At 40.4% G+C, this 72,089-nt stretch overlaps 1 protein-coding gene and 1 pseudogene across 2 annotated transcripts in view; both read left to right on the top strand.

Moving 5' to 3' along the window:
- Positions 1-42,581: 42,581 nt before the first annotated feature.
- On the top strand, positions 42,582-43,306 carry LOC307061459 (nucleophosmin-like; annotated as a pseudogene). Its single transcript has one exon. The product of its transcript is annotated as a nucleophosmin-like (transcript).
- Positions 43,307-68,914: 25,608 nt separating this feature from the next.
- Positions 68,915-72,089, top strand: part of LAMA4 (laminin subunit alpha 4) — a 140,788-nt gene continuing 137,613 nt past the window's right edge. Inside the window, exon 1 of the mRNA XM_079716722.1 lies at positions 68,915-69,152. Within this exon, the coding sequence (XP_079572848.1) occupies positions 68,958-69,152 (195 nt within the window). The 5' untranslated portion in view covers positions 68,915-68,957. The remainder of the gene's footprint in view (positions 69,153-72,089) is intronic.

The following is a 72,089-nucleotide window of genomic DNA, read 5'->3' as shown; positions in this document are numbered from 1 at the left end:
AAAAAATTAATCTCACTCCGATTAGTATTCCCAGTCATTAGATAACAAATATTTGTTGAGTGATGAATAAGTAAGACTTGCCCCAGCCTTGCCTTGTCTTCAGCTTTTCAGAACACTCAAGTTCTTCAATAACTAATGGGCACTTCAGCTGATTGAACTGAGGTGCCTTCACTTACATGAGAGAATGAGCCCAACAACTGCATGCTCTGCTTCTCTTCCATCCAACATGTCCTGGTTTCCAGCTGGTTCCGTGAGCTTCCCTGTCCAGTGAGAAGAAGCTTTGAATAGGAAAGGAATTATAAAAGAACTAGGCTGCCTAGCACATATCCCAGTAAAATTTAGGTGTTTGGAGCAGAATAGAGTTACTGTTAAAGAAACTCAAATTCTTCAATATGCCAAAAGGTAAATAAGTTGATAGGTCAGCATGTACATTCTAACTCAGGATAAGTTAGCCAAAAACAATTCAGTCTCCCCGAATAAGTGAGTATGTACACTTAGGAAAGCTTTCAAAGGTATCAGCATGTCAGGACCTGCTCTGCAAATGTCAAAATAGGGCACCGGCCATATCTACAGACAGACAGATAATAAAGGAAGGGCCTGCTCACTATCTCATAGCAATTTGTCTGGATAGTTTTCTTCTAATCTACCTAATGCTGTCACAATCCCAATTTTATATTTACCTTACATTAATACTTTGTAAATCATTTTTGGTAGTGTAGATCATTGATATTTCTCAAGGGATTCTTCTGGAGGTCTTCTAGAATCTTCAAATTCTGGAATATAATTACAAGTAATTATTTTCCCTCTCTCTTTTTTTTTTTTTGGTGGGGGGGCGTGGTTCGCAGGCCTCTCACTGTTGTGGCCTCTCCCATTGTGGAGCACAGGCTCCGGACGCGCAGGCTCAGTGGCTGTGACTCACGGGCCCAGCCGCTCCGTGGCATGTGGGATCTTCCTGGACTGGGGCACGAACCCATGTCCCCTGCATCGGCAGGCGGACTCTCAACCACTGCGCCACCAGGGAAGCCCTATTCTCCCTCTCTTTCCTCAGTGAGAAGCTGAGTAGATCTGTGCACACAGGCTTTAAATGCCCTCGACAGGTGACCAATTAGGCTCACTCTCACTAAGAGATTTGTTCCCACAATACTGCCTTTGTTAAAACCAGTGAAATTCAAATTGATTGCAAATGGTAGGCCCTCAGAGGTAACTTGTGAATACTGAAAACCTCAGTGTTCACCCTGACAAGGCCCTGAGTAATATCCAGATCAGAGTGGCTGTCTTTGAGATTCCTTTGTGAACTACTTTACCTAAGAAAAACTATGAGAGTTCACAAGAAATCTATAGTGTGCTTTTGTCTCTAGCTTGGAGCCATTGAGAAACATTGGTGCAATCTGATGGTTGTGGGAAAGGACAAATAAAAAAATAAAACAAATTGTTATAATGACTTACATTGTATACTATTGGGTTGGTCAAAAAGTGACTTCGGTTTTTAAGTAAAAATAAAGGACACATTTTTCATTTTCACCAAGAACTTTATTGAACAACATATTCACCCTTTTGTTCCACTACCTTCTGCCATATTTCAGGCAACTTCATAATTCTGTCTTCCCAAAACTTTTTATCTTTTTGAGCAAAGAATTGTTCCAGGTGCCTTTTACAGTCTTCCAGGGAATTGAAAATTTTTCCATTAAGAGAATTTTGTAAAGACCTAAATAAATGGAAATCCCAAGGTGCAGTGTCTGGTGAATATGGTGGATGAATCAGAACTTCCCAGCCCAGCTTTTTGCTTGGTCATCAAAGAAACAAGCAGTCTTGTGTTATCCAGATGGAAGATTATGCATTTTCTGTTGACTAATTCTAGATGCTTTTCTTTGAGTGCTGCTTTGTTTGGTCTAATTGGGACCAACCGAAAGCAGCACTTGTTGGAATTAATCGTTTGGTTTTCCAGAAGGAGCTCATAATACAGGACTCCCTTCCAATCCCATCATATACACAACATCACCTTCTTTGGATGAAGACCGGGCTTTGGTGTGGTTGGTGGTGGTTCATTTCACTTGCCCCACGATCTCTTCCATTCTACATTTTTGTACAGTATCCACTTTTCATCGCCCATCACAATTTGTTTTAAAAACGGAATGTTTTCATTACATTTAAGTAGAGAATCGCAGGCAGAAACACTGTCAAGGAGGTTTTTTTCGCTTAACTTATGTGGAACCCAAACATCAAAACAATGAACATAACCAAGCTGGTGCAAATGATTTTCAACGCTTTGTTTGGATATTTTGAGTATGTCAGCTATCTCCCGTGTGGTATAACGTTGATTGTTCTCAGTTAATGTGTCGATTTGATTGCTATCAACTTCAACTGGTCTACTCGACCGTGGAGCATTGTCCAGCAAGAAATCTCCAGCACGAAACTTCGCAAATCACTTTTGACATGTTTGATCAGTCACAGCACCTTCTCCATACACTGCACAAATCTTTTTTAGTGTTTCAATTGCGTTTTTACCTTTCTTGAAATAATAAAGCATAAATACGCTGAAAATGTTGCTTTTTTTCTTCCATCTTCAATATTAAAATGGCTACACAAAAATTCACCAATTTTGGTGCCTTTTTTAAAATGCACACTTATATGACAGCTGTCACATACAATCTAACAAAATTGTTTCAAAAGAAGTTAAAACAACTGAGTGCTACTAGAGCCATCTTATGGAAAAAACCTAATGAAACTTTTGGCCAGCCCAATATTTTCTACATAACAGCTTTATTGAGATATAATTCACAGACATACTATACATATTACTCATTTGAAGTGTACAGTAGTTGTTACTATATTCACAAAGTTGTTCAATAATTACAACAAGCAATTTTAGAACTTTTTATCTTCTCCCAAAAAAAACCCAGACCCATTAGCTGTCACTCCCCATTTTCTCCCAACCCTCTCAGCCACAGGCAACCATTAACCTACTTTCCATCTCTATAGAGTTGCTTATTCTGGACATTTCATATAAATATGATCCTCTGTGACTGGCTTCTTTAACCTAGCACATTTTCAAGATTCATCCACACAATAGCATGTATTAGTACTTCTTTTCTTTTTGTTGTCAAGTAATATTCTGTTGTATGAATATACATTTTATTTGTCTATTCATCAGCTGATTGACATTTAGGTTGCTTCTACTTTTTGGCTATTATGAATAATGCCTATGAACACTCACATGCAAGTTTTTACATGGACATGTGTTTTTATTTCTTTCAGGTATATAACCAGATGTGAAATTGCTGAATCATATGGTATTAAGCTCTAAAGAAACTGCCAGGTTATTTTACAGAGAATCTGCACCATCTTACATTCCCACCAGCAGGGCATGAGGGTCCCTATTTCTCCACATCCTCACCAACACTTGTTATCATCTGACTTCTTAACTATAGCTATCCTAGTGGGTATAAAGTGATATCTTACCATATTTTTAATGACTATGATGTTGAGCATTTTTTCATGTAGTTATTGGCCATGTGCATGTATGTACTATTTGAAGAAATGTATATTCAGGCCCTTTGCCCTTTTTTTTTTTTTTTTTTTGGTACGTGGGCCTCTCACTGTTGTGGCCTCTCCCGTTGCGGAGCACAGGCTCCGGACGCGCAGGCTCAGCGGCCATGGCTCACGGGCTCAGCCGCTCCGCGGCATGTGGGATCTTCCCGGACCGGGGCACGAACCCGCGTCCCCTGCCTCGGCAGGCGGACTCTCAACCACTGCGCCACCAGGGAAGCCCCCTTTGCCCATTTTTAATTATTTGTCTTTGTATACAATACTTTTAAAGTTTACAAGATGCTGTAGTGTATACTATTTCAAATATCTTGCACAAGCCAGTGCTATGGATATTATTATTATCATAATTCAAGGAAAGAGAACTGAGACTCAGAGATGTCAACTGACTTGCCCAGGTCACTTGCTATCAAGTAGCAAAGCCAAAATTTGAACCCAGCAGAGGCATATCCCCTTATAATTATGAGCTCTGGAAAAAAAAAAGACAGACAATTTTTCTTGTATCCCACCTGGTCCTGACTGGGCAAACCACAGTGTCCAAATGTCACTAAATCAAATGACACTAGAATCTCTACACTAAAGATAACTGCCCAAGAGAGAGTTGAGCCAGAGCACTCAATATGGATTGCACAATGACCATTCAGGAACATTCCCAAGCAAGAATTCTTTACAGGACTTTGTCATGAACCCCACTGGTAACTCAGAATACAACATAAACTTCCCATATGGCAGGTCATCTTGCTGTGACCATCACTAGCTCTAAAATCACACTGCCAAATGAGGTCCAATAGATGCTTTGTTTTATTTTTCATTTCAGGATGGGAGGTCTTCAACTTTCTCATGATTGATAAGAACTTTCAGATGCTTCCAGATGCAGTAGGTAAATCATTCTATGGAGTCTGTGGAAACCATCAGAAACAGTTCCCACAATCTACAAAGTTCCAAATAACTTTACATGGAACACAAATCAAATACTACTGAAAGCACATGGTAAGCCTTGTGTTCATTTTAACATGAACATGGTATGAAAATTACAGAGCTGGAAGGAAACATTAAAAAATGAGGTAAGGTGGGAAAACATGGGCTCTGCAATCAGACAGACTTGATTTCAATTGCAAGTAGGCCTCTTAGTGGCTGTGTGAACCTTAAGTAAGTTATTTATTTTATCTGAGACACAGGTTCTAGTTATTTTCTATAAAATGTTAAAAAAAATTTTTTTAACCTATTATATCCTCCAGGATTATCACAAAGTTAAATGAATAGTTGTGTGTAAAGTGTCTGGCACATTACACCCAGTAATGGCGCCTGGCTTATGCAAGCCGAAGAGAACATCTGTAGGATCGTGGCAATGTATGTTCCATTTGAAAAGAGTAGCTCTAAAAGAAGGCATACTTTTCTAGTATACATCCCACAGGGCATATTTTAATATAGTGGGGGAAAAAGATTGTTCAAGGCAATAAGCAAGTTCTTGGCAACATGGTATATGACTTTATGTCTGGCAGCTACTGTATCACCGGGAAGATCTTCTATAACCTTGAACCAAGGAAACAAACCTACAATATTGCCACAGAATAGCGTTTAGATGGAAATGAAGACATTCTTTGTTCTTTGCCTTCTTAAACAACTCATCACTCACTCTTTCAACAAGACCTGACAGGATTTTGTCTGTCTCTTAGATTCTGTTCTTTATTGGATGCGAGATGGCAGAAACACTTTATTAATGACATAACTTGATGCAAACATGCCACTGCAAGCTAGTGCTATTTTCAGGACTGGCGTTATGGTACACAGGCCCCATTACATTCCTAGAAAATAGAAAGCTTGTGCCCAGCTGATAGCCTCAAGCAAGCATAGTGGGGACAGCCCACCATTTCGGGCTCAACGTGAAGAATTCCGGGCAGGTTAATCAGAATTTTTTTATGGAATACGTTTGAAAGAAGTTTCATATAATTCTGAAACAGTTCAAAAGGAAAAAGATGGGACCTAAAACTGGCCACTGACTTTGGTTATTAGTGAAGTTGAATATTACATGTGTAATATTTGTATTTTCTCTTCTGTGATTTGTATATTCATGACTTTTGCCCATTTTCCTATTACAGTGTTTGTCTTTTTCCATATTGTTTAGATGTTTTAATATGAGGAACATTAATATGATTGTCAAATACATAGCAAATATTTTCTAAGTTTTTGTTTGCCTTTTCATTTAGTTTATGATGTTATTGATGTAGAGATGCCTTCCATTATAATGTAGTCAAATCTGCCATTTCCTTTATGATCTCTTGCCTTGAAACATCTCCATCTTTATTCAAACCTGATTTTACAACTGCTTAATGTCACCTGATGTTACAGAGAGGTCCAGGAAGGTGAAGACTGAAGGGTAGGTTGGATTAAACAATTAGAATGCCTTGATCACTTTTAGGGACCAATTTCTGTATACTTGTGAGTTTTGACCCCAGATTGCTAGAGTATAAACAGTAAGTACAGACTAAAAACTAAGATTTCAAGAGCGTTTATGTAAATGAAAATAGACACTATCAAAGTCTGTGGATGGGGGGATGAGGAGCTGTGTTGAGGAGACTGATGCAACCTTTACTATGGCAGATCTGATATGCCTTCAGAGAGACAGTGTCCTTTCCTCACGATGGCTGTGACCCTCTTTAGTGATTAACTCTATCCTCAGAAAGAAATTCCATGACTCTATATTGGGTGATGTCTCAGAAAAAAGAGGAGGGAGGTTATGTATCATCATAATAGTGGTAAAAAAATGAGTTTGAAAGCTTTGAAGCATTTCTCTACGTTATTTCATTTTAGCCTTAAGTGTCAAAATGAGATAGGTAGAGAGCTATCATTATCTCCATTTTACAGAAGAAGAAAATGAATTCCAGAGAGTTCAAGTAATTGACTAAGCCCAGGGTGGTACCTGGTGTGAAATATCAAACTATATTCTTATCCTCATAAATGTATAGTCTTGCGAGTGAGACAAGATATATTAAAGGAACAATTAAGAGTATCCAAGAGAGTACACACCAGCATCAAATTAAATACAATAAAATACTGTAATGAGTGGAGCTAATAATAAATGCCAGACAAATAGCTGAGAAAGGGTTATATCAATGTTGCCTCACTATTAGAGAAGATTTGATGGAAACATTAGTATTTCAAATGGGAGTTGGATTTTGGCAGGTAGAAAGAAAACATTTCAGGCAGGAACATAATGAGAAAGCATTAAGCTAGGAATGTGAGGTCTGGTGTAGGGAAGAAAAGGAGGCAATGAGGAGGCTGGCCTGTTGGAATAGGCTTGTTAGGAGCAGGATATTAGGATGGAAAGGAAAAGTCAAAATTTTAAAGGCCTAGAATAACAGGGAGAGATATTTGAAACAGAAACTGTAAGCAAAAGAGAAGCATTGCAGATATTTTCAAAGGGGAGGGAAATAAGGAGTTCTTTAGGAAGAGTTATATGATGAGAACATGCAGAGCAGATAGAAGGAAAAGATGCTAGAGCCTAGAAAGAGAGTTAAAATGCTAAAACTGCCATCCAGATGCGAGGTGATGAGGCCTTTATAATGGTAGTGGAGATAGAAAAGCACAGGGGTAAATTCAGAATCACAGTAGCTGAAGAAACTTCTTCCCAAGAGCTGAGTCCCAGGGAGTGAAGATAGTCTGATGCCAGTGAAAAAAAAGACAGGCAAAGAGATACATTTTTTATATCCATATTTGTATATATTTTATGTGTATATATATATATATATATATATATATATATATATATATATATACACACATACAGACTACTGTGCTCATGTAGCAGGTACCCAATAAATGCCTACTCCCTGCTCCCCCCTCCAGGGCCCTGCAGATGACACTGCTTAAGAGGTTTATTAGTTTAGACATAATAACTAGGATTGTGAGAATAGACGAGCCCTCCAATGCAACAAATGCAGAAATTTAAAAAAAAATTAAAGGCCCACGGAGTAAGATTCAAAGAGCGTTCACAGTTAATGGATGAGAGAAACTAACAAAGGTGATTAAAGGAACAGGGGAGAGTGTAGCTCCCTCTGACAACAGCACAATCACCTTCTAAAGCATTAGGTTTAAAGCCTCATATGCACTGTAAAGGGTGTGAACAGTAAAGTTAATAGACAAAGTAGAGTTATTCTGCCGAAGAGACCCATTTGAAAGTGAAATAGAGGTCAAAACCCCACTCTAACATGGAAATTGGAAACCACCAGATGTTCCAATGCTGTGGTATAGTTCAAAAAGGGCAGAATTGATGGATTATTAACCGTGCCAGCTGGCATCGTGCAATTTATGTTTTCTTTGTTATGTGAAATGTACAATCATAACAGAAACATTAAAAACCTGAGTAGGTTCAAGGAAGGGCACAAAACAATATAAATCAAATTTTGCTGTAATATATATAACGAACAGCAGAGGGCTCCCTTCCACATCTGGCAAATTCTCAAGGCAGACAAACTCCAAATGTTAGGAGAAGCTTTTTATTTTCTGGTAACTTCTGCTAGCAATTGAACATTTTCATACATAAGGGGGAAAAAAACTATGCATTTGTAAATAAGTTACAAACACAATATTTAGATCACCAGGTCGTAAGGCTCTTTTCTTTAAATTTGTTTCCACTGTGCTTTTGCTAATGAGAAACTTTATCTGAAGTCATTAATAAAATAATTCAGGATGGTCTAGTTATAAAATGCCTCAAGACAGAAGAGTGACAACAAGTTACAATCCAGAATAGTCAAATACTTAGCAATTATGATCTTGAATCATCTGACAGGATTTCTTTTTAAATGAAAGTAATGATTTTTGGAATTAATGGTAATATATGCACAATATGGGAAATAAAAATAGAAAGAGGAAAAAATCAGTAAGCTTATTCTCCAGGTATACCTTTAGTTAATATTTTGGTTTTTTTCAATCTCTTTTATGTATAACTTTGTTTCCATGTTAATACATAGTCATATTGATTATCATATTATGTATAGAATTTATAATTTTCATCTTGCTTCAATAATTAACATTTCAATAAAACATGTCATAGTCCATTAAAAATTTATTAGTATACATAACTTAAAAATTACATGACATTCAGTAATGTGAACATATGTAATAAAAGGTATTTAACCAAATATAGTTGGATATTTAAGCACATTCTAAATTTTCTTTTCACATAAATGTAATATCTTTTTGCTTAAAATCTCTTTTCTGTATTGTGAATGAGCTCCTTAAGCTAGTTTTCCAGATAAAAGTTTTTGACAACAGAGTATGAAATAAGTAGCCAGTTTAAACATAACTTCTGTTTAAGTGGGGATGAAACAGTTAAACTGTAAAACCTTAGCGAAGCAGCAAAATGACCATTTTTAGCCACACTGCTGCCCCTGAAGGACAATTGATAACAACACGTGGTAAATACCCATAGCATAGAATAGAAGAGACCACTCAGGTTTGATAATTCACATCAGAAGCACACTACAGTCATATCTACAGTTGTGTAGCTTTATATTGCTTTTAAATCTATTTACATTTTTTTACATTTACCCGGGAAAATGGACATAGTACATTCTGAAATATTGGTATAATTATTTTCTTAATTTATCATATTGTTGTTTTAAAATCCTGAGTTAATGGAAACAGTAAGCATTATTAAAAAGAGATATGTGAGCCAGTTAGTACTCACTGACACTTCGAGTGAAAATTCTGGTGTTTGGATAGCAGACCCAAATGCACACCCTTTAAAACACAGTGCCTGCATGGGTGGACTTTTGGCTTTGCAGTGACCACGAAGTGTGAGTGGTATGATGGACTAAACACAAAATCTGCAGTCAGATGATTTGGGTTCAAGTTTCACCCCAATCGTTAACAGATGTATGATTTTGGACTAGTGAATCCTTGGAATTCACTTAGGGGATTAAAAAAAAAAAAAAAAAAAGACGGTAGAGTGATTTCTCTAACCCCTCTTATGTAATTCAGACTATTCACCTGATGACACAGACAGTATTTCCATAAAATTGCAATTTTGGGCCTGTTATTCCTGTATCCAAATGCACAAGCTAGAATCACAAGAGGGCTGCCCTCTGCAACCAGGACTCTAACAAATCAGAGCTGAGAGAGAACCAACATCTGGTTAAGCACTAAGATGTTTTAAAATCAAATCAAAACATTATTTATATTTTTTATAAGATATCTTTAAGTATTTTGAATCATTCATAAAGCACACTATGTAGTAGACTATGTAATCTGTCCATATTTTCAATCAGCTTTTTAAAATTTATTATGAAAAATAAGGATAAAAGGAGATTTTGTCCCAAACATATTGTCATGCAATTTGCACATTGTCCTTAGAAAGGGCAATGATTTTTCAAAGGCCAGTTTTACCGCTAGTTAAGCAGAGCACTCATTTAAATACTGATATTTTTATTTAAATGCATATGTTTGATAGCTTCTTTGGATTCATCAAAGCATATCATTAACTATATCAGGAGTCAGCAAATTTTAACTGTTCAACTCAGGGGCCAAATTCAATTGGCCCCCTGTTCTTCACAGCCCACAGGTGAAGAGTGATTTTACATTTTTAAAGGACTGAAAAAAATCAAAAGAAATATAATATTTAATAATACATAGAAATTATATGAAATTTAAGGTTGTGTCCATAAAGTTTTTAATTTCATTAATAGAAAATTTGTTTTCTATTAATGTGGAAATTTTTCTCTCTTGTTATGCAAGTACTTACATAATATTCTTAATTTTGCCTCTTGGCCCACAAAGCTTAAAGTATTTTATTTACTATCTGGCTCTAAACAGAAGAAGTTTGCCAAACCCTGAACAATGCCAAAATCCAAAACCATTTTTTAATGTTCCCTGGGCTCTTTATAAATAATTAAATACTTTTCCCCTTTAGCATTAGAAGCAAAGAGTCTATAACAATTTTTTTTTTTGGTTCCCAAAATTATCTGACTTTGGAATTACCAGGGTACCTTCAAAAAATATTGATCTTTGTGTCCCAGCCCCAGAGAAGGTGATTTCATTGGTCTGGAGTATGCCCTCAGCTTTGAAAGTTTTAAAAGATGCACAAGTGATTCAAATGTGGAGTTTGGGAACCCCTGATTTAGTACTTTGGCAAATCTAATCTACCAGCTTCACCTGGGCCCTCCCTTCTGCAGACAGCCCTCTTGCTCCTTCTGCTAATTCCCCAGCCCACGGCCCACTGCAGCTGCCCCAAACCCTCCAAACTCGCCTTAAGCCTTTCATTTCCACTGCCCCGGGCTTCATTTCTAATAGCAAGTGACATCCTCCCCAACATGATTGAAAAGATCAAGGCCAATTCATCACCAAATTTGCCTATCTTACTTCCTGAATGGAATTCCTTCCTTAAGTCCATTCTCTTCTGTCCAACCCTTCTAGAGGGAATATACTATGGTGATTAAAATGAGATATTGAATCAGGGAGACCTGACTATGAGTTCCTGTTCCTCTACTTACAAGATATGTGACCTTGAACAAATTATTTAATCAGTTTGACCATCAGTTTTCTCATTCATAGAGTAGGAGTAAAAACAATCCTTACCTAATAGGGATCTTCTCGAGAATTAAATGAGATATGCTTGCTACTTAAAGTGCAGTCCTTACATCACTGGCATCACCTAAGCACTTGTTAGAGATACAGAATCTCACATTCCACCCAGACCTTCTGAACCAGAATCTGCATTTTAATGAGATTTGTTTGTGATTGGTGTACACATTAAACTTTAAGAATCATGGTGCTAGGAAGCTTTTCATTTCACTGCATGCCCAAGCTGAGTCTCTTTTCAGCCCTTCTACAACACCATATATATATATATGAGATGGTGGTGGTTCCCTTGAGTGTAGTTTTTATGTCCAAAAAGAGATTTGCTTAATTAAAAAGAAAATTAATCTGTCAGCCATGTACAAGATAATTTGAAACCAGGAGTAACTAGTGTGAAGGAAAGGGACAGTTAAAAAGTGCAGGGTTACCTTCACGCAACTTAGGAAAAGATACTCCCTCTGAGCATTTATGACCCCACAGGTGTGCACCTGATGAGCTAACAGAGTCCCTGTGCAATTTAGAAAAACATACTCCTCTGGGTTCCTGCTGCCCTGTTTCAGAGCACATAACTTGCCAAATACAGCAGGGGCTCTGCCAGTTGGCCATGGGTAGTATGTGGCAACGCTTTAAACGTGAGATTAGTTGAGGTCCTGAACTAGCATGTGGTCAGTTGGAATGAAAATGATGGATTCCAGAAAATGCCAAAATGGTGGAGGGCAATGGGGAAAAGGTAGGGTGGAAAGTGGGGTTGTTAAGGAAGACTTCTGGGACGAGGTAGAATTTGACACAAGGGTTTGTATAACCGGGGTGTGGGGGAGGGGGAATGAAATATTTAGTATGTTATGAACAGTATGAGAGAGATGACGTTTGGAAAGTGGCAGCCAGTGGGCACCATATAGCAGGAAGAACAATGGACTAGGAGGCGAGAGGGGGTTATTGAAGAGTCTCAACTCTTAAGCTATGAATTTGAAACTACATTCTTTTCTTCCAATAACTGCACCCAACTATGCTAGACCAAGCCACTGCCCAACAACATCTTAGCCCAAGTTTATGTTTTTAGTCACTTTACTTGATTAAGATTTAACGTTATATCCAATTTATCACATTCTCTCCCTTCCTCTAGCCAGCAATGTGGTCTTTGTTAGATGCCAGCCCCCTTCCTCCTCTTCCCTGAAATATCTCCTTTAGAGTTGGGGCAGGACAGAGTGAGCTTGAATGCTTCCCCTTAACCCCCATCCCTACTTCTTTGTGGCTACAACATGCTTTACCCTTACCAACACTCCCTCTAAGCCGTAACTCTAGGCATTGGTAGTTCCTTATGAAATTTGGTCACATGTCTGGCTGACCTCAGCTAGCACTGTTGTTTCACATTCTTTTGTCCCTCATTATGAGATTCCTCTAGAGACACATGACCCCAAACTCTAACTTCCTTGGCCAGTTGGTAGGCCTACAACATGTATATGTAGAAGCCCTCTCAGCATCTCTTAAAAGGGGTCACATGTCAATGGGGGAGGTAAGAAATCTTAGTGGCCTCTTCACTGGAGAGTTCCTTCCCCAACATGCAAGTACATATACTTGCACATCTGTGACCTCTCTCTCTCTCTCTCTCTCTCTCTCTCTCTCCCCGTCTCTCACCTAGCAGCTCAGAGGTAGTTCATCAGCTCTGCTAACTAAGCAGACATTCAACCAGAAAATGAAATGTCAGTAGGCCTTTCATTAGCTACCCCAAAATATATGAATGATTCTCTTAGACTTTCTTCTCTTGTCTTCAGTGAAAGAGAAGAGAGGAAATGAGCACTTCACTCCCTCAAAAGGGTTTCTTCTCAGTTTTCATACATCAGCAGGGGATAAGAGATAGTGGAATGATAATGTGTGGTCTGTTGGAATAATCTTTCTCAGTTACACGTGCAAAAAGATAGCAGGTCCCACTAGCTGCAGTTTTCAGGGCTTAGAATTTGGGGGACCATCTCAGCTCTGGGTCTTACTGATGATTCTGAGTCAACAGAGAAAATCCTTCTCACCCCCTATTGTTGCCCTGTTACAAGACTGAGATATTAATTCTCAGAGAAAGGAATATGTTTGCCCGATATCAATTAAGAGGTGAGATTTAAATACCAACACCATGCTCCTCCCACTGGTTCTTTTTTTATATAAATTTATTTTATTTTTGTCTGCTTTGGGTCTTCGTTGCTGTGCGTGGGCTTTCGCTAGTTGCAGCAAGCAGGGGCTACTCTTCGTTGTGGGGTGCAGGCTTCTCACTGTGGTGGCTTCTCTTGTTGCAGAGCACGGGCTCTAGGCACGTGGGCTTCAGTAGTTGTGGCACGCTGGCTCAGCAGTTGCTGCGCACGGGCTTAGCTGCTCTGCAGCATGTGGGATCTTCCCGGACCAGGGCTCAAACCCGTGTCCCCTGCATTGGCAAGCAGACTCTTAACTACTGTGCCACAGTGAAGTCCCTTCCCACTGGTTCTTGATAAGTCAGCTTACTTATCCGTAACTTGAAAGTTTTTAAGCTAGATGACTCCAGGAAAATGAGACTGAACAGCCGCATTTTGTAAGCACAGCCACCATTTTACCCCAGTGAGTACCTCTACGTGCTTTTTACAAATTGATATGATTAGCCATACTACTGAATGCTGAGCCTAACTCACTCATTAGTTACAAGCATCTCAATGTGTTATGTTGGTTTAAGAGAAAAAAAGCCACTCCTCATTATCCATTACTCCATAGATTTTGACTTGTTGAACACTGGGACATTAATACAACCAACAGGGAAATGGGGAAGAACTTTCCTTGGAAACACTGTTCTTCCTGCATCAAGACATTCCAACCTGTAGCCATGGACAGCTGCAGTTAAGCCAGCTTCCTGTGCCTTCAGAAAGGTCAAGCTGGAATCATCTTAAGGAAACATTTATTTTTAAGTTAAGCCAGATCTATATAAGCAAAGGGAGAGAGAATGTTCCATCATTAGCTAAAGCATTTGGTTCATCTCCAAGGAGCAAACCAAGATCCTTTGCAGACATGTTTAGAGGTAGGACACTGAGCATCTACCTAGATCTTCAAGTTACTGAATATTTATGCAGTCTTTCATTTTACTGGGGATTAGAAGGTTTCCCTGCATGGAGATACTACACTGAGAAAGCCAGAGCAGGGCTGTGACCAGGAGGTCCATAAATACCACTGGGTCAGATGAAGGTGCTTTAGAGGCAATTGGAGACAAACATTATTTCAGCTAACAAGTATTTAGTGAGCACCTGCTCTGTGTTAAGCTCTGTGTGGGGGCTATAAATCATGACTCAACATAACTTCTCTGTGAACCAGAGATATTTTCCATTCATTTTTTTCTAAAGGTACAATGCAGAGATATTATGGTTTGGCCAAATTCTCAAGGCTTTTTTCATCCTTATTGCACTGATCCATGCTTCTAGATTCAAGATCTTTGGTGCTTTCCAGATGGGAAATATGTTTTCCCTCCTTTGATATAATCCATTTTGAGTTGGCACCAGCTGGGAAATCCTTGCTTGCCTCACTTAATTGAGCTGTCAGTCCAGTTACCAATCTACATTTTTAAAAAATAAATAAATAAAGGAGGAAAGGGAAAAAGGAAGGGAGGAAGGGAAGCTAAGGTTAATTCTAGCACCTAGGTTTATAGTCTTAACCCATGGCTTTTGGAAGTGGAATTAACATGCCATTCTCCAGATGCTCTGTTTTGTAGAGTTAGGAGCCCCAAAGAAATGTTTAAGCACTACTGTTAAAGAGCCAACAAGTATCTCATTGTGGTTAGATGATGCATTTCCCTCATTTATATGTGTATTCTCTCCCTCCTTGATAAGAGGTGATCAGTAAATATTTAATGGATGAATGGTAAAATAAATACATGTCCAAAGGCAACGTGAGGGGGACCACAGACACCTAAGGGTTATGGTTCTGTTTTACCTTGTTGTTGTTGATTCATTCATATTTTAATTTTTTCTAATAAATCTTTTATTTTTATAATTTTATTTTATTCTTTATACTTTGTTATTGTTCTGCTCCTTTTGGCTTGTTCCCTTTTTTATTTTTTATTTATTTATTTTTTGTTGTGATTCTGTTTTACCTTGTAGTTGTTTCAATTATATATATATATTTTTGTGTGTGTGTGTGTGTGTGTGTGTGTGCAGTACGCAGGCCTCTCACTGTTGTGGCCTCTCCCGTTGCGGAGCACAGGCTCTGGACGCGCAGGCTCAGCGGCCATAGCTCATGGGCCCCGCCGCTCCGCGGCATGTGGGATCTTCCCGGACTGGGGCACAAACCTGTGTCCCCTGCATTGGCAGACGGACTCTCAACCACTGCACCACCAGGGAAGCCCTCAATTATATTTTTTTCTAACATATTTTTTAATCTTTCTAATTTTATTTTTTATTCATTGTTATTGTACTGCTCCTTTTTCTTCTTTGCTTTTGCTGTGCTGCACAGTTTGCTGGATCTTGGTTCCCAGTCCAGGAGTCGGGCCTGAGCTCCTGTGGTGGGAGCACCAAGTCCAAACCCCTGGACTAATAGAGAACCTCAGACCCCAGGGAATATCAATCGGAGTGAGGCCTCCCAGAGGTCCTCATCTCAGCACCAAGACCTGGTTCTACCCAACTGCCTGCAAAACTCCAGTGCTGGGTGCCTCAGGCCAAACAACCAGTAAGACAGGAATATGGCCCCACCCGTCATAAAAAATGAGATGACAAAAAAGTAGGTTACAGACGAAGAAGCAAGGTAAAAACCTACAAGACCAAATAAATGAAGAGGAAATAGGCAAGCTACCTGAAAAAGAATTCAGAATAATGATAGTAAATATGATCCAAAATCTCAGAAACAGAATGCAGAAAATACAAGAAACATTTAACAAGGATCTAGAAGAAATAAAGAGCAAACAAACAGTGATGAACAACACAATAAATGAAATTAAAAATACTCTAGAAGGAATCAATAGCAGAATAACTGAGGCAGAAGAACAGATAAGTGAGGTGGAAGTTAAAATGGTGGAAATAACTACCACGGCGCAGAATAAAGAAAAAAGAATGAAAAGAATTGAGGACAGTCTCAGAGACCTCTGGGACAACACTAAACACACCAACATTTGAATTATAGGGGTCCCAGAAGCAGAAGAGAAATAGAAAGGGTCTGAGAAAATATTTGAAGAGATTATAGTCGAAAACTTCCCCAACATGGGAAAGGGAATAGCCACTCAAGTCCAGGAAGCTCAGAGAGGCCTATACAGGAAAAAACCTAGGAGAAACACAACAAGACACATATTAATCAAACTAATAAAAATTAAATACAAAGAAAAAATATTAAAAGCAGCAAGGGAAAAGCAACAAATAACATACAAAGGAATCCCCATAAGGTTATCAGTTGATTTCTCAGCAGAAACTCTGCAGGCCAGAAGGGAGTGGCAGGATATATTTAAAGTGATGAAAGGAAAAAACCTACAACCAAGATTACTCTACCCAGCAAGGATCTCATTTAGATTCGATGGAGAAATCAAAAGCTTTACAGACAAGCAAAAGCTAAGAGAATTCAGCACCACCAAACCAGCTTTACAACAAATGCTACAGGAACTTCTCTAAGCGGGAAACACAAGAGAAGAAAAAGACCCACAAAAACAAACCCAAATCAATTAAGAAAATGGTAATAGGAGCATACATGTCGATATTCACCTTGAATGTAAATGGGTCAAATGCTCCAACCAAAAGACTCAGACTGGCTGAAGGAATACAAAAACAAGACCAGTATATACGCTGTCTATAAGAAACCCACTTCAGACCTAGGGACACATACAGACTGAAAGTGAGGAGCTAGAAAAAGATATTCCATGCAAATGGAAATCACAAGAAAGCTGGGGTAGCAATACTCAGATCAGACAAGATAGACTTTAAAATAAACACTGTAACAAGAGATAAGGAAAGACACTACATAATGATCAAGGGATCAATCCAAGAAGAAAATATAACAATTATAAATATTTATGCACCCAACACAGGAGCACCTGAATACATAAGGCAAATGCTAACAGCCATAAAAGGGGAAATCAACAGTAACACAATAATAGTGGGGGACTTTAACACCCCACTTACACCAATAGACAGATCATCCAGACAGAAAATAAATAAGGAAACACAAGCTTTAAATGACACAATAGACCAGATAGACTTAATTCATATTTATAGGACATCCTACTTGAAAGCCGAAGAATATACTTTCTTCTCAAGTGCACATGGAACGTTCTCCAGAATAGATCACATCTTGGGTCACAAATCAAGCCTTGAAAAATTTAAGAAAACTGAAACCTTATCAAGCATCTTTTCCAACCACAGTGCTATGAGATTAAAAATCAATTACAGGGAAAAAAATGTTAAAACCACAAACACATGGAGGCTAAACAGTGCGCTGCTAAATAACCAAGGCTCACTGAAGAAATCAAAGAAGAAGAAAAAAAAATACCTAGAAACAAATGGCAATGCAAACACAACGATCCAAAACCTATGGGATGCAGCAAAAGCAGTTCTAAGAGGGAAGTTTACAGCAATTCAAGTTCACCTCAACAAACAAGAAAAATCTCAAATAGACAATCTAACCTTACACATAAAGCAACTAGAAAAAGAACAAAGAAAACCCAAAGTTAGTAGAAGGAAAGAAATAATAAACGTCAGAGCAGAAATAAATGAAATAGAAACAAAACAATAGCAAAGATCAATAAAACTAAAGGTCAGTTCTTGGAGAAGATAAACAAAATTGATAAACCTTTAGGCAGACTCATCAAGAAAAAAGGGGAGAGGACTCAAATCAATAAAATTAGAAATGAAAAAAGCAGAGGTTACAACTGACACTGCAGAAATACAAAGGATCATAAGAGAATACTACAAGCAACTATATGCCAACAAAATGGACAACCTGGAAGAAATGGACAAATTCTTGGAAAGGTACAACTTTCCAAGACTGAAACAGGAAGAATTAGAAAATGTAAACAGACCAATCACAGGTAATGAAATTGAAACTGTGATTAAAAATCTTCCAACAAACAAAAGTCCAGGACCAGATGACTTCACAGGCGAATTCTATCAAACATTTAGAGAAGAGTTAACATCTATCCTTCTCAAACTTTTTCAAAAAATTGCAGACAGAGGAACACTCCCAAAGCTGTTCTACGAGGCCACAACCACCCTGATACCAAAACCAGACAAAGATATCACAAAATAGAAAATTACAGACCAATATCACTGATGAACATAGACCCAAAAATCCTCAACAAAATACTAGCAAACAGAACCCAACAACACATTAAAAAGATCATACACCATGATCAAGTGGGATTTATCCCAGGGATACAATGATTCTTCAATATATGCAAAACAATCAATGTGACACCATATTAACGAACTAAAGAATAAAAACCATATGATCATCTCAATAGAAGCAGAAAGAGCTTTTGACAAAATTCAACACCATTTATGATAAAAACTCTCCAAGAAGTGGGCATACAGGGAACCTACCTCAACGTAATAAAGGCCATATATGACAAACCCACAGCAAACGTCATTCTCAGTGGTGGAAAACTGAAAGCATTTCCTCTAAGATCAGGAACAAGACAAGGATGTCCATTCTCACCACTACTATTCAACATGGTTTTGGAAGTCCTAGCCATGGCAATCAGAGAAGAAAAAGAAATAAAAGGAATACAAGTTGGAAAAGAAGAAATAAAACTGTCACTGTTTGCAGGTGACTTGATACTATACATAGAAAATCCTAAATATGCCACCAGAAAACTATTAGAACTAATCAATGAATTTGGTAAAGTTGCAGAATACAAAATTAATGCACAGAAATCTCTTGCATTCCTATACACTAACAACAAAGGATCTTAAAGAGAAATTAAGGAAACACTCCCATTTACCACTGCAACAAAAAGAATAAAATACCTAGGAATAAACCTACTTAAGGAGGCAAAAGAACTGTACTCAGAAAACTATAAAACACTGTTGAAAGAAATCAAAGATGACACAAACAGATGGAGAGATATACCATGCTCCTGGATTGGAAGAACCAATATTGTGAAAATGACTATACTACCCAAAGCAATCTACAGGTTCAATGCAATCCCTATCAAATTACCAATGGCATTTTTCACAGAATTAGAACAAAAAATTATACAATTTGTATGCAAACACAAAAGATACCAAATAGCCAAAGCAATCTTGAGAAAGAAAAATGGAGTTGGAGGAATCAGGCTCCCTGACTTCAGACTATAATACAAAGCTACAGTAATCAAGACAGTATGGTACTGGAACAAAAACAGAAATAGATCAATGGTATAGGATAGAAAGCCCAGAGATAAACTCTTGCACCAATGGTCACCTAATCTATGACAAAGGAGGCAAGAATATACAATGGAGAAAAGGCAGCCTCTTCAATACATGGTGCTGGGAAAACTGGACAGCTACATGTAAAAGAATGAAATTAGAACACTTCCTAACATCATACACAAAGATAAACTCAAAATGGATTAAAGACCTAAATGTAAGGCCAGACACTATAAAACTCTTAGAGGAAAACATAGGAAAAACACTCTTTGACATAAATCACAGCAAGATATTTTATGACCCACCTCCTAGAGTAATGAAAATAAAAACAAAAATAAGTGAATGGGGCCTAATTAAACTTAAAAGCTTTTGCACAGCAAAGGAAACCATAAACAAGATGAAAAGACAACCCACAGAATGGGAGAAAATAATCGCAAATGAAGCCACAGACAAAGGATTAATCTCCAATATATACAAAGAGCTCATGCAGCTCAATATCACAAAAAACAAACAACCCAATCAAAAACTGGGCAGAAGACCTAAACAGACATTTCTCCAAAGAAGACATACAGATGGCAAAGAGACACATGAAAAGATGCTCAACAGCACTAATTATTAAAGAAATGCAAATCAAAACTACAATGAGGTACCACCTCACACCGGTCAGAATGGCCACCATCAGAAAATCTACAAACAATAAATGCTGGAGAAGGTGTGGTGAAAAGGGAGTCCTCCTACACTGTTGGTGGGAAAGTAAATTGGTACAACCATTATGGAGAACAGTATGGAGGTTCCTTAAAAAACTAAAAATAGAGCTACCATATTATCCAGCAATCCCACTCCTGGGCATATATCTGGAGAAAACCATAATTCAAAAATATATATGTACCCCAGTGTTCATTGCGGCACTATTTACAATAGCCAGGACAAGGAAGCAACCTAAATGTCCATCGACAGATGAATGGATAAAGAAGATGTGGTACATATATATAATGGAATATTACTCAGCCATAAAAAGAAATGAAATTGGGTCATTTGTAGAGATGTGGATGGACCTAGAGTCTGTCATACAGAGTGAAGTAAGTCAGAAAGAAAAACAAATATCGTATATTAATGTACATAGGTGGCATCTAGAAAAATGGTACAGATGAACCTATTTGCAGGGCAGGAATAGAAAGGCAGACATAGAGAACGGACGTGTGGACAAGGTGGGGGGGGGAAGGGGAAGTTGGGATGAATTGGGAGATTAGGTTTGACATAAATACAGTACCATGTGTACAATAGATAGCTAGTGGGAACCTGCTATATAGCGCAGGGAGCTCAGCTCAGTGCTCTCTGATTGCTGAGTTGGGTGGGATGGGGGGCAGTGGGAGGGAGGTCCAAGAGGGAGGGATGTGTGTATGCATATGGCATTCACTTCCACTGTATGGCAGAAACTAACACAACAGTGTAAAGCGATTATACTCCAATTAAAAAACAAACAAAAAAGGCAACCTGAGTGTTTAAGAGCCTGCCAGTAGGAACTAATGATCCATGACACCTGGTAAAAGGAGACAAAGGCACCAAGAAAAGGCTCAGCAGAGAGGTAGAGTTACCCAGACACAGTGTTATTGGCCATGGGATAATCTGTAGATTTGCAACATTTAAAACATGTAGCAGAGGGCTTCCCTGGTGGCGCAGTGGTTGCGAGTCCGCCTGCCGATGCAGCGGACGCGGGTTCGTGCCCTGGTCTGGGAAGATCCCACATGCCGCGGAGCGGCTGGGCCCGTGAGCCATGGCCGCTGAGCCTGCGCATCCGGAGCCTGTGCTCTGCAACGGGAGAGGCCACAGCAGTGAGAAGCCCGCGTACCGCCAAAAAAAAAAAAAAAACATGTAGCAGAAACAGAAGTTGTGATACCTAGAAGATCTTTCTTATGACCTAGAATAATGAAAATCTAACCAACTTCCTTTGTGGAAGTAGCTCAGTCCTGTTTAATACAAAGAACCAAGCAATCAATTAACTTATTAATTGATAAAAAATAACACAGAAAGTAGAAGAGAGAAGACAGGCAGTGGGGAAAGAGAAAGGTAGATGGGAGGAAGGGGAGAGGAGGGAGGGAGGGGTAGGAGAGACAGAGAGAAATTTTTTCCCTCGGAGCTAACCTGGGAGTGTAGACTCATTAAATAAAGAGCATGTCTTTACTTGAGAGATGGCATTAGGCTCGAACTAATGCCGTGAATAAGACATCAATTTTCTGCTAGTGCCACTGAGAAGAGATGAAGAGCTTCCGATGGTTTGGGGCAGCTTAGTGATAACCAGGAGCCTGCAGTCTGTTTGCCAAGTTTATTTCAGAAATGGACAAAGAATGAAGTGAAACAACAAAATTTATGTTCCCTTTTGGTCCACAGCTGAAACATCAAGCTCCAATGTGAGAGATGAATGCAGTATCATCCCCTCAAGTGTTTTGTTCTCAATAATACGTGCTTGCCTGCTCCAGGAGAACAATATTTGTTAGAAAATGCAATCGTACGTAATCCAACTAATGGACATTGTTACCATGCCTATGTTTTGCTTTAAAATACTTCAGCATAAATAGCATGTGTTAGTTTAAGTAAAGCCTTAGGTGTAGTGTGTTGTCCTAAGCAGAAATTCCCATCCCAGGATGGTCAGTAAGCTACTTAGTTATAGTTAATTGGGAAGCCCACACTCCAGAGGAGGCTAGCACAGCCTTCAGGTATCTTTTTCTCCATCCACACCAGAGGCTTAGGAAATTAGCATAAAAAATATTAGAAATGGGCTCTCAGTGATGAAATTAATGACACCCCAGATATATAGAGGAGGTAAAATAACATAGTTTCAAGAGACTCCCCACCCTATAATAAAAATTTAACCTGACCTGTAGCCTGTGCCCACTGTCCTGTATCCAGCTGGGAGGTCAGAAGACTTCTGTTTGCCTGATGTCACCTGTCAGGGTAACAGAATCCTGTCTCAGGAAATCGGTGTGTCTGCCTCAACTAAACCTTCCATGTAATGGGTAGTTAAATTACCTAAAGTCAGAGACCTAAGACCTCCTCAGCCTTAAAGAGTAGAACAAGCTAGCCTGGCCCTGCTTACTAATAAATGTTAATGAATGTCTATATGTGACTCCGAATTTTGTTTGAGAATTTCTTTCATCATCACTTCATATCAAGGTGATGAGAGAGGAGCATCAAACGGCTGAAATCTATTATCTACCAAAACTAACTTAAGAGTTGTGCGTTTCCAAAATGGCCCGAGTCAATTTGCTATAGGTAAACAATTAAGTTTAACAGGAACTGCTGCTTTCAAATTTGCCTTTCAAGGGTTGGAAAGTTCAGCTCGAAAGAGAGTTCCTGTAGCATCAGGCCACTCAAGCCTAGATACTGACAATTCTAGCTGCTGATTATGGCACCTATCCCTGCTGTGACTTTGGCCTAACCCTTCTGATTACTGAAACAGGTTGCCTCATGTTACACTGGCCAGTTGGTTCCCAGCTATGAATGCTGCTCTCAGCACTTCAAGATTGGATGTGATTTTCTACACCACAAGATTTATGTGTCCAATGTCTCTCTCTCTCCGCCCCCCCGTATATATATATTTATATGCCTAAGATATTAATGTGGAAGATTAATATAATGAGGAAGATTAGTGTATACTTTAGACATAATGTATTCCACTAAAGTGAGCACTGACTCACAAAAATGTCTAACATACAATTAACAATTCAACATTAAGCCATTTAAAATATAAGGCATCAGGGTTTCCCTGGTGGCGCAGTGGTTAAGAATCCGTCTGCCAACACTCTATGATATAAATCACAGCAAGATCTTTTTTGACCCACCTCCTAGAGAAATGGAAATAAAAACAAAAATAAACAAATGGGACCTAATGAAACTTAAAATCTTTTGCACAGCAAAGGAAAACATAAACAAGACGAAAAGACAGCCCTCAGAATGGGAGAAAATATTTGCAAATGAGGCAACTGACAAAGGTTTAATGTCCAAAATTTACAAGCAGCTCATGCAGCTCAATATCAATAAAACAAACAACCCAATCCAAAAATGGGCAGAAGACCTAAATAGACATTTCTCCAAAGAAGATATACACATTGCCAACAAACACATGAAAGGATGCTCAGCATCACTAATCATTAGAGAAATGCAAATCAAAACTACAATGAGGGGGCTTCCCTGGTGGCGCAGTGGTTGAGAGTCTGCCTGCCGATGCAGGGGAAATGGGTTCGTGCCCTGGTCTGGGAAGATCCCACATGCCGTGGAGCGGCTAGACCCGTGAGCCATGGCTGCTGAGCCTGCGCGTCCGGAGCCTGTGCTCCACAACGGGAGAGGCCACAGCAGTGAGAGGCCCACGTACAGAAAAAAAGAAAAAAAAAAAAAAAAACCAAAAAAAAACTACAATGAGGTATCACTTCACACCAGTCAGAATGGTCATCATCAGAAAATCTACAAACAATAAATGCTGGAGAGGGTGTGGAGAAAAGGGATCCCTATTGCACTGTTGGTGGGAATGTACATTGATACAGCCACTATGGAGAACAGTATGGAGGTTCCTCAAAAAACTAAAAATAGAACTACCATACAACCCAGCAATCCCACTACTGGGCATATACCCTGAGAAAATCATAATTCAAAGAGTCATGTACCACAATGTTCATTGCAGCTCTATTTACAGTAGCCAGGACATGGAAGCAACCTAAGTGTCCACTGACAGATGCATGGATAAAGAAGATGTGGCACATATATACAATGGAATATTACTCAGCCATAAAAAGAAACGAAATTGAGTTATTTGTAGTGAGGTGGACGGACCTAGAATCTGTCATACAGAGTGAAGTAAGTCAGAAAGAGAAAAACAAATACCATATGTTAACACATATATATGGAATCTAAAAAAAACAAAAGGTTCTGAAGAACCTAGGGGCAGAACAGGAATAAAGATGCATACGTAGAGAATGGACTTGAGGACACAGGGAGGGGGAAGGGGAAGCTGGGACAAAGTGAGAGAGTAGCATGGACATATATACACTACCAAATGTAAAATAGATAGCTAGTGGGAAGCAGCTGCATAGCACAGGGAGATCAGCTCCGTGCTTTGTGACCACCTAGAGGGGTGGGATAGGGAAGGTGGGAGGGAGATGCAAGAGGGAGGAGATATGAGGATATATGTATATGTATAACTGATTCACTTTGTTATAAAGCAGAAACTAACACACCATTGTAAAGCAATTAGACTTCAATAAAGATGTTTAAAAATTTTTTTTCTTAATAAATAAATAAATAAAGTGGGTTTCTTGCAGGAAAAAAAAAAAAAGAATCTGCCTGCCAATGCAGGGGACATGGGTTCGAGCCCTGGTCCAGGAAGATCCCACATGCTGCAGAGCAACTAAGCCCATGCGCCACAACTACTGAGCCTGCGCTCTAGAGCCCGCAAGCCACAACTACTGAGCCCATGCACCGCAACTACTGAAGCCTGCGTGCCTAAAGCCTGAGCTCCGCAACAAGAGAAACCACCACAATGTGAAGCCCGCCCACCACAATGAAGAGTAGCCCCCACTCGCCACAACTAGAGAAAGCCTGTGCACAGCAACCAAGACCCAATGCAGCCGAAAAATAAATAAATTTAAAAAAATAATAACAAGGCATCAATGTAGCCTATGTTCAACAAATACATTTTCAGCTGAGACTGAATTGTAGCTTTGGAATAGAAATAACTTAGACAAAGAGTATTTGACTCAAAATACAGAAGGTTTGATGATGGCAAATTGGCCCATCACAACTAACATTTTTAGGCATGTTCCCTTACAAGGTCTCAAAACATTTTACCAAGAGTTTTCATTTCTTAATTTCCAAAGCATTGCTGTGCTCACTTAGCAGTGCTCACTTAGCAGATGAATAAACTGAAGAATAAAAATTCCTTTGTTTGGTCCTCCAGTAGCATATGAAAAGTCAAAGACCAAAGGAAAGGGACTCTTTGAGCATATCTTCCTTCAAATCCAAATCATACAGGTAGGTATTCAGTCCTACAAATTAGTCCTACAAAGACTATAAAGAAAAATAGCAGTGACCTTCCTCACCCTTGCCCATACCCAGTCCTGCTTTCCAATGGCACCCAGTTTTTAATCTTTTAACTATTTCCTCTAGTATTCATTCACATTTTAAAATAAGATATGCATGCTGCTATTCTTAGTTTATGAATTTTACATGGTAACCTATTGGTTCCCTATGGTGGAAATTGAAGACTCTATCTCTTGAGCTCACTGGCAAGATTAAATTTACACAAAGAAGCCAGAATATGAAGAAGAAAGAAAATTTGAGGAGAATTCTTTGAAGAAATTTATGCTGTGATAACCAGTTCTTTTTCCACCAAAAGGGCAGGGATGAAATGTCAGTTTCAACTTCCTTAGCTTCAAGTCCAAAGAAAATGGGCTTCAAAGTGACCACCAGAAGGAATCACGCGTCGTCCTCTAGTGGAACATAGCAGAAATGTCTCTAACTCCTGCCCAGGAAATCTTGAAGGAAAGAGAAGCCAGTAGGCTGCTTTGGTGTCAAGATAGAGAGAAAGCTGGGTCTGTGTTGAGAACTGTGCTTCCCTCTGATGGTGGGTCAAACATCTGTGAAACTCAGGATCCAGATGTAGAACCTATAGAGGGTATGGCGGACACAACCTAAGATGACCTCCAATGAGTCACAATCCCATAGAATTCCCTCCTCTAGAATATGGGCAGAAACTCTGACTGGCCTCTAGCTGATAGAACATGGCAAAAGTGATTGGATATCACTTCTTTGATTATGCTACATTGTGTGGTGAAGTGTTGGAGTGTCCCTCCCTTGATTAGGCAAAGAGGATGGGATAGTCACTTGTGTCACATTTCATTCCATTGCATAAGACTTCCTCTTTGCAACCAGGCTAGAGATTCAACTTCTGTCTTTGAAAGAGTAGTTGCCATGTTGTCAAAGCACCTTGAGAGGGAATATGACAGAGAACTGCATGTTCTAGGAGCTAAGAGTAGTCCCTGGTTGATGACCAGCAAGAAAACATGGACCCCAATCCTACAACCACTAGGAAATGAGTTCTGCCATCAATCTCATGAGCTTGGAAGAGGAGCCTGAGCTCCAGAAAGAAATGCATCCCATGTGAACCTTGACTGTAGCCTTGTGAGACCTTAAGCAGAGAACCCAGCTAAGTTGTGTCCAGACTCCTGACCCATGGAAACTGAGATAAGAAATGTGGTGATTTCAAGCCACTAAGTTTCTGGTAATTTTTTTAGGCAACAAAATAAAACAAGTACAATAGAAATGCTGTTCTGAGGTAATATCAGAAAGGATCCTGCCCAGAGCACAAAAAGACCTCTGACAACAGGAATCCATGGATTGATCATCTAAAACCAGAAGCTGATTGAGGGTTGGGAGTGGCCTGTCGACGGACAATATGCATTGCCCATCACAAAGAGGTACCTGATGATGGGAGCCTCCAAAGAACTCACAGGTCAGGGGAGAAGAGGTGAACTGTCTGACAAGTCTAGAGAGCACACAGCTACTGTAAACAAAGAATGCTCTTAACAGGGCCTAATCCAGAAATAACACATTGAGTGGCCTATCAACAGAATCCTTGCCTGACCTAGGAATGAGCCTTCCTAGCACCGTGAGACAAATTGGTCATCAATTGCCTCCTAAACCTGGGTCAAATTTATGACCAGTAAGGGGCACTGTAAACAAAGAATGTTCCCTGCCATTGCAGTTCTACAAAGATCAAATCATTAGCCACTGCAGTTACTGACCTACAAGTACACCCTGAAAGGAATTCAGGGTGAAGCATTCTGTCTTTTGGATATATGGGCCCCTAGGTAGTTAAAATGAATATCTAAGGAAGAATTTCAGTGACCCCAGATTCTTGCATCTCCCCATACATAGAAAAGCACTAATAAAATGAATATCTAAGGAAGAATTTCAATGACTACAGATTCTTGCACCTCCCCATACACAGAAAAGCACTAAAAGCATTAAGATGTCTGATCCTTGTGACTAGCAGTAACCTTTTTTTTTTTTTTTTTGCGGTACGTGGGCCTTTCACTGTTGTGGCCTCTTCTGTTGCGGGGCACAGGCTCTGGACGCACAGGCTCAGCAGCCATGGCTCACGAACCCAGCCGCTCCGCGGCATGTGGGATCTTCACGGACCGCATGTGGGATCTTTGCGGACCGGGGCACAAACCCGTGTCCCCGGCGTCGGCAGGCAGACTCTCAACCACTGCGCCACCAGGGAAGCCCACTAGCAGTAACCTTTCACTGAGATCTTGAATGCACGTATATATACTGGCTCCTCCTATACCTCTTTGGAACAGTTTCTCAGAGCTACCTGAGAGGCTGTCTTCTGTCTCCTAGGCTATAGTCTTCAGTAAGACACTGAATAAACTCAACTCACAGCTCTTAATGTTGTGTTTTTTTCAAGTTGAAACCACCAAGGGCCAGGGCAAACTCCCCATTTCCTGACCCATAGTGTGTTAGTAAAACAGCTATCCAGAGAGGGAAAAGTCCTGATTTATAACACTTGCCAATTTCTGTGGTGTAAACATACCCACCATGACTGATTTCAAGCTACCAATAGCTTAACAATCTTCTCATAATTTTCCTGATATTTAACAACTGGCTCTTGGGAGCCAGTGCTCTAATACACCAGGGCTGCCTCTACTTCCTCCACCCTTGAGGGATCAGCCAGCCTCCAGGAGTAGGGACTGAGGGGAGAGAACAGAAATCTGACCTTCAACAATAGGTCTTCAGTCAGGGGGAGGGTGAGAAGAGACTTAACCTTGATTGGAGATTGATGTGTTGGTTCATACCTCAGACTGGACTGTTAGAAAGTTGAGACTCCATGTTCATGACTTAAGAAGATGTAGAACTGCCTATTTTACATGGGTGAATGAAAGGTCACGGGGCCTGCCCAGATTTTCATATACATACTCACATGCACACACACACACACACACACACACACACACACACATATATAATGTGTCAACAAAATATGTAAATTAATTATCTCTGTAGGTTAACTAACCAAGATAGAGATAAAAATTGCAGAGCTACCATTTTCTTTCTTTCTTTTAAAACTATTTCCTAATATTCGCCTTTTCTCAAAATGCCTTTCTAAATGAGATGACTCATAAATTCCAAAGTTCTAAATAGACGAATGAATGATTAAATGACTAAAGTAGATTTCCTAATGTGTTTGTCTGTTTAAAAGTGCTGTCACCATCTCAGGAAGCCCCCTGCTTAAATGCTGATTCAGTTAAGGCATGCACAAAGGTGCTCTGCTGTGGGGCATCTCGGGAGATGTCAGGAAAAAAAACCATCTGATTTTAAAAGCAGTGCGATGTGAGTAGCTTTTCATACCTAAATGGACCTGACAGCTAAGTGTGGCTAACATGAATATTTGCTTCAGGAAACTCAGAGTACAGAAGAGGAAACGACACTTCAACCTTGGGTGGAGCTAGGCCTCTGGGGTCAAGATGAATCTGTCTGCACTGTTTCTACTGGATTTCCACTCACAAGTCCTTGGGTGAGTCATCTGGGAACAGTTTGCACAGTTGTCATGGGTTACCCTCCTTTGAGAATATTCTCCAAGGGATTGAAGCCCCGAAATTTCCCACCAAGTATACTAAGTTCTGGAAGAATATCATTTTGAGTCTTACGTCAAAGAGCAAGACATGAGTTGCCCATACAGCTATTCTTTGTACACACTATTATGGTACTTCTCAAACTGAATTCTTGCTTCCATTGATTCTGTTCAAGTGAAACTAGCAAAAAATGCTTAATAGAAAGAGCCCAAAAGTAAAGGGTCTCTCTGACATATTTATATCTTCATAGAAGTTTTGGACTATCCTTGCTCTCAGCTGGTGACCTTAATTCTCACTTCACAGGGAAAACAGAAGCAATTAGAAGAAAATTTCCACAGGCATCTACTAAAGTATCTACCTACATTCTCTGCATACTCACCTCTTCCATGGATGACATTTCCATTCTCCAAAGTGTCAGCCCCTCTCTGTGTGTACTACATCCCATCCCTCTTGCCTAATCAAGGATGTTGATCTACCAGTTCTCTCTATCTCCTACACCATTATTTTTCACTGTCTGTTGGATCATTTCTATCAGGATTCAAACATGCTATTATGTGTTCCATCTTAAAAAGGAATAAACAAAGTACTTGTTCTGACCCTACTTTCCCTTACCAATGCCCTTCCTTTATTCCCCTTTGCAGCAAATTGCCTGGCTATTCTCTTGTTCCTTTTCTCCATCCTGTCTTGAATCCATTCAGTCAGGCTTTTGCCCTCACCCCTCCACTGAGACTGCTCTTGACAAAGTCGTAATTTCCATGCTACTAAATCCAGTGGTCAATTCTCACTGACTGTCTGTCAACTCAGCATGTGACAAGGTTGATCACTCACTCCTTTTTTCTTTAAGGTATATTGTGGTCTGTATTTTTTTATATATAAATTTATTTATTTTTGGCTGTTCATTGCTGTGCATGGGCTTTCTCTAGTTGCAGCGAGCAGGGGCTACTCTTCGTTGTGGTGCATGGGCTCCTCATTGCGGTGGCTTCTCTTTGTTGTGGAGCATGGGCTCTAGGCGTGTGGGCTTCAGTAGTTGCGGCATGGGGGCTCAGTAGTTGTGGTTCACAGGATCTAGAGTGCAGGCTCAGTGGTTGTGGTGCACGGGCTTAGTCGCTCCGCAGCATGTGGGATCTTCCTGAACCAGGGCTCAAACCCATGTCCCCTGCATTGGCAGGCAGTTTGTTTATATGGTTTCCAGGATGACACACTCCCAGTTTTCCTTCTTCCTCACTGCTCACTCTTTCCCTGTCTCCTGAATTGGTTCTTCTAATTCTCCCTGAAGATTAGTGTTGGAGAGCCCCAAGCTCGGTCCTCGGCCTCTTCTCTTCTGCAAATACCCTCACTCCCTTAGTGATCTCATCAGGTCCCCTGACTTCCTCATTATTTATATGCTGATGACTTCCAAATGTTGATCTTCACTTTGGACCTCTCTCCCGAATTCTAGACTCGTATAGCCAACTGCTTCCTTCATATCTTCAGTAGGATGTCTAACCTCTCAAATTTAACATATCCAAAACTGAGCTCCTGAGCTCCCAAAACCTGTTCCAGCTGCAGCCTTCTCCACCTCATCTGGGGAAAACTCCATCCTTCTATTTTCTCAGGCCAAAAACTTTAGCGTTATCCTTGATTCTTCTCTTTCCCCAATACATACAACCAGTCAGAAGATCGTACTGGCTTTATCTTCAGACTCTGACCACTTCTTACCATGCCCCCTGCTCCCTGATGGTCCATGCACTGTCCTCTCCCATCTGAATTACTAAAATGGTCTTCTTTCTATGTCTCCCAGCATCCATTATTGCCCTCTAGTGTCTTTTGCAATAAAACAGCTATTAATTTGAAACATAAACTCTGTTATCTCCTGCAAGGCAGTTGCCTCAAGGGAGGCCACTGCAGAGTCTTCAGGCTGAAAGATACTAGCTTCCTTAGTCAGAGAGGAATAGATGCTTCTACTGACAAAGTAAGCAGAGTTTCGAGGTATATTCTACAGCTACATTAGATTCTACATGTTCCCATCCCTATTTTCAGGGTCCATTACTTCGAAATCAATACCGTCACTTCAACATAAGAGATCCTGAAAGGTTCTGAATTCAATTTACTGCTTCAGGTTACCACCATACTGACTATGTTGCATAGGTTTCAATATACAGTGTTTTTCTTGTCACTACTTTTTCCTTAGTTTGTAATTGGGTTTGATAGCCTTGTTACACCAAGAGTTCTTTGAAAGACTGCTTTTAAATTTCTAAATGCATATATATTTTTAAAAACTATTCTACTCTTGTTAATGCCTACTTTTGTTGCACCTATGTGAGATAGTATGTTATGTATGGTTTCTTCTTTCTTGAAAGTATAAAGATTTTATATGTGTTCTAATACATGGACAGTGAGTATAACTATTTCCTGTGTTTGAAAAATGACTGTATTCTCTACTTTTACATCTGGTTAATATGTTAATTTTGTTTATCAAATTCCCTCTACCCTTTCATATTTTGTATTGACTTGATTTGTCAATTTCTGACAAAGGTACATTAAGGTTTATACTTTTGAATCTTATAAAAACAAAACAGGGGCTTCCCTGGTGGCGCAGTGGTTGAGAGTCCGCCTGCCGATGCAGGGGACATGGGTTCGTGCCCCGGTCCAGGAGGATCCCACATGCCGCGGAGCGGCTGGGCCCGTGAGCCATGGCCGCTAAGCCTGTGCGTCCGGAGCCTGTGCTCCACAATGGGAGAGGCCACAACAGTGAGAGGCCCTCGTACCGCAAAAAAAAATTAATTAAAAAAAAAAAAAAAAAAACAGAGGGGAGAAAAATACCTGTAGTGGCTCCCATCACGTGCAGAGAAAAAACCTAAGTCTTTACAGTGGCTGCAAAGCCCCCGCTGCCTCATCACGTCTCTGGCCTCTTTTCCGATTTTTCTTCTCCTCCTCCCTCACTTTTAGCTCCATTCCAGCCAGAAGCCTCTTTGCTTCTCCCCCAACATGACCTTTGCTCTGTTCCCTCTGCCTGGAATGCTCTTCCCCAGGATCCACCCAGCTAACTCCCTCACCGCCTTCAAACTTTGCTCAAATCTCACCACTTCAATGAGAGCTACCCTCTCACCTTATTTAATATACAACTGTTCCCACCCCCAATTGGCAGTTTCAATCCCCCTTACCCTACTCTATTTTTTCTCTTTTTCATAGCATTTATATCACCTTTTAACATACTATGTAACTTACTTATTTTGCTTATTCTTTATTGTCTATCTTCCCTACTTGAAAGTAAACTATGAGAGACAGATGTTTGCCTGTTTTGTCAGCTAGTTTATTCCAAAACCCTAGAACTGTGCCTGGCACATGGTAAAGACTTTGTAAACATCTGATAAATGAATGCCCTATCCTTAGATGGAGGCTTTCATTTTCATCATTCTTTCTGAGAACATTTGTTGCATTGCAAGACCTTTCTCAACTCTCTACTGGGAAAAATAAATAAGATTGTATTTGTGTTCCAGTAAGTCATTAGCAATAGGTCTTGTTATGAGATCAGATCACAGTACAACTATTTGCCAGTTATTTAAAAGTGTAGTAATTTAGTTAATATGAATGTATGTTACCGTTACCCAAAAGACTACCTATGGCCAGCATTTCTTAACTCTTTTTGGCTTACTGTTCTCATTAAGAATCCCCAGAAAAAATGTACATATATTTTTTTTCTTCAATTTCAGAGAGTCTAAGAAACCCCTGACACTTCCTCATGAATCTCTAGGCATTCACAGACCTCTGTAAAAGGCTCCATGCACACATACGCTCACAGAGACATGTACAAACACTTTGGATATAATTTACATGGACTCTCTGATTTCAATCTTTTTTTCCAGTACATTTCATTTTAACTTTTCCCTACATCTTACCAAGTTGGGTTTTGGTTTTTTTTTTCTGTTTATTGAAATAACTTTAGAGTGTTTCAGTTTCACAAAAAGCTTGCAAATACAGGACAACCACATGAAAATCCTGCTGGAAAGATATCATGTGTAAATTTCTACTTCAAAACGAATGAAATGGAAAATGAAGATGTGGAAATAATTTCCTGGCCCATAAATATTTAATAAGATTTCGGGTTGATGGGTGTCAAGTGGCAAACTTATAATGTACTGTGTTTAGAAATAAAATACACAGTCTCATGAAATTCTTTGTGTGACAAACCATTCAATCTACCAATTATATTCCTTATACTCAGAATAATTTATGCCTTATTAGTTAGTATATTCATAATTATAATTATAAAAGGCAGTTCTGGTTGTGGTCTCTGAGCAATTTTTACTACAAAAAGTTTAAAAGTCTATAGGGGAAATGGCATAGGCAGGCTCTGTTCGCAAAACCACAGACAAGTGGTTTTGCAATACCTGAAGTATATGAGGCTCTCCTGTGCCACTTTACAATTATGTGTTGTAGTTTCCCTGACTCAACCACAGTCCTATTGAACCAGAATCTCCCAGGTGGTGCCCAGGCATGTACTTTTGAAAAACTTCCAGATGAGTTTTTCAAGACAAGTTGAGAAGCCCTGCACAGGCCGTGAGATGTTTTTGTTTGTTCGTTTTTTTAGTTTTTATTTTGGGGTAATATTTGATTTATAGAAAAGTTGCTAAAATCGAACAGAGTGTTCCCATATACTTTCAACCAGCTTCTCCTAATCTTAATATTTTACAAACTCATGGATCATTTGTCAAAACTAAGAAATTAACATTAATATATTACCTTTATTTAAGCTATAGACTTTATTTGGATTTCACCAGTTTTTCCACTAATGTTCTTTCTCTGTCCCAGGATCCAAGGGACCACATTGCATTTAAGCATCATGTCTCCTTAGTCTCCTCTATCTGTGAAAGTTTCTTAGTCTTTCTTGTTTTTCATGACCTTGACACTTTTGAAGAGTACTGGTCAGATATTTTGTAGAACATCCCTGAATTTTAGTTTATCTGTTGTTTTCTCATGATTTGGGGGAAGAATACCCCAGAGGTGATGCGCCCCGCTCATCCCCTCATAAGGGGGAACACGATGTTAAAATCACTAATCACTGGTGTGGTGATCGTGTGGTTAAGGTGCTGTCCGCTAGTTTTCTCCACTGTACAGGGACAAGTTTTCCCTTTTATTCTAACAACATTCAGTAGAGGAGTGGCACTAAGTCTAGCTTACACTAAAGGAGAAGAGAATTAAGCTCTACCCCCCCCCCCCAGAGAGGGGAGTGGTATCTACATAAATTATTTGGAATTCTTCTGTAAGAGATTTGCCTCTTCTCTCCCACTTATTTATTTATTTATTCAACCACGTATTTATGTTAGTATAAAAGTAGGATTTTTAAAAACATTATTTGGGTTATAATTCAATTCTCTCTCTCTCTCTTTTTTTTTTTTTTTTGCTCAAATTGTTTCACCTTTCAGCATTTCAAGCTCTTTCAAGTTGGTTCCTATGTCCTTTTGACATGCTCCATCTTTTTTTTTTAATGCATTTCCTCTCAATCTGGCACTACGAGTGCTCCAGGTTCATCTTTGATTTTCTGTGACCCAGGACTAGAATCAGATATTTCTCCAAGGAGTTTTGGTTCCTGATGTTGGAAAATGACTTCTGGAAACCAAGTCCAGGTGCTGGTGTGCTTGTTGCTACTGAGATTTCACTGCTTCTTGGCCCTCTCAAAGGACAGAGCTAGGAAATATATACATGTGTACTAACCCATGTACATACACATATCAATAATTGTTTTGTATCCATCTATCTGTTCAAATATTAAATTAAACATGCGTTTGTACTGATGTTTCCAGCTCTAATCTACCACCAGGTTTATTTCAGCCTTCCCCACTTGCTTATTTGTAACTTCTGTCCCTAGCAGTGAGAAACCTGACTCTCATTATCTACAATTTATTTACATATTTGTTTATTGCTTGTATACTTGTAAAGCAGTTTCACAATTGCCAACGCATAACCCTGTAAGAAATGAATTTACCAACAAGAGTACAGTGTTTATGTATAGTTCTTTTCATTTTTAGCTTTATAGCATCTAGTAAAAACACTATTTTCCAAAGTTACTTAGGTCAGCTCTTTTTTTTTTTTTTTTTTTTTTTTTTTTTGCGGTACATGGGCCTCTCACTGTTGTGGCCTCTCCCATTGCGGAGCACAGGCTCCGGACGCGCAGGCTCAGCGGCCATGGCTCACGGGCCCAGCCGCTCCACAGCATGTGGGATCTTCCCAGACCGGGGCACGTACCCATGTCCCCTGCATCGGCAGGCGGACTCTCAACCACAGCGCCACCAGGAAAGCCCGGTCAGCTCTATTTTATTCCATCAGTTTGTTTTTAAATAATAATTTTGCCTTGTTACACAAGTAACATATTCTCGTTGTAGCGATAAGAGTAAGTAAAAAAAGGAAATACAACTCATCCCAATACTATGACTTAGCAATAACAAGATAACCACAGCTTACATTTTGGTGGACTGTGTGTATGTGTGTTATTTTTACTAATATTGAAATTATTCTTTATATTCTTTTGTATGATTTTTTAAATCTAATATTATGAATCCTTAAGGAACTATAAGTTTATAGACAGAAGCATCTGCCATTAAGATTCATGTTATAAAGGCCACTCTGGTGGCATGGAGAGAATACAGTGGAGGTGAAGGGAAGGAAGGAGATATTGAAATCAGAAACAGTAGTTAGGCAGATAGAATTACCCAGACCGAAAGATGATATGTGACATATTTAGAGTAACAGTGGGAATTTGAGAGGTATTCAAATCCAGTAACAGCTGGATTTGAGAGGCATTCAGGATAGAATTGCCAGGATTTTAGCAAATGATTGGATACTGGAGTGAGGCAGAAAGAAGAGTTGAAGACATCTGACATTTTAAGATGGAATGGACCCATAAGCAGTGATGACATTTACCAATGTCCATGAAGAACACAAAGCAAAGGATGGGTTTTACAGAGAAGGTGATAGTTTTATTTTTATACGTATTGAGTTTGAGATGCTTCAGGTCTTCCAGCTGGAGCAGGTCAAAGATTAGTTGGAAGTTTGTGTCTGGTGCTCAGATAAGAGGATCAAGCTGGAGGCAGAACTTGTAGAGAAAATACTGGAGTTCACACCAAGAGATTGGGTGAAATCAGTCAGGGTGATGTGGAAAGCTGAAGAAAAGAACAAACAGAGTTGGAAATTTAGATAACATTTAATATTTGGTCAAAGGAAGAGGAATCAGCAAAGGAAAGAGAAGAAAGGGAAAAGTGGTCCAAGAGCTAAGAAGAGAACCAAAGGTGAGTTGTATGTAGAAAGTAAGAAGTGTGCACAGTTCAGAGAATGGAGTGGTCCACTGTGCCAGTGCTGCAGTCACAAAGATGAGGAGGTTTCCAAGGACTGAAGGAGGCAAGGACATTGAAGTAACGCGTGTCAACTCTCCTTCCAAGAATGTGAAGGTGAATAAAAGCAGAATCACAGAGTGGTATCTTGAGGAGAATTTAGGGTAGATGAGAGGCATTGTTTCCTTTCTTTCTCTCCTTATTAGGACTGGGGACACTGACAGGGCAAAGGTTGGAGGTGAGGAGGCTCTCCAAAGTCTGACGGCCAAGTGGGTCTCCTGTCCTTTAAGTTACCCTTATAGCCCAAAGGCCTAGTGAGGAGTTACTGCCAAATGTGAAGAAAGTAGAAATTCTTAGTGCGGGTTATGTGAGGGCAGGGCTGACAAAAAATATTGTGAGTCTTCACTGTTTATACACACACAAGGAGAAGGCCAAAAGAAATAATAAAAAAGATTACTTGTTTAAAATGGTGTTTGGGAGAGTTATTGTATAACACAGTTAAAGCTACAGTTAGAAATTCTGGGATTCCTTGAAGAAAACCATAATAACACAATTTTGTGCTTTTCACCCACGATGTGGTTTTTAAACTCAGTCAATCTACAATGCTCAAGTGGTTCAAGAACAATAATACAATGTGTTTCCTGAGGGTTTCAGATATGTAATGACCTTGAGCATGAGTGGAACTCCAGTGAACCACTATAATACTGTGAGAAAAATCTAAGCCTCAAAAGAAAAATCTGCATTTCATTGCTTGTGTGGGAGTAAATGTTTTAGATTTGTCTAAACAAACAATTTCAACTTATTTATTTATGCTACATTTTATAGAAGAATCCACTAAAAACATCAACAACCCTGAACTGAAATATGGGCTGCTTATTTATTGAATGGCTCTTTTTAAAGATAATAATCATGTGAGTCACAGAAGTTAACTGTTCCCTTTTGTAACACAATGTGGAATTTCTTTTTATGTGAACAAAGATACAATTATTTACAAGTAAAATAAAAAGAATTTCTTTTTAATTTTTGAAATTAAGAACACGGATTTATATCAAACTTTGACTGAATACAGATAGAAATTCTACTCTATGCTCTGCACTTACTACACCACTCTACTCTACTCTAGACTTATTACAATGTAAGTATATTCTGAAGAAGAGCCTTCATGGTGAGGAGTGAGAAATAGAGCCATGAGTGCCAACCCCAGTTCTGTTGCCAAATGGCAAGTCACTTGTTATCTCTGGATTTTGATCAGAGCACATTTTGCCAATTCTCTGATTCCAGGCTCCTATATGAAACATGTAATTCCATTCTCACCCCTGGAAATCAGAGAGGTAAAATCTTCTGATGAGGTGACTAAGGCAAAAAGAAACTCATTGACTTATTGAAGACAAAGAACAAAGACATCAAAAGAACCAGAAGTAAGATAGAAAGTCTCAGTTCACACCAGCATAGTACAGTGGCAAACAGCAAAGGCTCGGGATTGGGACTGCCTGAGCTGGAGCCCTAGGTAAGTCATTTAACCTCAATATCCCCATCCTAAAAATGGGCTAAAAATAGACCTAGTGCTTAGGGTTGTTGTGAGAGTGGAAGAGCTAGAATAAGAAAAATGCTTAAAACAGTACCTACTGCATGTAAAAGACTCAAGAAATGTTAGTTAGTCATATTATTTGCACTACCTTCCTCATATTTAGCCGTCAAGGGCTTGAATTTCTTAGTCAAACACAATGTAAATTAAACTACTCCTCAAAAAGTCACTCAACCAGGGCCAGACCCAAGTATTAAGTGGCCTGAAGATTATACAATTTGGGAGGCCATTTTTAAGATTATACAATCTGGGAGAATTATGAATTATGAATGCAGCAGAGGCCCTTGTCAGAACCCAGGCATCTGAGGAGCTTGAAGTGTAAGCATCATCAGCATCCTTTTCTATCCATCCTCCCCTGCTCTCCACCATCACATTATAGAATACAGCATGTTGCTTTGACTTGGAAATTCTCTCTTGTTGTAAAACAGAATAAATGTAGGAATTCTACAAATCAGCCACAGCCTAGTCCTGACTCCACTGAGAGGTTCTTGGATCCCCTACAACTCACAGCTGAGAGACTCACAGAATGTTTGAAGTTGGAAGAGGCCAACTGGATGTTTTATTACAAAAGCATGCTTTACGTGCAGGTCCAGAGGCCAGTTCTGTAACTGCTGGGTCCTGACATCCAGGAGGAGCAGATGGGGATGGTGAGGCTGCCAAAGGGCAGGGCCCCAAGCAGCTGCACGTGGTGTGTGTTGAGAGCCAGCTTTCTCAGACAATGCTCGAGATGGCTCAAGTTACCCAATGCCTGAGTGAAGTTAGCTGTTATTTATTCTAAAAGAATAGAGCTGAGGAGGGAAAAGAAGAGGATGAGGGTAAAAGAGAAAGAAAGCAAAAGAGGTTTCCTACTTGTCCTCTCAAAAGGCAGTGAGACATTTTCCTTAATGGCTTCACTCTGACAGGACAACCCTCCCTTGAATACTTCACTATAAGGCAGTGAAGGGAGAGCCGGGCAGTGGGAGAGCAGGAGCATTTGAAGGCAAACAACTAGGGAGAGAGTTTTCTTTTCTTTCTTTTTTTTTCTTTTTTAATTTTCCTAGCAAACCATCCCAAACCCCTGCAGTTATCATTATTTATCTATAGTAAGCAAGCTTAATCATGAATATACTAATAGAATTTCCTCTCCCTTGGGGGGGGTCCAGGCAGGGGTAGTATTATGGAAGAAGAAAAAGAGGAATATTGGAATTATCTTTATAGCTCATCTGTAAAACTCCTTCTCTTTTGAAGAAGGCAGTACAGCTCAGTGATTAACATGGCCTGGCTCCATTTCTTTTCAGCTGCATCCTGGATAATAGGTAAACCTTTCTTAACCTTAGTTTCCTTGAATGTGAAATGGAGAGGAACATGGCACCTATCTCATGGGAGTGCTGGGGAGGCTGAATGAGACAAGACAAACCAAACTCCTAACAAGGCACCTATTAAGTGCTCTAAAAGTGCAGCTATGATTATTTGACTATTAGGCGTGACTCGATATTTTCTTAATCCAACGTACCAATCACTTCACTGGTCAAAGGAAATATGATCTGAAGCTTTCTTGAAAGTAACAATTACTAAACCCTTCTTTCTTTTTCTTGATTGTTAACTTGTTGTTTCCCAAATTATAGCTTTGTTCTTTTAACTTATAAAATGTGAAAAATCACCAACCGAAGGCCTCTAAGTTGAACATTTCCACAGAACACTGGCTGTGGCTGAAACTGCTTTAAGAAATGATGCTCTCAATGAGAACACAGTGTTTGGAAGCTAGTCATTAACATCTTATTAAAGCAGTACTATATGTTCAAGTTTCAGCCTTCCTGAAATCTGTTCTTGGGAGGATACCCGGATCCTCAGATCTGTTGCAGAAGTAGAGAGTGAGGTCCTTGGCCCTGAGGAGTTTATCATTTATAGAGCAACTGGCTGTAGACAGAATCACATAAATAAATGTAACAGAAGCACATAAGCAAATATTTATACATAGCTGAGCACAGCTGCTTAGGTTTACACAGGTGCAAAATAATATATCAGGGAAAATATTTTTTAATGGTTATTACAGTACTTGGCAACTAGAATACAGAGCAATGTAAGTTTTGCAATTGCACAGAACTATATACACGTGGTCTTCATGGTTGCTAAAAAGTATGTGGAGCCTAAGGAAGCTCAGAGATTAGTGAAGAAGAAAAAAATTCCAAATTCAGGAAAGAGCAGGTACAATGAATTGGAAACGAGTGGGGCTGAATTGTTGCTGTTTTTGTTGTTGTTGTTGTTGACAGTTATTCATGACTGATACTTGAGCACTTCCACCATGCCAGGAATAAGGCTTTAAATCAATCTCACAACAATCCAAAGAGGCTGTGTCCTTGTTACTCACATTTCACAGATGAGGAAACTGAGGCTCAGGGAAATTCAGTGCCTTGACCAAAATGTGTGTTTCCATGACCAAAATGTGTGTTTTAAGTGTCAGCAACTGCCGATACTGGCATTTGAACCTGGATCTGTCTGATTTTAAACCTGCCCTCTTAAGCTATTACTCCACTTCCTTGCTGTCATGAAAAGAGTGGTAAAAGGGATCAGTGGAATAAAAGACTGTTAACTAAGCCCCTTAAAGCCCCAAATGAAGATCATGACAGGACAAGACTGTGTAGAAGAAAGAGGTGGTCGTGGGAAGAGGAGCCTTGGATGAGGAGAAGCCAGCAAGAGGGACGCCAATGGCACACATCTATCTACTATCCAAAGCATTACTGACAAACTCTTCCTTTATTACTAAGCAAATTTTTACCTGAAAACTTTAACTCCCTAACAAACATTGCAGCATCACAATACCACACAGTAAAAAGCAGGTCATCCCAAACATGCATATAGATAACCAGAGAAAGAGAGTACTGGTTATCCACTTGGTGACCTGGCCAATTGGGAAGTGAACTGGAAAATTATCTGCTGCCTTAATAACTACTCCACGAAGTAACCGTCTCTCAATGAGTTCCTTGTACAGCATTCTCTGTTAACCTATCCATTAGGGTAACAGTGAATCTCTCAGGAAGGACGCACCTGGACTCGGGTCCAGGCTCAAACACCTATTGGCTTTGTGACCCTAGACAAGCTTTGTAAGAGCTCTAGGCATCATCTCTAACATATGCCTATTAGATCTATCCTAGGTTTATGGAGAGGATTAACTGAGATGATATATGTGAAACAGTACAATGCTTAGCCCATAGTAAGTGCTCAAACATCTTAGCTGTTGTTATTAAAGATGTTATAAGACAGGTAAAGCGCTTTATAAGCTCTTCAAGGCAGTTAGAGGCATCCTTTCTCTTTGCTACTTAATTAGCAATGATATTCTTCTGTTGGGGATACAAAAATCTGCCATTTAGCGCCTCTGTATTAGGCAAGCACATTTCTGCTGTGGGTGGTACCACTTATTGATGTGGGATAGAGATCTAATTAAGCACAATACATTGGAACTCCAGGAGTCAAATCCTAGAGCTGCAGTGGTCCGGGGGCTGGGGGTGGCACCACTGCTAATTGAACATTTCCTCTGGGGCTTTTTGTTTCCCTCTGGCTTCCTGTGAAGCTGCTCACTGGGCTCAAGCGCAGCCAGGGTTTGCAGTGCAGTTAAATGACGCCCCAGTTGCACAGTTGCACAGTTGCACAAGGCTTTGTTTGGGTATTGCTCGGTCAAAATGATGTAGGAGCTGGGTGGTCGGGGAAGTGCAATCTACTGCAACTGTTCATCATTACCCAGATAAGCTTGAGAAGCCTCCCAATTAACCTTCATGTGTAATAAAGCCAATCAGTACCGAAAACAAGAATTTCTCATTTACTGAAATGATATTTGGCTTGTGATAGCTGTCTGGGAATGTTGAACCAGGTAGAAAACATGGAGCAAATCGCCCTCATCCCCGCGAATTTAAGCTTGGTGATTATTTAAAAAAAAAAAAAAAAAAAAGACCAAGAATTTCATTTGGTAGTCTAAGCTGTTTTTGTCCTGATTTCAAGGTAAGAATGGAAATATATGTCTTCTGCTGTAAAATAATATACTAAAACATACCTGCAACTTAAAACCTGATATAAATGTATGAGGCATATCAATGTTTTCCTAAGTTCTTCTGGCTTAAAAATCTAAATAGCAGAAATTAATTTGGAAACATGTTTTCCTTACAGATATGTTTCATCTTTTCAGAGAAAAAAAACAGAGTAAAGAAAATGCAGCATTTATGTAAATAAGAGAAGGACACGTCGCTATAAAAATTAATATGGCCAGTCAAGTGATACCATTTTTTGAGATCTTGCTGTGTCCACATTACTGTGCTATACTGGAGGGTCAATATAATATTAAGGGTGAGAAGAATAAACCTCACTAATTTTGTGTCTAATAGGCCCTCAAATGTTTATTGAAATGAATTCAATTTAACTTCATTGAATTGATTTATACTGACTTGAATTAGGACAATTATAACACACTGTCACTATACTTAAATCTCTAATCTAGCTAAGGAATTAAATATAAATGCATGAAATTTTAAATAATACAAATAATGAATAACAATACATGACTATAATTTTTTTAAATAATGGCTATTCTCCGGACAGTAGTTGTTTATCTCTGTCCACCTCCTCTCCCACCTAAACATGTGCCACGAACCTCATGGAAAACTCAGTGGACGTGGGCATGGACCCTGAGGTCCCAGAACTATCTTTTTGATTGTCAACTAAAGGCTGACAAAGATTATCATTTTATAGTGGATAATGATGAAAATGAGCACCAGTTATCTTTAACAACAGTCAGTTTAGGGGCTGGTGCAGGGGATGAATTGCATACTGTTGAAGCAGAGGTGGTGAATTATGAAGGCAGTCCAGTTAAAGTAACACTGGCAACTTTGAAAATGTCTGTATAGCCAACAGTTTCCCGTGAGAGCTTTGAAATTACACCACCTGTGATCTTACGGTTGAAGTGTGGTTCAGGGCCTGTGCATATTAGTGCACGCACTTAGTAGCTGTGGAGGAAGATACAGATTCAGAAGATGAAGAGGAGGAGGATGTGAAACTCTTAAGTATATCTGGAAAACCTTTCTGCCCCTGTAAGTGATAGCAAGTTTCCACAGAAAAAAAAGTAAAACTTGCTGCTGATGAAGATGAAGATGATGATGATGTTGATTTTGGTAATGAGGAAGCTAAAGGAAAAAGCTCCAGTAATGAAATCTATCTAAAATACTCCAGCCAAAAATGCACAAAAATCAAACCAGAATGGAAAAAACTTGAAACCTTCAACACCGAGATCAAAGGTCAAGAATCCTTAAAAAAAAATAGAAAAGAACTCCTAAAACACCAAAAGAACCTAGTTCTATAGAAGACATTGAAGCAAAAATGTAAACAAGTATAGAAAAAGATTGTTCTCTTCCCAAAGTGGAAGCCAAGTTCATCAGTTATGTGAAGAATTCTTTCCAGATGACTGACCAGGAGTCTATTCAAGATCTCTGCAGTGGAAGTGGAGGAAGTCTCCACTAGGGCATAGTAATAGTGGTGGTCAGACAAATGGAAATGGTGGAGAGACAAAAATGTACATGTGAAATAAATTCAATATGTTAATAAAGTAAACAAATAAATAAGTGTAATTAATAAATAATGGTAGACACACAGGAAGTTGCAAAAATGATACACAGTATCCCATTAATCCTTTACCCAGCTTCTATGGTGCCATTTTATTTGACTGTAGTATAACATCAAAATCAGAGAACTGACATTGGTACCATAGTGATAACTAGACTACAGACTTTATTTGGTTTTCCCCAGTTTTTGCCTGCCGCTCAACTGTATGTGTACATGTGTGTGTGCTTATAATAGCATGTAGTTCTATGCGATTTAATCCCCTGTATAGATTTGTGTAACCACCACCACAATCAGGACACAGAACTATTCCCTCACTCCAAAGAGACTCCTTCAGTTTACCACTTTGTAATCTCACCCACCCCCAGTCACAATCACTAATCTGTTCTCCATTTCTATTGCTTTGCCATTCTAAGAATGTTATGTAAGTAGAATCATATAGTATGTAACCTTTTGAGATTGGTTTTTTTCACTAAGCATAATGCCCCTGAGGTCCATCTAAGTTGTTCCATTTGTCAATAGTTTGTTCTTTTTATATGGCTGAGTGGTATTCCATGATATGGACATACCAGTGTCTGTCTACCTATTCACCCATTAGAGGACATTTAGATTGTTCCCAATTTAGGGCTATTACAATTAAAATTGCTATGAACATTCATGTATACATGTTTTTGTCAATCTAAGTTTCCATTTCTCTGGGATGAATGCCCGGGAGTATAAATATTGGGCTGTACGGTAGTTGCATTGTTAGAAGAAGAAGTTTGAAGAAACTGCCACACATTCCCACCAGCAGGTATATCAGAGATCTGGCTGCTCCACACGCTCTCCAGTATTTAGTTTCCTACTATTTTTCATTTTACCCATTCTGGAAGGTGTGTGGTAATATCTCATTTTGGTTTTAAATTTACTTTTCCTCAACACACAACTACAATTTGAGATGTCACATGAGAGTTAATTGATTGCCAAATTGTATGGACAATTTTTCTCTTCGTGGTTTTCAGTATTGACTTTACGTTAGAATCACCTGGGGAGATTTAAAACCAACTCCAAGCCCAAGCTATACCTCAGACCATTTAAATTTGAATATCTCAGGGTAGACCCAGGCATCATTACTTATTTGTTAAAATTACCCTGATAATTATAATATGCAACCAAGGTTGAGAACCAATGTTGAATCTAATTTCTACACAGACACCAGAAGTCTAATCATAAAGCTCTTTGCTGACTCCCCCATAAGCTGTGCTGCAGATAAAACCCAAGCTCATTGACTGGCTCCTCCAAATCTTGCTCCCCACCTTACCTCCAGCCCCAATAACCTCCATTTTCTGTCTACATTTTATGCTCTGGTAGTAACAAATTATTTGTAGCTTGCCACAGTTATCACTGTGTTTCATGCAAAATTCCTGCAGTTAGAACCTGAGAATGTACATTTTTATCAAGCATTCTAAGTGATCCTGATGCACAATAATATTTGAGACACTATTTCCACTAATCGCAAAGTGATTTACTTATTTTTTATTACTTTATTCTTCATTTATTCATTCATCCAAAAAATATTAATTGAGGACCTAATATGTAGAAGGCACTGGAGAGAATAACTTATGGTACAGTGATGGAAAGTCCTGGCAGACAAGTAAAAAATGCGACAAATACAGGGTGGGTAAGCACAGGGGTTTAGGGAGCTCACAGGAGTAGCACCCCAACCAGTTATAGTAGATGTAGCTTGAAACTTGAAGAATGAGTAGAAATTAGCCAGGCAAAGAGAGGCAAAGGAGAGGAAACAGTTTTTCTGAAAGAGAAAACAACATGTTTAAAGGCTAACAATAGAATAACATGGCTTGTTCAGACAATTTTAAGATCTTTGGTATGGCTGGAGCAGGAAGGAAAAGGAATAAACATAGACGTCTAATATTCAAATGTTTTAATCATATTACTTTAATGTCTCTAATAAAGTAATATCAATAAATAAGAATCAGTGGCTATGAATGGGTGAAGTCATTTTTCTTAAGCAAAGAGTAATTGCCAATTGCAGCTTGAAGGGCTTTTGAAGATTCAATTGGAAATAGCCTTCACCTCATTAAACTCTATTAACAGCATTTTTTTAAGTTTCTGACCCTGCCCAAGAGTAGTTGACCTCAACTTCAGGGTCAAGAGATTTGCTTCGAGCACTTATTTCAGACCCTAAATGTTATGGGAACTAAGTACTCTCTCTTAATCCAAGGGTTCATCTCTGATGGAGGATATTGCTCTGCTCTCTAAATGACACTAACACTTCACTTTTCAAATACATGTCAGCTGTGTTGCTGAGTGTCTACAGCAGTTGTCCTTCTGCTGCCTGAGTCAGTGACTCAGAGAAGCTGCCCTCACAGCAGTGTGTGTGTTTGGAGAGGGTGGTGGGGATTAAAACATAAGGTCCCAACTGAAGCACTTTAACTTGCTAAAATTGCTACAGTAGTCCATTGGAACCAAAAGGTGATGAATTCTTCAACTGAACTGTTGAAAAAGTTATCAAGGAAACTGAAAAGGAAAAGAAAAGTAAAATTTCATTTCAAAGATTAGCTTAAAAAAAAAAAGCAAGTTTCATCTCACTGGGGAGCTTTGCTGTTCCAGAATGATTTTAAGTTCACTTAGGGATATTTTAGTTTTATTCATGTTTTGGCAAAATTTATGAGCTGCAGATCATTTCCTTAAAAAAGACATTCATACTCTCACTGCCGACACTGGAGTAAATTTTACTTGATCGAGCAAAACTGTTCACTCTCACAATTAAAAAAAAAATTTATCCCGGGTGCTATGGAGGGAGTGTTCTCCTTCCTCTGGACCTCTGAGAACAATAAAACCACGGTGTCAACTCGTGGGAGCAATTCTGCATCAGAAGACTCTGACCTGGATGTTACCACTGACCAGCTATGAATTAGGACTAGCCACTGCCATCACAACAAACTTTTAATTAAGAACCTAGTCTGCCACATAGACAGACTAGCCATGGGGCAGATCTTCTGATAAATTTGAGGGTATTTCAAGAGCCCACAGAGTGGAACATCTGAAATCAGGGCTATCTTAGAAAATCTCGGGCATGACAGCACTGTGCCTACCCTCAATTGACTTACCATATAAACCCTGTTGACATGGATGAAGACCAAACCAAAGAAATAAAAACATGTAGTAAGCATGGTTAAGAATTTATATTCTCAACCAATTATCTTTTTTCATTGTCAGCAGTTTGCAAATCCTCTGAAGGCTCAAAACTCTGTAATGGAAGGGGACATCATAAACGCCCCACTGGCCAGCTTCTCAAGCTACTCGTCTTTGCCACTTTATGTAACAAAACTAAAAACAACACTCTCTCTTAAACAGAATTGAGGCTAGGGAGGGGTGTGTGTGTGCTGGGAGAGGCCAGAGCTTGAATACAACACTAAAGAGACTTACCATGTCCTTCCATTTGTGACTGCTCTCTTCAGAAAGTAACTCTGAGAGAGGCCAGCCCTTAGAATATCAGCAGCCCTGGTACTTCCCTGAGGACAGCCCGAGAGTAGAAGGGTCTTTCTCTCCTGCCTTGAGTACATGTTTACCCAACTTTGCCTCTTTGGTTAAAGGAGCATTCAATGTGAAAATAAATAAAAGTGTCCTCCAAATCACGGCCAACATTGAGGCAAGTGGTCTTCCCCAAACTCCTACATTATGTGCTTCTTTCCCACCCATCTCAAAAATCAAATAGGACAGGCAGAGGAGCAGCAAATTTCAGACTAACTTTTTCTTCCCTTCCCCCCCTCCCCCCACTCCAGTCCTTGAGTCTTTGTCCTCTGCCCTAAAAGTGTCTTATTTTTTCCCCTCTTGTCATCTGGCAGCCAAGAATATTGAATGCAGCTTGAAGAAATAACATCATATTATAGAAACACCCTCTTCTTAAGACAGCTGACAACATATGTTAGTGCATGTACTCATTCTTTAGATTGCTATGCCATTTTAGGGCAGAGAGAGGGTTTAGATGCAGTCTTCACGCTATTTTTCAAATTTCATGTGCTGTGGAAAAAAGGCAAACCTTGCCATTTTTCATTTTGCAAGGTTATGAGGATTAGGGAGTATTTTCTTTTTTCATTGCATGATTTAACATGACTTTGAAAATTGCACATTAACTCCCAACAAGATTTTGATATTGTAAAGCCTGAACAATCTTTAAAAAGCAAAAGCAAAATATAGCTAATTAACAAGGAAACAAAGATTCCTTTCGAGGAATGACATGGTACATTTCCAGGGTCTGGCCCAGCAAAGATGGGAACGGTGATCCTCACAAACAGGGCAAGTTCAGGCCTTTAGGCACCACTGTCCTTCTGCAAGTGTGAGCTTTCTTTCAAGCTCACATATGAAACCCTGGCATGCTTATAAGCTGGCTGTTCCTTCCTTGCCCTTCCCTCTCTGTCTCTTTTATAACCCTAACTCTCCTCTTCCGTAAGAACTAGTTGCAGGATGGTAAAAGGAAATGATTTCATTTGGGTGGAGAAAGGAAAAGATACAGATTTCGTCCCAAATCTTGTAAGTTAAATGTGCTGTGCAAGAAAAACAGCTGTCGATCCACCAGCTGAGTCTCCTTAAGTGGCAGGGCCTGGCTGTAGCAGAGTCCCCAAGGGCAGGAGCAGCGCAGGTGGAGACAGGGAAGAGACAGAACCAAGACTTAAAGCTTGGTTCCGTGTTCATAATTCTCTCTATCCTGTCGTCCTTTCCCTCTTTACTTTAGTAGGAACAGTCCTCTCCAGAGATCTAGAGTGCTATGCTGGCGGCCATAACTTCTCTCTCACACACTGCGGGGAAAGGTGAAAGGACAACTAATCTTCTCTACCCTGGATTGTGCAAAATGTCTATTTCTTAGATCATTGCATTATGTGCTCACGCTGAAAACTAATCTAGAAATAGATTCAGAAAGTAAGATGCTATTAAAAACCTGGATTTAAGATTCTATCCCAAACCAGAAAAGCACAGTTAATCCTCAGGGGGAAAAATATTGCAAGGCATGTGCTAATTACACTTACTCTCGCTCATCCTGTCATGCTGTATCTCCAGTGTGCTTCAGCAAGGAGGGGATGCAGAATTCATTAAAATGGCCTGGGTTTTCGGGTGACAATCACACCCAGAATGGATGTTGGTGGGCTTCCTACATGCAGTAGAGGAAATTGGCTCATCAATCCAGCCTCTGGGCGACTCAGATTTGGGAATGGCTGTGAACTTACTCCTTTAAATATCAATTTTATTTGTGTGTCTATTAATCCTTCTTGGATGGAAATCTTTGAACATTTGCATTTATCTCTGTCCTCATAAAGAGAGGATATTTAAATTATTTTAATTGTTTGGTGACCGGGGTCTTTTTTATTAAAGTCCACCATCTGACCCACCTCTTTCCCTTTGTCAGCTCACTTCCTTTCTAACTCTTTCACAAGGGGAAGGCCTTAAAATGATCCAGCACATTGTAAGACATTGACTGGGTGACAATTCACTAGGAAGCAGGGTCAATGTTCGTCGACAGGTTCCAGCTCACTTGCACTTCTTATGGTCCTTCTAGGGACCTGCCCAGATGTATTTATTCTCTTTAACATCCTTTGTCCATGCACCTATTAAGAGGGTGCCTTAAAATCTACTGGCTGGGCACTACAAATACTACCCTATTAGATTTTATCACTAAACCTTCATGGTAACCCATGAGGTATGTACTAATATTATTTCCACTTTACAGATGGGAAGAATGAGTCTCAAAGAATGTCAGTAACATGTACAAGATAACTAGAGAGACAGCATCTAAAAGAAGGCAGTCTATCTTCAGCCCTTGCTCTTGACCTCTGAACTATGCAGCATTTCATCTCAGCCCTGACTGCTGGACCTGCCACATGAGCCCTGATATCCTGCCAAGGTTGCTCACGCCCAGTGCTCCCAAAGTGGGAAGTGGTGGGGGCGGGTGTGTGTGGGGGTCCTTTTACAGGCCATGCACAGCTGTATTCTAAGCGGAGGCAGGAAGAAAGCCACGATCATCACTCAGTTCAACACTCAGTCATGTGCGTGCCAAAGCAGCCACGCTTGGATCCTTGTTTTTTAAACTTCTTCATGAAAACCATCCTTCAGTTCTGCCATAACCATTCTTTCTAAGGGCAAGGCACATACCTGTAGACGACAATTTTATCCCCCAGTCTCCCATCAGCAGGCATTTGGACTGTTTTTATGTTTTCCTTGTTGTGATCAGCCCTGCTGTGAACATTTTCGAGCTCATGTCCTGTTGCACATGCGTGCGAGTTTCTCCTGGGAATTCAGGGAGATGCAGAATAGCTGGGTCACAGGTATGAGGATGTTCGACTTTACAGTCCAGTGTCAAACATTCCCTGGGAAGTGTGACTCCTAGTTTAGATTCAAACGGGGACCTCATTCCACAAGAAAGTAGCTCCTCCATAGATGTGAATCAGGAACCCTGTAGACTCTAGATTGTGGAGAAAGCTTAGTGACAAGCCCTAGGCCACAGATAACTAAGGGCTTTACTAATTCTGATGTAGACGTGCTCTGAGTTAACATTAGACCCATGTTGGGAAAATCTGTGCTTTGTGATGTATTTTTACAATCCAGTTAGCTGTTTAGTAAACTATGCGTAGTTATTTCTATAGTGTGTGGGCTCAGTCATTCTCAATAAATTCATTTATTGGTTTGTAAATATTCAAATTAAGGAGCTTCTCCAAGTATAACAGGCTACTCCCTGAACTGGGGGAGTGATGTGAGAGCACTAACAAATATAGCAAGATTCTGGTATCTGAAGGGAGCAATAAGATAAATCAGATATTGTTTGTAGCTACTGCCTTACTGGCTTATGTGAGTATGTTACATAAAACCACCATTGTAGAGATGCTTCTCCATGCCAGTTAAATGGAACTGTTTTCATTTTCAAGAAAGAATCCAAATTCTGTATTTTTTTTCTCTGATTTTAATTTTTTTAAGTTTTCTCTCTTCTCCCTCCTGCCAAATTATTAGACATCATTTCACTTTCTCTTATAATTGTGCCTGTTTTCCCCCTTATGAAATAGTCTTATAATCCACTGTGGGCTTAGAAACCACTAGCCAAACTTGTTATCATTGTGGGTAACATAAGAGTAAATGGGGTCCAAGAAAGAGTCTGAAGAGGCTCTCTTCAAAGTAAAGTGAATTTCATCAACTTAACTTTTAAGGGCTAAAGACTTCTTTTGCTCACTTTCTTGTTTTCAATTGTGTTTTGAGAGGGAGAGGTAACTAAATGGCCAAATTCCAACTATTTAAGATAACTGAGCAAAGGATTCAGACCACAATGCAGGTTCTATTTCAATTCTGATATTTGATTTCTATGTGATTAAGCATAGCCTTAATCATCCTTTAGCTCTCTCAGTTTATGAAACTAGAAAATGGAAATGGCCACCTCTCTTCAGGTATAGAAAGGCTTAATTGTCACCATGTACCTGAATCTTCAACTGGATGGCATTGCCACAGCATAGGCATTATCCTAATGAATTAAGACTTCCTTAGCGTATGTTGACCCCTGTTTAGAAATCTCAAGGAAAGAGTCCCAAGTTTCTAAACCTTTCATCAGGCAAAGAGCCAACTAGCTGAGCTTTCCTAACAGATATTCTAGCTGGTGCAAAAACATCATACCAGGCCTGAAGGAAGATATTTTATATAGTTGAAGAGAAAAAATCCAAAATATTGGATATCTAGAAATCTAAGTTTTTCTTAAAACATTATATAAAGTAGTGTTGTACCGAAGTGGATCAAGTGAAAGAAAAAGGCAAGGAGAATGGTACATTTATTCTTCTAATTATTTTTGACTACAATTTGCCAAAGCAGATGACACCAAGCTCAGTGTGGTATATTGCAAATATGATCACAAACCCATCACTTTTGGCCAGTAGGACATTAGCAAACTGGACACATGCAGAAGCTGAACTTACCCTTGCATACTGGAACATGTCTTTTTATTGTTCTTAGAACCTGCCTCCACCATGTAAAGAAGCCTAGACTAGCCTGCTGGAGAATGAGAGAATTTTTGTAGGAGAAGCATGTGCCCTCAGCCAGCCAACCCTCCAAAGTAAAGCCACTAGTCCACCCATACCTGACTTCAGACACATGTGGGTCTGAAATTCAAAAACAAATGGAAGAACCATCCAGATGAGCCCGGCCTAAATTGCTAACCCGCAAATCATACACTGAATAAATGGTGATTATTTTAAGCACTAAGTTTTGAGGTGGTTTGTTACTCCATAATAAACAGTTGGTACACTGAACATCTATTCCTCCTTTCTTGCTGTCAGACTTCAAATTAGTCAAGTGATTTAGAAGATGGTGCCCTAATCCCCTCCTCTAAGAATGAGTCTTGATTGATCTAGGCCATTGATCTACTATCTTGCCATTTATGGTTTATTGTCTATGCCATTAATATCTACAAGTTGTAAATGATCAATTGCCATTGATTGCTGAGTAATGAAATCTGAGGAGGCGATCTGTTGGGGGGCTGGATACTTCTCTGCTTCTAAGATAATATCTAGTATGGCTATGAGACCTGGAATTGCTACCAGCCCAAGGATAACCAACATATAGAGGAAAGAAGAACCAAAAGATTTGCAGAAAAGCAGAGCTGGAGCCCTCACACCCTGTGCCTATGGCTACAGCCCCTGCTTCTGGACCTCTTGTGATGGGAGACCTTGAATTTCTCTATCGTCTGTGCCAGTTGGAGTAGGAGCTTTCAGTTTCTTGCCTTCCTTGAATACTCACTCCCTGTACAGCAGCTAAACTGACAGCTAGAAATGTGTCACTTGCAATAAACATTTTACAGCTATTGCATAAAACTGTTCATCTTTTAAAAATAGAAACACATAAATAAAATATTTACTTTCCATGTTTCCATACACTTTGATTGTTATTACATTCTGGAAATATTCTTTGATGTGCAAAGAAACAAAATTATGCTAGCAAAGCAGTGAATATAGTTATGGGAACATAATTTCAGAGCTACATACAGGCTCGGGCAGTTATAACCAAAGTCAGTTCTAAGACCTAAAGAAAAATGTAATGTATTTGTTTATCTGTTATCAAATAAACTGATAAATTTGGCCTCTATAAAATGCTAAGTATAATAGCACAGTTTTTCCACTTGGAGATACATGGAAATAGTAATTTTCAATGGAAATTAGTAGATACCACTTAAAAGACAACTCTTTGTAAACCCAAGCAAGACCAAATGAGAGACAAAGTGAGATGTCTGCTGACCACTTCAAAGAATTTTGAGCCGGAGTAATATGGAGTAAGTATGAAATTGTTTTATCCATTTTAAAAAATGTGTGAATCTCTGATTACTTTCACACTGATATGGAACTTGCCTGCAATGAACTGCCAAATGTTTACTTTCTGGAATCAGAAACAATGTCAGGCAAAAAGCTCACCATCCGTTCTGCATGGCTCTCACCAAACTTGGCCCTCACATATAGCTTACTCCTGAATGAATTCAGTGAAATGACACATCAAAACGCTCCTTTTAGGGCTTCCCTGGTGGCGCAGTGGTTGAGAGTCCACCTGCCGATGCAGGGCACACGGGTACGTGCCCCGGTCTGGGAGGATCCCACATGCCGTGGAGCGGCTGGGCCCGTGAGCCATGGCCGCTGAGCCTGTGCATCCGGAGCCTGTGCTCCGCAACGGGAGAGGCCACAACAGTGAGAGGCCCGCGTACCAGAAAAAAAAGAAAAAAACAACCCTTCTTTTAGAGAATGATTTCTTTTTTCTACTCATGAATTTGCCAAAATGCATTCCTTTACTTCCAAAGATTCCTCAATAGGTTTCTTTTGAAAAGAAGTATTCCTTGGGGCTTCCCTGGTGGCGCAGTAGTTAAGAATCCATCTGCCAATGCAGGGGACGCAGGTTCAAGCCCAGGAAGATCCCACATGCTGTGGAGCAACTAAGCCTGTGAGCCACAACTACTGAGCCTGCACTCTAGAGCCCGTGAGCCACAACTACTGAGCCTGCGTGCCACAGCTACTGAAGCCCACGTGCCTAGAGCCCATGCTCTGCAACAAGAGAAGCCACAGCAATGAGAAGCCTTCACACCGCAATGAAGAGTAGCCCCCACTCACCACAACTAGAGAAAGCCCGCACACAGCAATGAAGACCCGACACAGCCAAAAATAAATAAATTTAAAAGAAAGAAAAGAAATGTATTTATCACACACACACACAAAAAGAAGTGTTCCTTTGTCTAATAAGTGGAGAAATGCATAGGTCCAGTGACTCACAATACAAGGCTCTGAGAAGTATTGCTGTTTGTTTTTTTTTTTAGCTCTTGTTTATCCCATTATCTGTAAGATGCTGCTCTGTGAAATGCTGCTTTAGTATAATCTATTGACTTGGCAATAGATAGGAAATGAGGTTCAAAAAGGAGACAGTAGTAAAAATTGTGTTTACACGTTGAGCCTGGCTGATTGGAAAAATGATGGTTCTTTTAATAAGAAAGGAAGCATGAAGAAGTTTTCAGGGCTTCCCTGGTGGCGCAGTGGTTGAGAGTCCGCCTGCCGATGCAGGGGACACGGGTTCGTGCCCCGGTCCGGGAAGATCCCACGTGCCGTGGAGCGACTGGGCCCATGAGCCATGGACGCTGAGCCTGTGCGTCCGGAGCCTGTTGCTCCTCAACGGGAAAGGCCACAACAGTGAGAGGCCCGTGTACCCCCCCACCACCAAAAAAAGAAAAGTTTTCAGGTGTGGCAGAATGAGGAATTCCATTCTGAGCATGCTAAGTTTGATGTGAAGATCCCTTTTGGGGTATAACTGTCCACCAGTTGGAAATTCAGGACTAGAGCTTACTAGAATGGTCCTGACCAGAGATAAAGATTTCATAGTCACACACAGAAGCAACAATTAAAGCCAGGGCAATAGATTAAATTGGGAAGGAACTGATAAAAGAGAGGAAAGAGTGCCAAAGGCAGAACGTCTCACTGTATTTAGGGAGTCTAATCAGAGAGTTTAGAAGAGAACAAGAGATGTATGTTCCTTTAGAAGCAAGAAGAGGAGACAGTCTTAACAAGGAAGAAATGTCACCCAGAGACTGAAAAGATGAAGACCAGAGATAATAAGGTCATTGAATGATGTGATCTGAGGTGACTGAGGACCTTCTAGAGAACAGGGATGGTGTTATGGTGAGAACCTAAGCCTTATAAAAAAGACGAAGAATTGAAGGGGTACCGAGGAACGTATGGCCAAGGAACACTGACTTAGTATGTCAGTGATGAAAGGAATGAGAAAGATAGGTTGGTAACTTAAGAAAGAGAATACAGGGAATATTCACATTTTTAAGATGTAGGATGGCCTAAGCTTTTTTGTAGGCAAAGGAAGTGACTCCAGATGTAAGTTAAAAGGGAGATAGTTGATAAAGTAACATTTCAAAGAAGCTGGAGGACTGAGGTCAGAAGTCTGATTGCTGTTGACAGGAGATAAATTGATAAAGTCTTTTTAGAGAGCAATATGACAATATCTGTCAAAATTATATGTGTGCATACCCTTCAACCCAGCAATTTCACTAATATGATTCTGACCCACAGAAAAACTAAAGCAAGTACGCAAGGATATTCATTATAATACTAATTGTAATAGCAAGAAATCGAGAACCTGAATGCCCTTCAATAAAGAAACATTTAAATAAATCACTGTAGACCTCTTGTATAGGATACCACACAGCCATTAGAAACAATGAGCAAAATATATATATACTGAAATGGAATGAAGCTCAGTATCTTTCCACCGCACTGTAAGCTCTACTGGAGCAAGAACTATGTCTGTTTTCTCAGCTTGTATATCCATGCCCTAGCATAGAGCTTGACCCAGAGTAGGTGCTCAATAAATACTTGATAAATGGAATGTTGAGTTTTAAAAACATGTTGCAGAATAACAAGTAAAATGTGAAAAGATTCACATTTGTTTTATATATACATATATATGCTTAAAATATATATGTATAGGTTTGCATGTGCATAGCAAAAAATTCTGGAAGACTACTCAGGAAATTAGTTATCTTTGGAGAGTAGGATTGGATGAGAAGTGGAGCAAGAGAAGTAAGTGCATATACTTTTAATTACTTCTGTATTCTTAAATTCTTAAGTTCAAACATAGATTTCTTTCATAATTTCAATATGTCAATAAAAGATATAAAATCACTGGAGAAAAGGGAAGACAAGTGCAATAGAATGGGTTAGCCTTGAAGAGGGTCAAACCCCCCTCTTCCTGAAAGAAGGTAGTGAACCATGGCAACATTACAGAAAGGAGGAAAAAATAGGGAACCCAATCATGTTGCTCAATAAAGTAGGAGCCAGTGTCATCCCTAAGAGTGAGGGCAGTGGTGACTGGCATCTGCAAAAGGTTGAGAAGGTTCAGAACATGGACTCGGTTCTAGAGCTGGGGAGGCCTTGGAGACGATTCAATCTAACCACCCATTTTACATAAGGATTTGCCAAAAAACACACATTTTTGTGAGCGACGATGCCAGTCCAGTACAACAGCCTCTAAAAATATGCAAAAATAACTCGAAACAGATGAATAAATGGATTGCCAGGCATTTGTGAGGGCTCTGATAAAGTTAAGAGGGAGGAAATGTGTAGAGCCTATGCTACACTGTGGCATTCTGCGTCAAGGCCAGGCAGTCTGTAAGCTGGAGCAGAGGCAGGCAGTGAGTGGAGAATGGGCAAGATGGTGATGAGTCCTGGCAGATAACAAATATTTCAGCCAATAAATACATAAAGACACAGAGGCAGGAAGTGAGTGGAGAATGGGCAAGCTGGGGAGGGGAGACGGTGATGAGTCCTGGCAGACAAAAAAATGTTTCAAACAATTAACACATAAAGAAGCAGAATGAGGAGCTGGAACTTGTAAGCTAATGAGAAAAATTCTTTCTGAGCTTAGGATAATGGTATCAAAATGGGAGACAGCAGCACTGATGACTGACAGATTGGAGTTTAGATTGACTGACTCAAATGAGTGATAGGCCACTGGATTGTTCCACTTTCATCCAAAGAATCATATCTATGCTAGTGTCATGTGAGTAGATAAGTGGATGGAGCTGTTGCTTCAATTGTAAAGGCAATACCTGCTTGCTTAATAAAACATAAAAGCATGCCAGTGAATCAAAATGTCTGCTGGTTCCCAGAATCCTCAAGGTGGATCCTGACCTACCACTTTGAAGAGGTTTAGCTAGCAGTTCAGCCCTTCATGAAGGCAGTGGCTGATTAAGGCTAAACATCCTGTCAGTTGTATCTGGCTGTATAATAGAGGGGTGAATTAAGGACAGACCATGTTTTTTAATTCTTTTCCTTTTGCGGTCTCTTATTTCTTTTCTGGTCTACAGGTCTGAATCTGGCAGAGTTTAAAATAATAACTCATCTTTCTCTCCCCTTTGTTGCATTTGATTTATTACATGAACTGTCTACAGGCTTTCCTGAGGTACCTAAAATATAGCTTCAGGCACAAATTACTAGACCCTGGGTTTTATTATTCCATCAGGAATGGCCATGGAACAGTGCTCTCAACCTTGCTTTCTAAACCATCCATCTGCTCCCGGCCATGGCCAGAATGGTCATAGTATCTGGGGATAGGTCCTTTTCTAGAACATGGGAGCCCTGAAGCTGGGTGGGGCCCCAGGCTCATCCTGTCTCACTTTTTATTTTATAGAGGGAAGAAGTGAAGGCCAGGGAGCTTAAGAGACTAGCTCAAGACTGTGACTAGTGAGGGGCAGCCCTGGGGTGGAAACACAAGGTCTCCAGTCCCCAGGCCAGGGCCTCTTCTTCCCCATGTGCTCTTCCCTAGGCCCTCTACAGATCTGCTTGTCAGCACTCATCATAACACCAGGTTAAAAATCACACTAAACCTTTCCCAAAGGCAATCTCGCTGAATTAAGCACAGAAATGTCACGGGCTCATCTTCAGTAGCTAGCCGGAAGAAATGCTTATTTCAAGGTCTTTAGTACATTATCATTTTCACTCAGAAGATCTCTTCCCTTAGAATACAAGCCAGAACCGTGATAAGCCCAGTCCTTAAATTGTCTGTGCTCAGATATCCCAGTTCACAAAGAAAGAGAATAAGCCTTCATTTTTATTCAGCTGTTTAATGATGAAATGTGTCTCCTTCCAAACATATGTTCCTTCTCGCTGATCCCATAATCAATTTTTTCTCATTGGTATTTTTGTTTTCTAATAAATACTAATTTAAGAGTAATAATTAGTGAACTGTTTCTCAAAATCTGATGGACAGCAATCTTGAATGCTGTTATTTTTGTGTCCTTGCTGCTCAGCTATGACTTAATTGGGGTTGTACAAGTTAAAAATGTCAAAGACTGATGACTTCAGGAGCCCGGTGGAATGGGAAGAGATCACTCCAGGCTGGGAACTTGAAAATCAGCCTTCGGGTCTTGGTCTGCTACCCACTGATGTTTTCATTTCTCTCAGTTTCAAGTTGGATGATGATGCTTACCCCACGGAGTTGTCAGGAGAGTTATTTGGGACATTGTAGGTGTCAGCATTCCGCATACTCAAAATGAAGAGAAATGAAGACCTATGTAAAATGCCATAATTCTAAAATGTTTTAGTAATTATAGATTCTGAATTTGACTGCCTGAGAATACCAGACAGGAAACTGTCCCCTAAATTATGGTCTAGTCTCCTAGAAAATCCTGTTCACTTCTAGGAACTTATTCCTGTGGAATTTTACTATATCTGAGTCTACAAATGAAAATTCAAATAGAGAACTGAGTCAGGTAAGGACATGATTCATACTAAAATCACTTTGGACTGAAAGAGCCAAGTAATTAAGGACGGAGTAGTTGGAGCCATGAATTATCTGGATGGTGCTAAGGAGTAAGATGGGACCTATAATGAAGGGCTAGATGTTATCTTAGGTTGATAATGAGACCACAGCCATGTGATAGACTGAGTAGCAGCCTCCATGAAAAATGTTAACAAATATTAGATACCATGTTGATAATAAAGCATCTATAATTAAGCTATAGCTTCTGAATATTAAAATAACTAAAAGAAAAGTGAGTACTTACTGAATTGCTATAGACAACAGAGAATTTTATTAACTTTATCATCAACCTCTCTCTCTGTCTTCTGGTTTACTCCAGAACACATTATTCATGTAACAACTGGAATAATACTAATATTAGTAGTAATGATAATAGTGGCTAAAGTTTATTGAGTGCTCACTATGTGCCAGGCATCATTCTGGGCAATTTATATGCATTATCTTATTTTACCCTCACAAAAACTCTATGAGGTTGGTACACGCCCCATTTTACAGACGTGGCAGCTGAGGCTTTGAGAATGAAATAACATCCCAATATCACACAGCTGGCAAGTAGGAAAATTGAGGAAAACAGACAATCTGAATCTGTAGACTGGGTTTTTAACAACTACATCTAAATTATCTTTTAATAAACGTCTCCAAACTGACAAACTTATAGAAAATCAATATATTGCATATACAGGTTTTGCTTTTCTGTTGACTCCTTCCAGAAGACTAACATCCCTGTTAGTGGCTCTGCCAGCCATCTCCTATTTCTCACTGATACACTCATCACAGTCCTTTTCAAAATCACATTTCTTAAATTCCTACTGTTCTTGTATCAGAATCCTTTTGGTTTTCAGTAACAGAAAATCTAACTCAAATTGACAATAAAAGGTATTCCCTGGCCCATGAAACTTTAAAGTTTAGAGTTCAGTTTGATTTCACAGCTGAACAACTTCTTCCAAGACCCATTTTCTTCCTCTCCTCACACTGCCTTCCATGGGGTCAGTTTCTCCTAAAGGTGGCTTCCCTTGGGACTCCTAATGACTGCAAAGGCAAAAAAGTCCCTCTTCCATATGCAAGAGATAAGAGCTGCCCACCTCTAGAGGCTCTCTCCAAACAAAAGAGAAAGCCTCTTTCTAGAAGACCCTAGCACATCTCTCCTTCCACACGATTGGCCTGTGTCAGTCACATAACTATCGCTGACCCTATAATTATGCTCCAGGATGGAATGGGATTCCACTGAATCATTTAGATCAGAACCAAGTACCCCATCTCTAGAGCAATGAGACACTAGCACAGGTACTGTGTTGGGGAGTAAAATAAGAGTAGTTACCAAGCGCTTTCTTAATTTCTCCTAGAGTTCTCATCAGTATCTCTAGGGTCCCAGCGATATTAGGGTGAAAACTAGTTTAGAAATCCCAATAGAGGGACTTCGTTGGTGGTCCAGTGGTAAAGAATCTGCCTTCCAATGCAGGGGATGCCAGTTCAATCCCTTGCCAGGTAACTAAGATCCTACATGCCACCAGGCAACTAAGCCTGCGTGCCACAACTAATAAGCTCATGTGCCTCAACTAGAGAGTCTGCGTGCCACAAACTACAGAGCCAACGGGCTCTGGAACCCATGTGCCACAACTACAGAGCCCAGGTGCCCTGGAGCCTGCATGCCACAACTAGAGAGAAGCCCTCGTGCCGCAATGAAAGATCCCACATGCCTCACTGAAGATCCCGCATGCTGCAACTAAGACCAAATGTGGCCATAAATAAACAAACAAATAAATAAATAAAACGAAATCCCAAAAGAGAAATGTGGCTGTACTTAAAGGTGAGAACCTATGTTGATGGGTCACTTTATTAGTAAGAAACTACATGAACTACAATCCCAAATATCATAATTGTTTGTTTTTACATATCCTTCTTTAATTATTAAAAAGAAAAGAGGTTTTGGGAGCTGATTTAATATGAAAGATTATCTTTTTATTAAATAAAGGAAATATGTACTTAGCTTGAGATAAATATAATTTAAGACAGTGTGGGACTTTCGAGAAAGCAAATGGGGACTAAAAAAGGAGAAGAAGAAAAGAAAGAAAGAGAGAGGAAGGGAGAAAACCATTAGTGGCCATTTGGAAGTAGTCAAAATAGTCAAAGTAAACCCAGGGCCAGTAATTAATCAACTTTACTTAAGGATGATGCATATGATGGATAGAAGCTATCTCAAGGAATTATTGTCAAGCAACACCTTCCACTGGCTTGGCAAACTCATGATGGTGTGTGCTGGCTGAGAAACACAAGTTTCAAACATTGCTTTCTTTCTGGCCTATCCATTCCCTCCAAGGATAGGTGGTGGGGGGCAGGGGCAGGGGGCTGACTCTATTCAAGCTAAAACTCACCTCAGTTTCAAGGAAATATTGGTTTTACAAATTGAGATGTCTGTGATGCAACCAGATTGGCCCAAGGATGGGGAGTTGTGTTTGGGGGACACAGTGACAGTTCATAAACATTATTCTATTTGTCAGCTGAGGCCTAGACTGCTATTGCAACAGTCTCCCAACTGGTCCCCCAGGCTCTAGTCTCTCCACTTCAGTGCTCTTTCCACATGGTTATTTGATTAACCCCTCTGTGAGCCTCTCACTCTCTTCTAGTAGTAAACTAGTAATCAGCTCCATACCTATCCATACCATATTATCTCCCATTATTCACCCAGAAAAAACTCCTCACAATGACTCAACCAGTCTGCCCTTGCCTGAATGTGCATGTATTTTCACTCTCCTATTCCTGTGTCTATGCTGTTCCACTTGCATAACATTCCCTTCTCCATGCCCTTCCCCCACCAGTCTTTCCATATCTAATTCCTATACCTGTGTGGAGATTCAGCTCAAATCTATAATACCTTCTTTTCTTATTGAGCTCAAAGGGGTCCCTTCCTGCTTAAAGCAATGGATTTATGCCCATCTTGACCACCTGATGTTACCCACATGCTACAAACCTCCCTTACTAGACTGTAAGGTCATCCCATAGTATTATCTACAGTATTACACACAGTGCTTTGTAGATCCCAAGTAAAAAGATAGTTTGTGCCTGATGCATTATGTATTATGAATTTATAATGTTTTAAAAACAAGTATTTAAAAAAAGGAAGGAATACAGTGTAAGAATCCAATCTAAGAAGCATCTCAAAAAAAACTTGTCCAAAACTAAACTCTTCATCATCTCCATTGCCAAATTGCACCTCCAATTTTCCTTCCCATGTTAGTAATGGCAAATCAATCATTTAAGTCTGTTCAGGCCAAACAACATGGACTTCAGCTTTGAGTCCTTTCTCACTCTCATTCTTCATTTCCAGCAAATGTCATTGGTTCTACATTCAAAGTAAATCCAGAATTTGAAGGCTTCTCACATCTATTGCTAACATTGTGGACCAAGCCATCGTCATCTCTCACCTGTATTATTGCAAGATCCTCTGGATAGTCTCCCTACTTCCTCCCTCATCTCTTTCCCTAAAGTCTATTTCCCACATGGCAGACAAAATAAGTCAAATCATATCACTTGTGTGCAAAGAATATCCAAATACTTCCCATCTCACTCAGGACAGAAGCCAGAGTTGTTACAATGATCTCAAAGGTCCTACATAACTCACCCCAGTGGCCCCCTGCCTTTCTGACACTGTCTCCAACTACTCTTTACCTCCATCACTTCATTCTAGCCTCTTCCTCAACAAGGCCAGCACCTTCCCCCTCTGCAGCCTTCACTCTCTATCCCACAGCAACTTCATTTTTCTCCATAGCACTTACCATTTGACAGAATGTATTCCATGCATACATATTTCTCTTGCTTGTTTATTCTTTCTTCTACCCGTGCCTCAGTTAGAATGTAAACTTCATGAAGGCAGAAATTTTTATCTGATTTCTCCTTTGCTCTTTCCCAGAGCCTATAAAAGTGCCAATGGCAAAGTAGAAACTCAGAAAATATTTGTTGAATGAATGGGTGATGAATAAATCTTATTTAGAGTGTTAAATATTCAGGGTCTGTAGACCACCTAAGGGATGTGGTGGACAGTGACTTGAGAATCTTTCTTCTAAAGGTCAGAATCTGTACAGTTGAACTTTTAGAATCGGATCAGTTTCTCACTTGTTAGAGGAGCAGTGACTGTACTTCAACTCCAAACTATAAGGCACCGTGCAAATATAAGGCATTGTTATGGTTATGTGCTCCCTATTCTGAAATATTGTTTCCAAAGTCAGTTGATTTCCCAAAGTGAGCATGTCCAGTATGCGTTTTCTAGAGGATAATGCAAGGGATGCAGAGCTAGACTGTGGAGCTTCTGATTAGCATCTTACAGCCTGGTCTGCAGCTGCTCACACAAAGCAGGTTAGAACATATTTTAGCCCCCCGCCCTGCTTATATGCCCACCATGGTGACAGCAAGCCTTCTCTTAAAAGAATCTTCTCCTCCTTTTGTGGTGCTGGGGGTGGGGTGTGTGCAAGGACACAAAAAGCCCGTTTTTCAGACCTCCTCTTTTGAATGTTGCCCAATTCTCCTTAATTGTATCATTTCATTACCAAGTCCTAGGTGCTCCTATTTACTACCGATCTCATCACTGAGTTAACGGATGCTGATGCCTCTGTACTCAGTTGATTACATTACCACATAGCATCCATCACTTCCCTTTAGCCTGATGAAGTAATTATTCCAGCAGACCTAAAGGAAGGTCACAGCTGAGGCAGTTGATAATCCTCATTAGGACCATTCTCTCTCACCTGTTGGTTTCACCCTTTCGCCATCAGGATGAACGACTTGGATCAGAACATCCTCATTTCTGTTATCATTCCTAAATGCTCTCTGAGCCCCCTCTTCACCGGTACAGTCCCTGCCCTTGGAGCTGACAGAGCCAGTGTGAGAAGAAAGGGCTTCCCAACCTCCTACTGGTCCCTCAGCACTGCCCTTATCCACACTAGCCAATCCTCCCAAAATGCCAATCCGAACACTGTGAGCTATTCACAGTAACACTGGAGTTACAGTGGCATGGAGAAAAAGTTTAAAATATTATATACAGTTTGATTCATTTCTGCAAGAAAAAAGGGGATGGAATCTGTAAAATGGATATATATTAAAATATATTTTACATGTACAAAAATATATGTATTTATAATAGAATACATAAAATATAAAAATAGATGGAATCCGTTAACATAGACGTAGCAAAAGCCTGAAGGTATTTACACCCAAACATTTTCAGTGTTGTCAGTCATTGCCCCAGAGTGGTATGATTCCTGGTGCCCCTCACTTCCTTCTTGTGTGATAGCTGTAATTTCCTATTTTACTGTAATTATTATATTTGGTACTTTTTAAATTCTTTAAATGAAAATATGAGCATGTCGTTCCTGGGCTTAAATTTTTTCACTTAAAAAAAAGGGCTTCCCTGGTGGCGCAGTGGCTGAGAGTTTGCCTGCCGATGCAGGGGACACGGGTTCGTGCCCCGGTCCGGGAAGATCCCACATGGCGCGGAGCGGCTAGGCCCGTGAGCCATGGCCACTGAGCCTGCGCGTCCGGAGCCTGTGCTCCGCAATGGGAGAGGCCACAACAGTGAGAGGCCCGCATACCGCAAAAAAAAAAAAAAAAAAAAACCGATCACAATTTTATGATGAGATTGGTCAGAGAAGCAAGCATGAGCTCTCCCCTACCACAAGGTCTCCAGCTGACCGTCAAGTGGCAGGAAGTTAAGGTGGGAGATGGGGTCTTCTTCTGCTTGCACTCCTCTCTGGCCACACGTCTCCGAAAGGTTCTGGTGGCAGTTCAGGCCACCTGAGGAGGAGCAACAGCGAGAGTGCTGGGAGAGGATGGAGCTTTTAAAAGTGGTTCTTCCCTGTAGATAAAATACCACATTGTACCCTTCAAAACTGGTTAAGAGGGTAGGTCTCCTGTTGTGTTCTCACCACAATGAAATTAAAAAATTTTTTTTTATTTTTAAAAGAGTTGTTCTTCCTCCCAGTAGTTTTCTCAGGCTTTTGATCAGGACGTGAGTAGGACTGTGAACAGCTCCCCAGCCATCAGATCTGCATTTTTGGAGGATCCCTATGTGGCCGTGGCCGTGAGAGACCAGTAGGAGGCGGGGAAGCTGTTTCTTCTCACCGGGCTCCGTCTCACAGCCCTGAAGGCCGTGACTATGTGCTGTGAAGAGGGAGGCTCAAAGAGCCTTTGGAAATCCCACGGCCTTCTCACCCTCCTGTGGCATCGGGGCTGTGGCACATCTGTCCCTCTGCACATACAGTTCTTCCCCCTGGACCACCATTCTTCCCCTCCTCCCCTCAGTTAAGACAACACAGTTTCCCCCTTCTGGAGCCTTCTCCCACACTCCCTAGCTGAGCTGCAGTAAAGGGCTTGTTCTAGATACTTAGTTACCAGCATGTCTGGACTTCTGCTTTCAATTCATGTTTAATCACTTTGCACTGCTTACAGGGTCTACTCATGGTCTGTCCCACCAGACTCTGAACTCCTTGAGAGTCAGGATCATGTTTTTATTATTTTACCTTCAGCATCTCACATGCCATACTGAAGTGTTCAATAAATGCTGATTAAATAAATGCATAAGTGAATTCATGAATAAATTAATTAAATAAATACTGGATGGATGGATGGAAAGGATGCAGGTGGCACATGCTAAAAGCCAAGTGAGGCTGTGACAAGTGTCATCGTCAGGAGACAAAGCATAGGGAGCACATACTACCCAAACCCCGAACAAAAGCCTGAACAAACTGATGGGCAAAGAACCACTTTTAGAAGATGTATCCTCTCCCAGCATTCTCGCTGTTGCTCCTCCTCAGGTGGCCTGAATTCCCACCAGAGTCATTCACAGAGGAGACTCATGGCCAGAGAGGAGAGGAGTGTGAACAGAAAAAGAGACCCCATCTCCCTCCTTACTTTCCTGCCACTTGATTATCAGTTAGACACCTCATGGCAGGGATAGCGCATCTTGCTTCTCTGACCAATCTCATCATAAAATTGTCACTAGTACACAGTCCCCACAACAATCCCCTGTCTAATTATGTCCAAGATTAGCACTTAAAAATCCTAAATAGCATCTGACGCGACTTTCTATTTGCAGAAGGGCACATGGGATACATTAACAACACCCTTGCCAGATCCTTGGACACTGTGGACAGGCCCAACAACCAAGTGCTGAAGGGAGTGGGCAGCCTTGATGTGTTGATAACTGCAGCAGGGAACTCAGAAGAGAATTCCAGAACCCTCTGTTGATAAAGCCTCCAAACCACCAGATCTGCTGCTGCCAGAACTAAAAATAGCTTGGTCTGGTCGGGAAAGCATTGGTCTGGGAGTCAGAAGGCATGGGGCCCTCACCCTGCAGTAACCGGCCTAGTGTCCTTGCCATTTAACCTCTTAGCCTGTCATAATGCCATGCTCTCTTCTGTGCATTGGGAATGATGGAGCAGTGCCCCTTCCATCATGGGGTAGGTGGGGGTCCCAAAGGAGAGAGTGGACATGAAAGTACTTGCTGAATGCCTGGAGAGGGAGAGAAGGAGGGTCATGATAAGAAAGCAGCCATACTGGAGACACTCCGCAGTTGTAGTGTTAGCAGGAATAAAATCCTCCCACACTCAGGCCTTTGATGGTCTTGGGGTGGCCCTTTGGTGATGATTACCTTTGTTCTAGTGCCTTCCAACTTGCTATAAAATAGTCAGCCAGTCTCCCTCCTCGCCTGACTGCTCTGTCACTCTTAAGTGCCTCATTCATGGTTAATACAAGGAAGTCCCAAGTAGCAGCCAGAAATGTGAATGGCTATTCTCAGCAAATAGGAGGTTACCCAAGTCACAGGATTAATAAACATGCTTATTTTTTTCTTTAAAAATAATGATTCTGTGCTTTTTTAAGACTGTAAAATACAGTTAAATAGTAAATATTGAGCAGTTGGCTATATGCCAGGCTGTGTTAATGCTTTATTCACATTATTTCATTTACTACTCATGAAAGAGGCATCATTATCCCATTTTACAGATGAGGAAACTGACACCCAGATAGACTAAGTTCTTCCAGAACCACTGTAAACAGACTTAGGATTTGCAGCCTATTTTATTTCATACAAATCCGTGCTTCTTGTGTATATTGCTGTTTTGCCTCAAAAATAATAATACTATCTGCAGAAAGATGAGGAGGAAGAGTTAGAAACATATATTTAATCAAAAAGTTCATAGGTCTTGAATAAATGCACTCCTACCCCCACTGCTCAGGCCTCTTATAGAACCTGACACTGCCTGGCAAGCAGGGAAAAGAGGCGCTGGGTCAAATAAAAAGTGTGCGATTAATTGACATTTAACGAAGAACAGGACATAATCCATCAGGAAGCAAATGTGAACAACTTTTGTGTACTGATGAGGTCTGTATCTGAAGTCAGAATATAATATGTACCTAAATCATTATTGTTATTATTAATTATTATTTAAAGTTTTTTAATAGTGAGAGTAGGACAGGATATTTGAGCATCATTTTTTCCTCTTCAGAGTCTGGCCATCTTGTCTCCCAATGTAAGTCTCTTGAAGAACCAACCAAACCAAACATATATTTTTAAGTTCTTTTACTTAGTTTAGTGGGTTAACCAGTTTATGTGGAAGAAGATGATCATAATTTAGCTTAATGGTTCACTGCAATGCTATTTTTATATATTGAATTGAAAACATTACAGATGCTTTGGGAAATATGAAAACTTTTTGCTTCTTCCAGCTTTGGCACTTTTGTATTATACCAATTTGTTGTTCAAAACACCAATGACCTTAGCATCAGATTTACCTGTTTTAGTAGTACTTTTACCACATACCCATTACCAAATGTGTATAACAGCGCCTATCTCATTATAGTGAAGAGGGAAATGAGATAATTTATGCAAACTTTTTGGCACCTAGAAGGTACTCAAAAAATTGGGATTTTTGTGATTTTTTTAGTGCAATCTCTTCTATCTCTGAATTTGTGGCCTTTATTTCGTGAGTTTCAGTGTGGTGTAAATGTGCAAGATAGTTTTGGAATCAGTGAGGAGTGGGGCCAGCTTTCTAGCAGCTGTGTGACTTGGGCAAATGTCTCAGTCTCTCAGAACCTCCTTTTTTAATTCTATAAAAAGGAAATAATAGTCCTATTTTGCAAAAATGCTATGAGGCTTGCTAATAACGCATGCAAAGTATCTGGCATATTGTAGGTGCAAAATAAATGGCTGCTTTGTTTATCCTTAGATAAAACGATTTTTGTCCTATAACTAGAGCTAATGATTAGACTTTATTGAAATGCTTAGTTGCATGATTGTGAGTGATTTCAAACACCTAGAAACTTAAGTGTTATTCTATGGTTGTCTCACTTAATCCTTTTTAAAACATGTTTGGGTCTTGTGGGAATGTTTAAAGCTCCTTATGAAGCCAATGAATGCAAAGGTATCTGTCAGCTGTAGTGGCCACTGACCCATCCACATGGGTACCCCACATAATTGTAGCTCGGCTTCACCCCGAAGACTTGGAAAGGTTACATGACAGACAGATGTAGTAGGCATGAGATTACAGGCCAAGAGGAAGAGGTCAGAGCTGTGGGCAGTATATTTGACAGGCTCATACACTGCAAGCCTTGTTCCGGGCCCCTTACAAAGCACCTCTTTAGGACGAAAACAAGATGTTCTTTGTAAATAAAAGTTCATGCATTTGAGTAATGAAGTCATTTTCCAGTGCTGCAGTGAAAGATATTCTTCTCCCAAGCCCTCTGGGTGAGGACTGTCAGGGGGAAGAGGGTGGCCAGCCAGTCTCCAGGGAAGGTATGAGCACAAAGAGTGCAGCAGCCTGTCTCTAGAAAATGAGAAACACGGCCCAAGAAAGTGGGTGCCCTCCCCCTCTGCCATCTGAGAGCATCCGCCTCCGGCTCCAGCCCAGGAATCCCTTTTCCACCCACTTTACTGCAAACTATCAGGACCACATAAAAGATGTACATAAATATAGATAAGACATCTGGCACCTTGGCTAAATAAATAAGAGATGTGAGGAAGCAATCACAAAAGCTGAATATTCATCTGGGGCCCTTGGAGGGGCTCCAAACTGAGAGGGGAGGGGAGGCCGCCAGGAAAGGCCCGGCCACGGTGTCTGAAAGACCAGCTTGGAGGGGGAGGGCCTGGAAGTGAAGGTAAAAAGGGAGTGGTGAAAATGGGTGTGGGAAGGAAGCCAGGACAGCGCAGCACTCAATCCCAACCGCCAGGGACAGGAGGTGGCCGGCGCTCGCGGGGCTCGTCCCAAACGCATCCGCCTCTTGATGCTGAGCTTTAAGCTCCATCCATCTGTACATTCTTCAGCCAGAGCCTCTGGGGAGAGAGAGAGAAAGTGAGAGAAACGGAGGGGGAAGACAGAAAGAGGAGAGAGAGAGAGAAGCGGGGGTGGGGCAGGCTCTGGCTTACTCTCTCGCTCTTCCTTTTTCTACTAAGTTGCTCCCTGGGCTGCCTTGAGTTCCCACATCTGGATACTGCAGACGCACAGAAGGTAAAATAAGCGAGGCACCGCTGCACCACAGGGGGGGACCGGCGAGGACCAACAGTGGCCGAGGCCCTGGAAGAGCCCTGTCGGATGTCAGCGGAGAGATGGCTTTGAGCTCAGCCTGGTACGCAGTCCTGCCCCTGTGGCTCCTCTGGGGCGCCGCCTGCTCCCGCGCCGCGTCTGGGGACGAGAGCGCTTTTCCTTTTGACATTGAAGGGAGCTCAGCGGTCGGCCAACTAGACCTGCCTGAGACCATCGAGGCCCGCGTGGCTCCCGGAAGCCTGCCGCCTGCTGCCAAGGTACAGTGCCCCTGCCGTTGTCACCCTGCTGGGGCACCTGGGCCCCGTGTTGTGTGTCACACTTGTGTCCCCCTCCCCCTCCCCCTTTCCCTTCCCCACCCACCTTATGAGTTTCACCTGGACGGGTCAGTTCAGAAACTTGAAATAAAGAGTTTTACTTTGTACGTTGGGTTTGGACTTGGTGATTTGAGAGCTGAGGCTTTGGAACACATCCCTGTTCAAGCTGGTAAAAGGGCATGTGTCCTGCATACTCTGAGTTAGCAGGCTAGACTCTCAGCTGGGGCTGCGGTAGCACGTCTGTGACTTTCCGCCGCTTGTTATGTCCCAGTAGAGTCATTTTTTTTTGTGTGTGGTACGCGGGCTTCTCACTGCTGTGGCCTCTCCCGTTGCGGAGCACAGGCTCCGGACGCGCAGGCTCAGCGGCCATGGCGCACGGACCCAGCCACTCCGCGGCATGTGGGATCTTCCTGGACCGGGGCACGAACCCGTGTCCCCTGCATCGGCAGGCGGACTCTCAACCACTGCGCCACCAGGGAAGCCCTAGAGTCATTTTTGACAAGCCACACCACTTAACGTGTGTGCCCTGTCACTGGCTTCCTGCTCCTCTGTGATGTTAGGACAGTGAGAACAATACTGCAGGCCTAATCTTTTTGTCACAAATTAAACAGAAGGTCCTCTGCAACAGGGGAGGGTGAAGAGTGGGTGAGGGCACTAAAGAAGCCGTTAGGAAACTGCAGAGCAGACACTGCAAATAGACACGAGCCATTATATTCCAGAAACAAGAAGCCATGACGAAAGCAAGCCCCATCCCAAATGTAAAAATGATGGAGATATGCTACTGATGATATGCTTGTTCAAAAAGCTGCTGTTTGAATCCCTTGCAAAAGCGTTTATGTTAAAAGCATAACCAAAGTGTAGAAACTGGGTAAAGGTGGATGAATCCAGAGTAAGTGATTTAAGAACCCCCTGAGCCGAGACGGACAACAGCATGTCCAGGGCGTGGGAGATGCTAAATAGGAGGAAAATGAAGTCACCTAAGTTCATGGGAAAGGAAAGAGCAGTTGACCTAACAACACACACACACACACACACACACACACCCACCCATAGCTATGATTACAGCAACTATAGAACCAGAGCAGTTACGTGGATTGATACATTTCTAATGCCATTGATGCATTTCTAGTGCCATTTCTAAGAGCACTAAAGTCTGGATTATTGCTATTAGTCCTACTAATTGTTAGTATAACCGTAGTTATTAATTAAACTACTGATAAGATAATATACATGAAGATGGTCCTTCTCCAGGAGTGAGCCGTACCCACACCCCAAAATGAGGGGAGGATGGGTAGGGCCAGAGCATACCAACTCCCATTGTGGTGTGAAATGTAATCCCCATGAGAAAGAGGGGCACGCCTTCTGGTCAACTTTGTACTCAGACATGGGGAGAAGCCAGACCAGGAGACCCTCCACATGATGGGAAGGCTTCACTTCTCTACAGGCTTGGAATCAACCCCCCAGGAAGCATTATCTCCACCTGTTGCTTTGAGTGGAAAGTTCCAGAATGAAACGCTTAAGAGTAGGATTGCCAGATAGAATACAGGACACCCAATTAAATTTGAATTTCAGATAAACAACAAATAGATTTTGGTTATGTCTCAAATATTTCATGGGATGTATTTATACTAAAGTTTTTTTCACTGTTTACCTGAAATTCAGTTTATCTGGGCATCCTATCTTTTTACCTGCTAATTCTAAAAAGACAGGCACACATAACTTTTTGTAACTCTCATCTCACAAAAAGTAAGAAAATAATTATTTGATTTTTTAGGGAACCTTAAATTTATTGCTGAAACCCTGAGCAATTGCTTATATACTCATATGTTCAGTGAAATAATATGAAGGCAGCACAGCAGAGGGTTTTAGATTGCAGGCTTTGCAGTCTGATGGTCCCAAGTTCAAATTTCAGCTTGCCTGCTCCTTACTTGGGGCAAACTACAGATGCCCAACTTGCAGATAAAGAAACTGAGACTTAGATAAGTTATTGATGTCTACTTCATATTTCATACAGTTACTGTGATGAAATTAGATAAAATACATAGAGGACTTAATACAGTGACTAACATGTATAAATGCTTTATACATCCCACGTGTTGTCTTTATTATTATTATAAAAAATACATGGCTACTTAGATTAAAAGAAACCCTTATTTGGGAATATTTCTCAGAACTTTATTTTTATGGTGCTAGTTTACTTAATATTGCTTGTCTGTATCCTTCCAATCAAAAAGAATGTCATGTAGTGTGCTAAATTTGTAATACTGTCAGAGACTAATAGGTTCAGAATGCCCGTTGAGGCTTCTGGTTTAGGGAAACAGAAAGAATCTATTAGTCATTCCGGAGGGTCATATGATGTAGAAAGGGTGGGATTGGGGTAATTATGTTCCCACCGCATAGTTTCACATAATGCCCTCCAGTCAGCCTGCAGTCCCACAGCGATCCCAACGCCCCACCATTCGGGTTTCCCATGCTTTTTATAGCCAGTAAGGAGACCTGAAAGCAAATACATTCTGGACATTTAATAACATGGTACAACCACTCCACTGAATTGGTTCAGGAGGTTATATTTCATCTGTAGAGAAAAAGAGAACATGGACTCATACAAGACATTATTCGCAGGCGTTTGGAGAGGTGGATGGAAGGATATTCTAAAAATACATTCATTTTATTTGAATTGGATATATATATATATAAATGGTTATTCCTCAATTCTCCTTCAAAGGGAAGAAAGAAAACTAGTAAAGCAAGCGTGGAGCAGTGGGAGGTGCTAGGCTGACGGCCTTCCTAAGGCTCTCCCACGCCCCTCCATAGCAGGACTGGCATCCTCTCCACCCTCAGCACAGACTGGGGCACACTGGTGCACAGTGTGGGTTAGGA

The sequence above is a fragment of the Hyperoodon ampullatus genome, assembly GCF_949752795.1.
Source record: "Hyperoodon ampullatus genome assembly, chromosome: 12".
Lineage (NCBI taxonomy): Eukaryota > Metazoa > Chordata > Mammalia > Artiodactyla > Ziphiidae > Hyperoodon > Hyperoodon ampullatus.
Note: the sequence above shows the minus strand (reverse complement) of the source record. Positions and strands in the feature narration are given on the sequence as shown.